This window comes from Theobroma umbraticum, unplaced genomic scaffold, assembly GCF_002168275.2.
Source record: "Theobroma umbraticum cultivar Fairchild unplaced genomic scaffold, ASM216827v3 scaffold_51.0, whole genome shotgun sequence".
Lineage (NCBI taxonomy): Eukaryota > Viridiplantae > Streptophyta > Magnoliopsida > Malvales > Malvaceae > Theobroma > Theobroma umbraticum.
In genome coordinates this window covers 5,287,668-5,355,050 of record NW_018397260.1, presented here as the reverse complement: position 1 = coordinate 5,355,050, position 67,383 = coordinate 5,287,668, and the positions used below count along the sequence as shown (strand labels likewise).

The 67,383-nt window shown below is 33.8% G+C and overlaps 9 protein-coding genes and 1 pseudogene across 12 annotated transcripts in view; 4 read left to right on the top strand and 6 right to left on the bottom strand.

Moving 5' to 3' along the window:
- GRF11 (general regulatory factor 11) overlaps window positions 1–2,341 on the top strand; it is a 2,697-nt gene extending 356 nt beyond the window's left edge. The window contains exons 2-7 of the mRNA XM_021429563.2: window positions 622–928; window positions 1,005–1,092; window positions 1,184–1,293; window positions 1,553–1,701; window positions 1,919–1,953; window positions 2,093–2,341. Coding sequence (XP_021285238.1) covers window positions 622–928; window positions 1,005–1,092; window positions 1,184–1,293; window positions 1,553–1,701; window positions 1,919–1,953; window positions 2,093–2,098 — 695 coding nt within the window. The 3' untranslated portion in view covers window positions 2,099–2,341. The remainder of the gene's footprint in view (window positions 1–621; window positions 929–1,004; window positions 1,093–1,183; window positions 1,294–1,552; window positions 1,702–1,918; window positions 1,954–2,092) is intronic.
- A 711-nt stretch (window positions 2,342–3,052) lies between these two features.
- On the bottom strand, window positions 3,053–5,063 carry LOC110417293 (alpha/beta-Hydrolases superfamily protein). Its single transcript, XM_021429560.1, has 4 exons — window positions 4,047–5,063; window positions 3,810–3,902; window positions 3,652–3,719; window positions 3,053–3,563 (listed from the first exon to the last, which is right to left on the bottom strand). Exons 1-4 carry the CDS (start codon window positions 4,674–4,676, stop codon window positions 3,374–3,376), a joined length of 981 nt encoding a protein of 326 aa, XP_021285235.1. The 5' UTR covers window positions 4,677–5,063; the 3' UTR covers window positions 3,053–3,373.
- Window positions 5,064–10,797: 5,734 nt separating this feature from the next.
- LOC110416704 (putative protein phosphatase 2C 10) lies at window positions 10,798–15,428 on the bottom strand. Of its 2 annotated transcripts, none has more exons than XM_021428756.2 (6): window positions 14,857–15,428; window positions 14,563–14,686; window positions 13,474–13,713; window positions 13,115–13,391; window positions 11,839–11,993; window positions 10,798–11,657 (listed from the first exon to the last, which is right to left on the bottom strand). In XM_021428756.2, exons 2-6 carry the CDS (start codon window positions 14,593–14,595, stop codon window positions 11,616–11,618), a joined length of 747 nt encoding a protein of 248 aa, XP_021284431.1. In that variant the 5' UTR covers window positions 14,596–14,686; window positions 14,857–15,428; the 3' UTR covers window positions 10,798–11,615. The 2 variants fall into 2 exon arrangements, with proteins under 2 accessions (XP_021284431.1, XP_021284429.1); XM_021428754.2 differs by having other exon boundaries at window positions 10,798–11,695; window positions 14,857–15,416.
- A 6,564-nt stretch (window positions 15,429–21,992) lies between these two features.
- LOC110416464 (nodulin-26-like) lies at window positions 21,993–23,929 on the top strand (annotated as a pseudogene). Its single transcript, XR_016351214.1, has 5 exons — window positions 21,993–22,219; window positions 22,321–22,539; window positions 22,645–22,858; window positions 23,265–23,319; window positions 23,447–23,929. The product of XR_016351214.1 is annotated as a nodulin-26-like (transcript).
- A 130-nt stretch (window positions 23,930–24,059) lies between these two features.
- Window positions 24,060–28,804, bottom strand: CRY1 (cryptochrome 1). 2 transcript variants are annotated; one of them, XM_021428460.2, is made up of 5 exons: window positions 28,090–28,803; window positions 27,154–27,372; window positions 26,166–26,872; window positions 24,745–25,550; window positions 24,060–24,415 (listed from the first exon to the last, which is right to left on the bottom strand). In XM_021428460.2, exons 1-5 carry the CDS (start codon window positions 28,400–28,402, stop codon window positions 24,412–24,414), a joined length of 2,049 nt encoding a protein of 682 aa, XP_021284135.1. In that variant the 5' UTR covers window positions 28,403–28,803; the 3' UTR covers window positions 24,060–24,411. The 2 variants fall into 2 exon arrangements, with proteins under 2 accessions (XP_021284135.1, XP_021284136.1); XM_021428461.2 differs by lacking the exon at window positions 24,060–24,415 and having other exon boundaries at window positions 24,741–25,550; window positions 28,090–28,804.
- A 10,701-nt stretch (window positions 28,805–39,505) lies between these two features.
- On the bottom strand, window positions 39,506–41,000 carry MYB93 (myb domain protein 93). Its single transcript, XM_021428984.1, has 3 exons — window positions 40,825–41,000; window positions 40,584–40,713; window positions 39,506–40,454 (listed from the first exon to the last, which is right to left on the bottom strand). The coding sequence occupies exons 1-3, from the start codon at window positions 40,955–40,957 to the stop codon at window positions 39,707–39,709; spliced, it is 1,011 nt and encodes a 336-aa protein (XP_021284659.1). The 5' UTR covers window positions 40,958–41,000; the 3' UTR covers window positions 39,506–39,706.
- Window positions 41,001–47,655: 6,655 nt separating this feature from the next.
- Window positions 47,656–49,564, top strand: LOC110417020 (peptidase). Its single transcript, XM_021429181.2, has 2 exons — window positions 47,656–48,144; window positions 49,108–49,564. The coding sequence occupies exons 1-2, from the start codon at window positions 47,897–47,899 to the stop codon at window positions 49,193–49,195; spliced, it is 336 nt and encodes a 111-aa protein (XP_021284856.1). The 5' UTR covers window positions 47,656–47,896; the 3' UTR covers window positions 49,196–49,564.
- A 2,294-nt stretch (window positions 49,565–51,858) lies between these two features.
- LOC110417040 (multifunctional methyltransferase subunit TRM112 homolog A-like) lies at window positions 51,859–52,608 on the top strand. Its single transcript, XM_021429220.1, has one exon. It carries the CDS (start codon window positions 51,925–51,927, stop codon window positions 52,297–52,299), a length of 375 nt encoding a protein of 124 aa, XP_021284895.1. The 5' UTR covers window positions 51,859–51,924; the 3' UTR covers window positions 52,300–52,608.
- A 311-nt stretch (window positions 52,609–52,919) lies between these two features.
- On the bottom strand, window positions 52,920–59,662 carry LOC110417289 (uncharacterized). Its single transcript, XM_021429550.2, has 8 exons — window positions 59,217–59,662; window positions 59,004–59,144; window positions 58,684–58,911; window positions 57,706–57,913; window positions 56,487–56,623; window positions 55,105–55,185; window positions 53,634–53,700; window positions 52,920–53,543 (listed from the first exon to the last, which is right to left on the bottom strand). Exons 1-8 carry the CDS (start codon window positions 59,534–59,536, stop codon window positions 53,244–53,246), a joined length of 1,482 nt encoding a protein of 493 aa, XP_021285225.1. The 5' UTR covers window positions 59,537–59,662; the 3' UTR covers window positions 52,920–53,243.
- A 2,248-nt stretch (window positions 59,663–61,910) lies between these two features.
- LOC110416680 (putative mitochondrial adenine nucleotide transporter BTL3) lies at window positions 61,911–65,288 on the bottom strand. The gene is made up of 4 exons (XM_021428722.1): window positions 64,617–65,288; window positions 64,204–64,507; window positions 62,750–63,217; window positions 61,911–62,211 (listed from the first exon to the last, which is right to left on the bottom strand). The coding sequence occupies exons 1-4, from the start codon at window positions 65,036–65,038 to the stop codon at window positions 62,143–62,145; spliced, it is 1,263 nt and encodes a 420-aa protein (XP_021284397.1). The 5' UTR covers window positions 65,039–65,288; the 3' UTR covers window positions 61,911–62,142.
- Between the last annotated feature and the right edge of the window lie 2,095 nt (window positions 65,289–67,383).

Here is a 67,383-nt window from a genome sequence, read left to right as displayed (position 1 = left end):
TATCTGATTTATATGATAGTTTTATTTTTTATTTTTTTTTTGTGATGTCTCTTTTTTCTTTTTGTCCTTTATTTTGGCCTTTTTGCTTGTTTTTTCAGCTTCATGATCTGTAGGGTAGATGATAGCTGAGGCTTTAGTACTGATTTGATAATATTATACTGGAAATATGTAATGAAGTTGAGAGTAAAAGTAAAGCAGTTCATTTCTCTTTAGTTAAATTTTCTTTTTATTTGTAGCAGATGGATAGTAAAGAAGACGAGATTCGCTTATCTAGGCGCAAAGAAGTGCGATTTTAATGTAGTATTTTTGACTAATCGGTTTAGGAACAGATGCTTCATTTTACTTTCATGTGAAATGGTTATGTTTGAAATGTGTTACCTTTTAAGTAATTGCTCGTTCTCGATCAAATATGATATTGTTTCTTACTCTATTTGGTTTTACCTTTTAACAACTTTTGAAGAAACGGAATGCAAATAGAAAAACTATATAAAAGTGATAACATAGGGTAGCATCTGTTTAATCGTAGTCATGAGCATCCATGAGACTCATCACTCATCTGCTAGTTTGTTGGAATTTTTACCTCGTTTGAAAGCTGTTTTGTTGTGAAAAATTTTGTTCCAGAAATGGTCGAGGCCATGAAGAGGGTTGCAATGTTGGATGTTGAACTGACTGTGGAGGAGAGGAATCTGGTATCTGTGGGATATAAGAATGTGATTGGAGCAAGAAGGGCATCATGGCGGATACTGTCTTCAATTGAACAGAAGGAGGAGGCCAAGGGTAATGAGCAAAATGTGAAGAGGATAAAAGAGTACAGGCAGAGGGTTGAAGATGAGCTTTCAAAGATCTGCAATGATATACTATCTGTTATTGATAAGCACCTCATCCCATCTTCCTCAACTGGGGAATCAACAGTTTTTTACTATAAGATGTGAGGATTATCTTACTTGCCTGTATGTTTTTAGGCAGTGGGTGTATGCCCTTATTTGTTGCCTTCTCTTTAACAGGAAAGGAGATTATTTTCGTTATTTGGCAGAATTTAAAGCAACTGATGATCGTAAAGATGCCGCTGATCAGTCACTTAAGGCTTATGAGGTGTGTGAAATTTCCCACTTTTCATGTTCTTCTCCTATGTTGATTTGATATCATGAAGTTGGAGGACTGTTTATCTTTATTTACATTGTAGGCTGCCACCTCCACTGCAACCACAGATTTACCTCCAACTCACCCTATTAGACTGGGCCTGGCTTTGAACTTCTCTGTTTTCTACTATGAGATATTAAATTCTCCTGAGAGGTTAGATTGCATCTCTCTCTCTTGATCTCTCCCATTCACACCACACACACACACATGTAATCCAGTGTGAAAATTTTCTTTTCATTAGGGAGAAAGATGGCAATGCTAATAGTTTCTTTCACTTAGTGCGAATTTCATAATAGTTTCCTCAGTATGCATTGTTCTTATCTTAAAAATCATAGATAAAGCACGGAGCTATTAATACAAGTTCCACTTTGGCGGCTAGCTTCTGTCTGATATGATGCAATATTCTGAGCAGGGCATGTCACCTGGCTAAACAAGCATTTGATGAGGCTATTGCAGAACTTGATAGCCTTAATGAAGAATCTTACAAGGATAGCACCCTTATTATGCAGCTTCTCAGGGATAATCTCACCTTATGGACCTCAGATCTGCCAGAGGAAGGAGGTAAATGTCTGTGTGTGTCTGGTTAACAAGTGAATATATGTATGTGCATATCTGGCTTTTTATGGTTTGCTTATTTTCTGTCTGGACTTTCATATGTATATGGTTAGTCTCAAGAAGCATAATTTCCTCCTGCGAATCACTTTCTGGTTTTAACAAGTTCTGTAGTCAACTGCAACTAATAACGTCCTTTTTGCAAATTTGTTGTTTGATATTCCAGGTGACCAAACCAAAGGAGATGAACCTCAGGCAGAGGTAAGAAAATGTTCATTTTGAGTAGTTTTTAGTTGGATTGATCATCTGGTGACTTTTATCTTATTATCGTTGTCACTCTTTCTTTTGCTTTCAACAAACAAACCTTTTTTTTTTCAATGTTGTTCCCTTATCTTTGCAGAGCTAATTGGATGGAAGAGTATTCTTTTAAGACTGGGCTTGTCGAGGTAGAAAGGGCTTGCTGCTAGAGTGACCTGCTTTCAACTCATAATAGTAGTACAAGGATTCGTGACCTATGGCTTGTATCAATTTGTTGGTCAGATGTTTTCCAGACTGTTGCTCTGTTCTCTTCTGTTTAAACATAATTGAATCTGTTACTTTGTAGTCTTATGACCTCTATTTTCTAATGTGTTTCTATTTTTTTGCTTAACTAGCTTCTTTTTCAGTCTGTTGCTACCTGATGTGTGATTAACTTTAGACTTTGCTCATTTTGCTCGTTCTTCATTTTATGATCACACTTGTGCTTTCCAGCCTTATCTTGGTTTAATGTTTATCCATAGCGTAAAGGTTCAATTTGATATTCATTTTTGAGAAATTTCAAACGAGAGGATAGATATTTGTGGAGCAACTGGGTTGAATTCGAACTGGAACCTTTTGGAAATTTTATGTCATGGGTCAGTGTTCAATTCCAGACATCCATTTGGGCAAATGACGCATTGGCTTTGTTTCCTTGTTTTCGAAAGCAGTTATCTGATAAATCAACCATCCTCTGTTAGCTATTGGCCATGATGATGTTTGCACGTATATACTCGCCGGTCCTACTGGCTAAAAGGGTTCTTTGGGATATCTACTCTACCTTTTATAATGGAACCTAATTATGAATTGGAAAATGCCTTCTAATATATATTTTTAGCATCATCGTTGCCCCCCCAAGAAAGGATTTAAATGTAAAAAGGAAAAAGAGCAAGCTTTATGGGTTGAACCTAAATTATTTACCTAAAACTCTCATCTCGTAAACAACATAATGCTTGGTAGTCTAGTTCTTGGGCAGTTCTGATTTTTGGCTGGATTTGATCTAAAGACATGGAATTCTATGGGCATTAACCTGTTTGTGAATGGTGACAGAATAATAGCACATGGGGAAAAATAATGACTGAAATTCATTTATTAGGGAGGGTGAACACACATGTATGTGAAACTACCTATGAGGCTTTAGCAAAGGGGGAAAACAAACTTGCAAGAATTTGTACCTTGGATTCCCCTAATAAATACTCAAAAAAGAAAACACTAAAAAAAGCACCTGATGCTCTTAAGGAAATGGCAGTATCGAACAACGACTCTCCTTTGTAATAGCTTAATAGGTTTTCTGTTTTTCTGATCAAAATGAGATGTTCACTTCTTTTTCCCGATGAAGGTAAAGATGGTAAGAAATTACATACAACTTAGCTGTTGCACTTCACTTTCAAGGCTGTAACTCTGCTGCATTGCAAGATAACTTACGGTTTTCAATCTTGGGAGGAGGGCTCGCTGGAGGAGGCCGCAAATCGACAAGAAAAGATTTCAAATGCTTAAAACACTCCTTGGGCTTCTCTATGTTGAAGGCGTGTCCCGCGTCCTTGATAACAACCAGGTGAGCATTGTCCCCCAGATGCCTACGTTTGAAAAATTTAAACCATTTTCGAATCAGAAGAAAGGCAGAAGCAGAAATTAATTTGATGCCATAGCATTTAAGATACAAACCTTTTTAACCTGTGACCCAATTCCAATGGGAATATTTGATCATATTCTCCCCACAAAATCAACATGGGCTGGATGGTAGAAGCAACTTTGTTTAGAAAGTAGAAAATGGTTGATGAAAATTTGGGCTTAAAAAGCAAAGAACTGTTTAAGAGACTAACCTGAGTGATCTTGGGAATGTTCGAAATCTTTCGATCATTGGGTATAGCTCGGATCAGCTCCTTCTTCTCTTCTGTAAACTCTGTACACATCACCTGCCCGTATGCCCAAACATTAAAAGGAAAAGCTTCCACAAATTAAACAAATAAAAAAAGGGCTGACATGTTGAGACCCAATTGGCAGTAGCAAGATCAGAAAATTGTGCTTGTTCTAGAGACCTAAATTTTTGGTTCACTTACGCCAATGAAATCGGCGAGCAGACAAGAAGGTAGCAAACTCAAAGGAGGCGGCTGGAACAGAGAAAACCCCATGAGTTCCCTAAGCTTCTCAGGTGTCTGCGGTACTAAAATCCTGGCAGCTTCTTCCAACTCGGATACCCTGAAAACCCCTTCCTTTAAATCTTTCTCTTCCATGCAAACCCCAGCGCAGCATATCACCACTCTTTCAACAGCCTCACTAAACTGTGCTGCTAAACTGTACCCAACAAACCCACCATAACTCAGGCCTACCAGGCTGAGTTTCCTCACCGAGTTTCTCTCCATAACTCGCATCACGCACTGAGCCTGGAACGACTCGGAGCGTTCAGGCCGAGTCGTGTAGGACTCTCCAAAGAAGAGAAGGTCAGGTATGAAGATATTGAAGTAAGGGATCATCTGGCGTAGGATGTCACCCCATTGCCACATTGCGTTGGCACCGAGTCCATGGATAAGGAGGAGGTTAGGTTTGGAGTCTTTGCGGATCTTGGGGACCCAGCAGTGCATGATGGTGCCATCTTGGAGGTCTGCAATAGCGGATCGAAGCCCTGATTTTTTGAAGGATAATTTGTAGCACCAGTTTTTGGCTTCGGTTAAACTGAAGCACCTCGTCATTTTTTTCTCAGAAACTGTAGAATCATAGACCAGAAACTGTGTAAGGGAGTGAAATCATTGCTTAGTGAGTTTAACGCGATGAATTTTTGTTTATTTTATGAGTGAGAGGGATATATATTTGACAAATAAAATATTTGTGGGGAGGCTACAGAAGAGTTAACTTGGATCCTGGTCTCCTCTGAGACAAAGACATGTAATTTGACCATCCAAGAAGGATGGAAGTCATGTTTTTTTGGTTTTGGTTTTATTTCTGGCCATTAACTGCTAGCGCTATAGAGTTAAAAGAGTAGAAATAGAGAGAGAAGCAGAGAGAGAAGGATGGTAGGAATAGGATAGCGTAAGGCATATGGATCACATGTTTGATTAGAAAGAAGGATTTTGGTTTCCAAAGAAAGAAATGGTTGTCTAGACCATTTGGGTCACCGGGTTGTAAATCGTTTAACACTTGGACACTTATGACTTGTTTTTGTTTAACTTCATCTAATTTGTTTTTGTATTCCTAATACTTAACAGGGTAAGTTTGTTTTCTTTTTATTTGGGATTTGGAGTGGACCAAATAAAAAGATGTAGATACGTAAGTCGTTGAACTGCTTGTGTTTGTTTTTCTAGACAAGTCCCACTCCCACCCTCCAGGCTCCAGGCAGGAGGCTTCTACATTAAGCTAAAAAAGATTCGGGAAGTGGGACTCTTCACGTGGGTTGCCTCCACTTAGGATTCGTTTGGTATAGGTATACTGTAATGTAATGTAAAGTACATTATCTGTAATATGACTTATTAAATTATATTGCAGTATTTATTTTGTAACAGATCAATAAAATTGCAATGCAATCACATTATAGTCAATGGATGTAATGTGATTACAGTCCAAAACCAATGCAATCACATTACATTGCACTCTGCAATGTTCTTAAAGACAATTTTACCCTTCAATTTTATTACCTTATTAAAAATATTTTATAATATTATAATTAAATAAAAATATTAAAATAAAAATATATAATATAAAAATTAAAATAAAATAAATATAAAAAATTAACATTTAATAATATAGGTAAAACAAATTAAAATAAATATATAATATAAAAATTATATTAAGAAATAAAAATAAAATATATAAAATATAATAATAAATAAAAATAAAATATATATATTAAAAATATATTTAAAATATAATATTATATAAAAATTAATAATATAAATATAAAGATATTAAAAAAATAAAATATAAAATATTATAATAATAAATAAAATAAAATATATGACATTGAAAATATATTTAAGAAATGATATTATATAAAAATAATAATAAAAAAATAAATATATTAAAAATAAAATATATAAAATTATAATAATAAATAAAAATAAAATATATGATATTAAAAATATATTTAAAATATGATATTATATAAAAATTAATAATATAAATATAAATATATTAAAAATAAAATATAAAATATTATAATAATAAATAAAAATAAAATATATGACATTAAAAATATATTTAAAAAATGATATTATATAAAAATTAATAATATAAATAAAATATAAAATATTATAAAATAAATAAAAATAAAATATATGATATTAAAAATATATTTAAGAAATGATATTATATAAAAATTAATAATAAAAAATATAAATATATTAAACTTATATTTTAATAATTAGGGATAATTTTAACAATTAACATTACATTCTCACTAAAGTATTTGTAAACCAAACACTGCAATGTTATCTTCTCTGCATTTTAATTATTATTTTGCTTACATACCAAACACTGTAATGTTATTTTCCCTGTAATCACATTGCTTGCAATCACATTACTTACAATCATATTTACTTGTAATCACATTACATTGTAATGTATCAAACGTCACCTTAATTTCACCACGAGCTGGGTAATGCAATCAGGGAACTCTCATTCGTTTCCGCAGCCTCGTTAAGCGACTCTTTTAACCGACGTTTTAGCTACTATCTTCACTTCAAAACTTGCAGATGTTAACACGACTTTGTAGCAGACATTTATGAGCAATGCGTAAAGGTTAAAACCCCCTTGAGTTGTCAGGATTGTTTACAGAAGGAACGAGACGCCATCACATGATAGCTTAATACTAGCAATATATAACACCCAATCCCATGCTTAGCGTGGACAATGTGACCTCATTTGTTCATTAAAAACTACTTTTTGTATAGCAATGTTTATCTCCCAGCTTTATATGTTTAATTTGCTCTTTCTTTTTGGGTCTAATCAATTCATCATATCAATTATTGCACCTTATCTCTATATTATAATTCAGTGTGGGGCTTAGCTCCTTTTCCTCATCAGAATTACGTGTTATTTTCTTCTTTGTTTTACTGTTTTGCATTTTGAGTAGAATTTTAATAGTTGTAGAGAAATCAAATCCAGAGATCTGTTTTGGCTCTAGTTATTGTTTGACGCCAAAGGCTGATGTTGTAGGTTTATAACAAAGACCGTGCAGGTGAAAACAGACAAGAAAGTCTTTGCAGGTTAACAGCAGCAGCAACAATAACAACAATGGTTGTGCTTTACATCTAATAAATGAAATTAAAAGTGTTGCAAACCCCTCCACCGGACCGAGGTGGCTGAGACTTGAGCCCACACTTTGAAGGCTGCAAGTTTTTATGCTCCGTATATTGCCATTTACCATTTTTGGCTTTTAGCTGGACGCCATGATGTCATTGCCAATTTGCCATAATTTATTCCCTTCTCCTTTGAAATTTCCCCCTTAAAGCTCAGAAGGGGCGGTACTTGATTGCGAGGTTGGGAATGCAAATTGTTTTGAGAAAAAGATAAAATGGGCTAAGTAAAGTCTGTAAATTATTGAAGTTTAATTCTTCAAATCGAGTCCGCAAAATGTCCATTGCAACCTCTAGCCATGGCCAGAATATATGATATAATGTTAGATCACCATGACGGTTGAAACAGAGAAACTATAGATTTTGAGAAGTGGAGTCGTCGTCGTGAATCATAAGATCACGTATCCGACACTGATTGAATCACCGGAATAAACCCAAGTAATATTACAACGAATCAGACATAGCAAGACCGGCAATGAATGGATTTGATTCTGACCTTTGTGGTAGGTTAACAAACGTGGGATGTATCTGTTTCATAGAACCAAAGAAGTCCACAGGAGTTTCACATATGTTTTGGTTATTAACCTAAACCTGAGTTGCCTTTGTAGCGTTGAAATAATAAGGAATAATTTCTTGCGTTCTTAAGTTTTCTTTTCTAAGGCAATGGATATCGGATAGTGAGCATTTTCCCATTCCTTGATTTGCCATCATGGCTGTTCGGCTCGCAACCATCAACACAAAAGCCCAAGTTGGGTAGATACTCATTAGTGCTGAACGGCTGGGAACCATCTCAAGCCCAAGCCAATCGAATCTCTTTCACCAACATGAATTTCCTATTCCAAGTGTCTATAGCTAATAGTTTCCACTTCTGCATTACCAAGTGGAGTGGTGGTTTCTTGCATTACTCCATTATCAACCATGTTTTAGCTTTTAATCGAAGTTTATATCCAAAATCCAAACCACAACCCATCAAGTTATCGATTAACAGAACATGAAAATCCACCAATTTGGGGAATTGAGAACCTTAAACCACTCCGTCGGATGGTGATAGGAACCTAAGTTTGGTTAATTTAATCACAGAAAATATCATAGAGAAAAGAATTGGTCTGGTACGGCATTAACCAAGAAAAGAAGAAAAAGATGTACCAAAGAAAAGGGAGCCAGAGAAGCAAATGAAAATGCAACTAATCCGAAACCCCCAAGGCTCTTTGGATGGGAATTAGTTTATGCCTCCAGAACAAAGCCGTCAAGAAATCGATCCTTAGATCTCAAATCCTTGCAGCCGAAAGGTGAGGCAATTTCCAAATCCAAACCCAATATTTCATTACTGATCATTTACACACCAAATCAACTTACTGTTGCTAAAACACAAAACTACATTCAAAAAACTTAAAACGCCCAGAAATGAGAAAAGAAGACACTGAACAAGGAAGAAAGGATAGTACTGGTAAACCCCAAAGGCGATGAGACGTATTTATAGCGAACCTTGAGAACTAAACCCTAATGGGTGGATTAGTGATTACCCTGTCCGCAGCTGAGGATGATTCAGATCATTCAGGGGCCTAAATCAGCCCATTCCTTTCGGCCTGTTGCTTCTCCACTTTTCCATTGTTACCATGAACCTCTCCATTAAGACCCATTAAAGGCCATGGACTTATAGTAGCATCATAGAGTAGTAATATCTTTCACTTTCCTAAATTGTGTCCCGATTTTGAAAGTATATCTATTATCTATTATATTATATATATATATATAAGTAGGATAATTGATTAGGTCAATATCTGTTATTTTTAATTAAATTAATTTTTTTTATTTATGTCAATAAAAATATTTAAAAATAATAATTTTTAATTTTTAATATATATATATATATAAGTAAGATAATTAATTGGGTCAATTGATTAATATCTGTTATTTCATCAAAAATATTTGAAAATAATAATTTTTAACTTTTAATGGTTAGTGGATAAATTTATTTAATATTTATCACTTGTAATTTAATATTATTTTTATCTATATCTTCTTATTATATATGAATATGAATTCATAATATTTAAACATCTCTTTTATACATAAATATTTAAATTTTAATAAATATTCATCTAATTTATTAAATAAAATAAAAAAATCAAAAGGTCTATTTATTTCTCAATATACATAACACACAATCATTATTGAATAAACAAATCAACATAATTTAATAACCTTTAATCATTTATTTTATATATAAAAGGCAGATACTCCTAAAAATTAGTTACTATTTTATATTAATAAGATCCTTACATCATACTATTGCTCTATATTCTACAACTGTTTATCTTAATTTGTCAATAGTATAAGTTATATGCTCTCTCATTTTTTAATATTTTATTATATATATAACAATTTTTTGTAAGATTATTGCCTTTGGATAAGTACTGTTTTATAACTATATATGTAGGTATAGGTTTTTGATAATAGAAACCAAAGCAAATAACTACCTTTAATTAATATCCATTTATCTTTTCCTCTGCCATCAAGAACCATACATTTATGTAGTTCTATAATACAGTATAGCATAACAACAAAAACATAAAAACAAATGAAAACAAATGTATATGGTAAAAGGAAAAGCAAATTGTTACCATAGTTAGATATATCTTACAGTTGTGTAATAGTTTATATTCTCTTAACATTTAACTAAGTATAAGTCCTGCATCTAAAAGGTTAATATACATCATCTAACAGATATAGAAACCTTTAAATCATAAAACAATATACTTTTAATGAAAAAAAAAACTAATAAGATTATTATTCTCTTTGATTAAGTACTATTTTAAAATCATGTATTCATAAATAAGTTTTAGTTATTGAAACCAAAGCAAATAATTATTTTCAATTAATGTCTGTTTATCTTTTCCTCTATTAGTAAAAACCATACATTCATGCAATTGAGTAATACGATTTTTCTTGCAAACTCTTTTAAAAGTACCAAATTGAAATTCAGTTCAACATAATCTATATTTCATATGATTTTTTTCATAATATAGCTACGAGCACTATACCAATTTGATTAATAGGAGCAATTATTATACTTACAATTTTTAATTTGATTTCTCCACTATCTCAATGAATTTAATGATTATACTATTATAAGTCAATTAAAAACAATTAATAATGGTGTTGAACTTTTACAATTAAATTTGACACGCAACCTTGCTGTTAATAAGCTAACATGTCAACTTATACTTCTTTTTATCATATGGTACACATTAATACAAAAAAAAAAAAAACTAAAGTTTGTTTTTTTAGAATTTTAAAAAATATTAATTACTTTATATATTTTTAAATTAATTTCACGTAATCAAAAAATGAATCCAAAATATCTGGTCATCCAAGTTAGAAAGTAAAATCTAAATATCTTTATTAATTATCCTTAAATCAACTTTTAATAAAATCATTAAAATAAAAGTAAATAAAGTAAAACTACCGAATTAAGATAATAAAATGACCAAATTCGAACTTCAAACACTTCCATACGATATTGTAAGCAAATTTGAACCAACTTTTACCATCATGTACGTGGATAGCTAAACGAAAACACAGAGTTCAAACTAGAACTAAGTTAATTGACCAATAAATAAATGTAGTTATAACTTAAATTACTTTGTACCTAACTATAAACATCTTTGTCCACAAGAGTTGTCCACTTGGTTAATTCTTACGGGTAATTAGAGTCAATGAGTTCAATAATGAAACTTCAAGATGTGGCTAAGGTTAGAATGTAAGCAACCTCAACTTGAGCAGAAAAAAGGGAACTTGTGTTCTGGTTTACTACGAAGCAAACCTGATCAAGCGCCCCAAGAAGAAGACTTCTTTCAACTCTCCGACGGCCAGCTTCAAATAAAAAATAAAAAGCCAGAAAGGAGGATATATAAGGCCTTCATGGTAACTATATTCAACCACACCATGAAAATTCCTCCAGTGACAATCAAGCCAACTTCATCTACACGCCAGACGTGAGTGAGACATTTTCATGCCATAACAATATACATTGAATTCCTAATCACCTTCATAAAGAAATCAAACAACATCAAACATCAGAACCTAACTGATAAAACGAATATACATGGGGTGAATCCGGCATAAATTGCAAACCTCTACTTCTGCAGAACTTCAAGAATTACCCAAACCAGGTATATATTTTCATGGTGGTCTAATCCACAAAGTGGCATCCTGTGTAAATAAACTCTTATTTCAGGTATATATTGCACCAGAAGAGCAATATGATTTAAAAAGTTCTATCCCCTAAATCTAACGACGATGCACGATATGTCATCTTTACTGTCTCTTTTTACTGCTTCAGCAGTTAGTTGCTTTGCTGCCTTCTGTGGGTCTTTGAACCTTCTTGCAATATCAACAGCCTCTTGATTAGTCATCACCTGGATTAAGCATATGCAAAAGGAAAAATAACTCCTACAGAACTATTTCCAGCTCATGCATTGCTGAGACAATTCTTTACATATGCACAAAGTGGTTAATAAGGATCAGCGATAAGAAGAGACATCAAACAAAAATGATTTACCTTCCAAAGACCATCACTTGCAAGGACTAAAATATCCATACTATTATCTACGTTGGTGTCTTGAATGTCTGGATCTGATCGGAGATGTGATTTAAGGCTCTTGTCTCCAAAAGCACGTGAAACTGCCAGTTGTCCATTGACTCTGGGAACATCTCCTGATAGCATGCAAAAACAGCAAATTTAACAATCTAACAAACATCTGATGACCTCAAGCATTTTTTTCTCACTTAACAACAAGAAGTCCAAGCAAACAAACTTTATGCATGAAATGATATCAGGTATTATTGCTCATTAGGCTGCTAAATTGTCAATTGGTCAGTCATGCATTCTAATCAATGTCTCTCATCATGTTAGCAAATTAGAAATGACGATTTCTGGATCCCCAATTCAGGGTCATATTTCACACAAGGAAAACGACGTATTTTAGAGCAACAGCTGACAATAGTGGAAACTTCTATAGTTAGGATTAGCTGAACCAATGTTTTCTGAGCCTTGTTATCTTTCATGCATGCAAACAACTTTTTCATGCTCATTTTTTGTTTGTCATTAAACGAAAAACTAGAATTCAATCAACAATGCATTTTCCAAATATCAGATTCTGCTCTAAATTCTTTTTTGTAAGGTGCAATCTGAGATTAAAGAAACTACTGAAGTAAATGATATTCCCAGAGAATTTTTCTTCATAACAAGGAAGTTCTGCTCTCTAGTGCTATATTATCCCAGGAATCTACGAAATAGTCATGTAAGTAATTTCCTTTACACTCAAATCACATACTGAATTGACACTTCATATATAGCCTATGGAAAATACCATATCCTAGGTTAAGATTCTACTGAAAATGAAAAAGTGGAAATATGCCACCAACAAACGGTATTATTCTGCCTGTTAGAAAACAGCATGACTAAGGACAGAGGAGACTGCATTGACTTAATCTTATCTTCTCTGCTCCACAGTAATTTTACAACTCAATTATCTTGTTATTACACAACTATACCTATGGATGGAAACTACATGGACATTTATTTGCTTATTAGGAACTGCTCAGAACTGGAAATGAGTATGTAGTAAAGCTGGAATAAGTTATATTAGATAACTAGTTCCTTTAGTAACTTCCTGCACAAAAGTTATAAGGATTAGAAGATGCAAAACTGCTTATAGATAATTAGCAGATTTGACCAGCCAACTGTGTAACCAAAATATTAGTTATGACCATATTCAACTAGATGTGCACAAGCTCAAAGAATGAACTTCTAAAATTTTACTACAGTAAAAGACCTGGCATATTTGAGACAAATCCGCCTTTGTTCTCAATGCTGCCTCGTTCTGTGTTGGGTTCATGATCTGTAGTCATCTGTATTGCCAGATCCCCTCTTGAAAGAACTGCTCGTGAATCTCCAACATTTGCCACCCATAGCCTTATTCCATTTATCAATATTGCAGTTACAGCAGTGGATCCACCACGACCCAAGTCCGAGCTATGTGAAAGAATTGCCTGGTCTGTTTTCTCATAAGCTTTCAAGATGGCTCTGAAGGGGTCAACCCAAAACTCTTCCTAGAATGAGAAAGTGAGAAAATGTGAGCACATGCTAATTCAAAATCAATAAACCAAAACATATAATTATGGTACATCCCACCTCCTTTAGGATATTGGCAAACAAATGCTTCTGTAGGTAGGCAGGTACGCTATCTCCCAGATGACCATCGTAGATAGCAAAAAGCCCTAACTCGTGTCCCTGAATCTGCATGAACTTAGCGACATGATAATCCTCCATAGGATGATTAGCTTTCCCTTTTACTAGGCTGAAACCAAACCTCATCATACCCTCATGGTTTTTCCCTTTACCAGAACTAGATGATGAACGTGCTCCTCCAAGCTAAACAGATAAAGTAGGAATAATAAATTTCATGTAAACCTTACGTAGCCACATTGTTTAACGGCAAACAAAAGACAATAAGAAACAAAAGCAAGCTTAAAGCAATCCAGTTATCAAACCCGTCAAACATGTGGCATCAGCAGAACGTTAGGACAAATATGACCCAACAAAAAGGAAAGGAAAACCATATAGTACAACTTCTCCTTCCAAGCAGTTCTAGCATGGAAAATTAATTCAAATTTCTGTTCTAAACAAGCTGTGTAATGACAGTTCATAATTAACTGAAATAAAGAAACATGTGATGAATTTCTCATAACGGGCAGTTGAGCAAAGAGGTAAAACAAAAACATCTTGATTACATAAACGGCTGCATATATGAATTACCATTTAAACTGCACCAGGAAATTATATAAAATAGCAACTCTAAAATGGTTTGCAAAGTTAGAAATCTACTTTTTTCACTCCACACCACCACTCCTAGAAAAGGGTTAAGGCGGTCAGCAATTTAATCTTACGGTGGTCAGAACAATTCAATGACTTGATGCCATGGAGCTAATTATCAGGAAGTACTTACGAAAAATCCTAATATACATCTAACATGAATGATCAAATCCTCTCAATAGCCAGAAGAGTTATTCAATTTTATCTCACTAGAACCCTTCCTGCAACCCAAACTCATAACTCCTAATAGCTCATATAGAAATCCTACAGAAACCAAGCAACATAACTTCAAAATTAACACAAATCAATACCAAGCTTCATTAAACTACCAATTAATCGAGTGTTGTTTCCCCAACTAATATGGGACCATTAAGAGAAGCCTAAAAGAGTATTAGAAATTTGGTTTACCTGAGATGAACTAAAGCAGCACAACCAATCCATAGTAAATAAAATTTCTGCAAAACCTCTAATTTGCCTGCCTAATTTCTCTTCAGCATCAAGCTCTTGATCACGTTTTCTCCAAATTCAAAGTCTGCAGCATCAGAAACCCCCAAAAAATTATCATTAAAAAAAACCCTTTAAACCACAACCCTAGAAGCTAAAACCCCCCAAAACCACAAAAAGAGCAGAAAAAGAAGCAAAAACAAGAACTGGGTGTTGAAGAAAAACCAGGAAAAAGATAATTCAAGGTAAAAATATGACCTTGCTTTTGCTGCTGCTGCTTGGTGAAGCTGGCGCCTGATAAAACAGCTCTTTTTTATTCTTCTTCTGTGTTTTCCTTCTTCTTGCAGTTGGGGCTCTTATTCCCCTTGTTGTTAAAGGGGGCTTTAATTAATTTGCACAAGCAATTGAATAAAAAAATGAAGGTAAAGAAAAGGAAGAAAGAGGAAGAGGGTGAAGACTCAAGAGGAGAACATTTGAAAGCTTTTTCTAAAGGGTTAAAAAGTATTACTACTTGAGAAAACAAATATTGGAGAGCATGAATCGACCTTTTGCCTCTATGATGATTTGCAACCGTTTTTAGGAACAGTCTCCTTCCTCTGTGATAGGAAATATTGTAAAGAAAGGAGTTGCAGCACTAAAAAGAAAACAAAAAAGAAAAGGCTGCCACAAAGCAGACTTCTGCCCTGTTGACTTTGCTGTTTCAGTCTGTTTTCATTGTTTGGCACTTTCTTTGTCTCTGCCCAAAGTTTTCTTCTTTTCCTTTTCCTCCCTCATCTTCTTTTTACCTGTGGCAAACAGGGGACATACCTCTTTGACTGATTATTGGATTGTACAGTGTAAAATTTTTTCTGACATAGATTTTTCATACTTGTTTGGTTAATCTACTAATATCTTAAGACATTTGCTTATTGATTTTAAATATTTAAATCAGGAACAAGCAAGGCTTCCTTGGAGATCTGTTTGGATACAGGGATAACAAGTTTTGCTCTTATTTATCATGGGACCCAAACCTTAACCAGTTAGCTTGCTTAATACTTACCAAAACCGTATATCTGCTTACCAACCCCCCCGACTAGCGACAGTTGACGTAATGAAAGTGTTAACCAATGTCCAAACGCAAATTAAACGCGTATTTTCCATTGTTTTTTATGTAAATATTTTTTTTAATTCTTTTATTCTAGGTTCAATTTAATAATTAATTATTGATGTAACATTTTTTTAATATTAAAAAAATTTGGAAGAAAGTCAAAATGTAGAACTACGTTGAAACTATTATTCAATTTCATAATCTTAAAGAGGAACTAGCCCTTTCCTTCTCAAACACCCTCCTCCGTCCCTAAAGAAGGTGACCCAAATTCTTAATACAAAATGTTGAGGGTGGATCGGTGTTTCGTGATTATGAGACATTTAATCTGACATTATTAGCTAAACAATGCTAGAGATTAGTTCATCAACAAGATACCTTGTGTTTCCAAGTTTTAAAAGCAAAATATTTTTTATATGCGGAAGTGATTACAGGCTCCATGAGCTCTCATTTTATGCAGAATGTGTTGATATGGCATGAAGCTAGAGATATAAGATTTACGCTAGAATTAGCCTATCATGTGCCAAGATGGTGGCTTAAAGGTGAGGGAGTTGTGGTGAATGATGTTAAGGCATGGCGGTTAAGGTAACTATTTGGAAAGCAAAAGTGATCATAAAGGTGAAGATTACAAGGTATGGTGGTTTCTTGCAAGGTGGACACTCGGTGTTGTATCTGTTTCTACGAGGAGGAAAACTGCTGCATGTCTCCTTTGAATGCCCTTGAAGTCGAAGCTTATTGGGAGTTCATATATTCCAGTATAAATGTGTCGCCATTTGCATCTTTCTCTCTATTGGAGTGTTTCGCTACAATTCTTAATGTGGTACAGGGTGGAGATTTAAAGGCTGGTATGGCCACATTTTGGTTTATTTGGCACAACCACAATAAATGCTTACATGATGACACGTACCCGCCTTCTTCCATCTCATGCTAAAAGTTCTAGTAATTAGGAGTTTGGATGAATATAGGTCTGTCATGGGTGAGTTTGCTTGTCCATCAAATGATGAGGTTGGAGCTAATATCTGGTTTGTCCCTCGTGTGGATGCTGTCAATAAGAACAATGTTGATGCTGCCATTTTCGCCGAGGACAAGATGACAGGGCTGAGAGCGGTGATTAGGGACCATAGAGGTCAGCTTCTGGTAACTGCCGCCACTTGCATGATGAGGTAAGAGCTATTCTTTTGGGTTTTGTGAGTTGCATGATGCGTTAGTTTGGGAAGACTCCTTTCCTTTTGAATGAAAGAAGTTTTTTATTATTAAAAAAGATTTCACAATCAAACTAACACCTTACAAAATTTTTCATTTTTTGATTACAGTTACCATAAAATAAAAAATTACAATCTTCGTTGTTACTAGTAGTAATAATGAAAGGGAATCATTTCTGGGATTTTGATATGCCCAAGAAAGAAGTCATGTTTTACCAATGTTGGTGGGTGTGTTGACCATGGTCCAGCAAACTCGGTTTGACATAAATTACATTACGCAGTAGTACGACGCTGAGAAACTCAATTGCCTTTACAAAGCGTGACAGATATACTAATATTCATTTTCTTGGATGATCGATGGGCTGACAAGTTGCCCTGTATCCTCTGCCCTTTAATCCCACCAACCATCTAGTTTTCACATCCTGTAGGCTCTTCCTTCGCCACCCCCATGCCCCGTGTCCACACGGCCAATGTAGACTCTTCTTCCTCCTTTTAATAACACCTAAACTAATTTGGGCTTGGTCATGTGATAAAGGTGAGGAAAGGTTTAGTTTCAAATTTTTAATTTGATTTAACCATTTTACTTTTTTTTTTTGAAGTAGTCAACAATTCTATTCAATTCTGAAAATTTCATCCTCACCACATTTAGTTTTATTGGGAAAATATGCCCTTTTTTAAGGAATAGTTGACTACAAAAAATTCATATTTCCATACTACTAATAAGTAATAGCCGATACTGCGATACATCTATTATCACTGTCTATCTTATAGAATCCACAAATAATAAGTTGTTTGGACATATAACGAGAGAGCTGTTTTTATTTTTATTTTTTTGACCATGAAGAGATTTAATGAACAAATTTTATTGTTATCCCCAAGAGGGCAAGCTATGTACTTTCTGTTTGTACCCAGCCAGCAAATACAAAATTTTTCCCCTGCAAACTCCGGCGAAAGCATCCTTAATCCTGGGCACAAAAGATATTGTTAGTTTTCTGGGGAAAGAATTGATTCCCAGGCATCATAAAGGTGTTCCAATTTGTTCTTGTTATTGGGTTGGTGCTTTATCCCCTAAATTGACCAAATGTTCATCACCTATTAATAGGCTCTTCAGCCTTTTTGAAAGAGAGACTTCCATTGGCGACTAAACAACAATATTAAGCCAGAACAATTTCAGCAATAGGAATATAGGTTGAAAAAGAAAAATTCTTTGTTGAGATGGGTAGCAGCAGAATACAAACTTAGCAGCCTAACATTGACAAAATGGTTTCCTTTGTTGCAGCAATCAAATAATATTCAAAGGGTTTCTTTTATTTGGTTAATAAAATTTCAGAAACAGATAAGTTGCTCTAACCTTCAAATTAAGACCACGTTTTTTTTTTGAAAGATGAATTTATTAACCTCATCAGCAGGTAAATGGCATTACTAATCCAAGACTGCAACTACCAAATACTCCTTATAGCATGTCAAAAAAGGGCTCCGGGAAGGAAATTTGTACAATTGGCAAGAGATCAGTTGCTCAAAAAGTCTTTGGCAGCTTCACAAGAGACCAACAACTAATAAAAAACAGAGAAAAGTTCAAACAAAAATTTGTGGTTTTAGGATATAAACATTTGTTTTTCACTCGGCTGAGATTTTATATTTTGAATAATATCCATAAAAGTTATAGTCGTTCAAATTCTTTTTATTTCGAAATGAATAAATTAACAGATTGAACCAACTTTATTGACATATTTTAATATTTTCCTGATATTGTTATTTACCCAATCAAACTGGTGATTTTGAACTGAACAAAAGAAGTAAGGGAAGGAAAAAGGAAGAGAAATTGATCATTGCTATCTTGAGCGGTCTCGTAGAATATCAACCAAAAAGGAGGGGAATTGGTCCAAAATCATGACTGTACAGCTACTGGCCAATGGTTCTGATTGTTTACATTCAAGGAACCAGCACACGTGACATGACCAGACAGTCCAGTCAGAAGAAACGCATCGGAGGAAGCTCTTTGATGTAAATGGGCAAGAAAATCTTGCCGAACAGAAATCACTTTTTGCGCTCCGAATTGTCAACGTATATATGTCTACTGCTTTTGCTTGTGTATTTGTTTGACAATGTGGCGATTTTACGTTTAAACCAACATTAATCCAAAGAAAAGTACACCAATTAATCCAGAAACACAGATGGTTTACGGCCTGTTTTAATCTCAATGTGGTTCTTGTCTGACAGCTTTTTGAATCACCGTAAGGTAATAATTGATCTCGTAGAGAATGATGTGTTTTGCAGGACGAATGTGATAAAGCAACATCGATCAATAATACTCCACATGAATTGGTACGTCCTGCATGGAAAAAATGGCATTGGCAGGTTTCGTGCTTTTTCTATCCTTTGTGTTTTTTTGAAGTGAAAAAAGGAACAAAATGGGCTCCCCTCACATGGGATATATCATGAAAATTTGCTCCTTTGAGGTGCCGATTCAAGTCTGCAAACCTTGTCTAGGAAGGCTCATGCCCTCTGTTCACCTTAATGTCCCAATAAAATAAGGTGTCATAAAAGGAGAATTGGGGAAAAGAAAGCAGAAAAGGATTTTCAACTTAATCTTTCTCCATAGATTTCCTTTCGGAAAGGAAGGAAAGGGACAGAGAAAGAAGATGGGGGGCAAGGGGGGAATAATAAAACAGGGTTTAGGAAGAATTTGTGAGAATCGATACACGTGTCAAACGTTTATTAGTTTATACTGTCAAAATAATGTAATTCTCAACTTGAGAGAATGAATTACTTAGTGGAACACATCATCTTGTTCATTTATTAGATTATCCCAAATTATGATTCTCTTTTAAATAACTACAATAATGGGATTATTCCTGAGTCCTTCACACCTCTTTTTCCCTTTGAAAATGATGACAGCTTCTATACCCACCACCAGGGCTTCCTGTTTCAGTGGCGCGCAGCTGCTTCATCCCCATAATAACATAGGGCGTATTCATTAGAGCTTTAATTATCAAAATTATTTGAATCTTTTAGCTGATCCTTATCTCTCTCTGCTATAAAAAGGCCGTTGACTTACACTGCGGCTCCGTGGCTCCCAATCGAATCCGATGCTTTGATCTGTCAAAATGTTTGCAGTACCTTTGATGCTTCTATGTATAAGGAAACCATACATATGCTTAATGGCTGATGAATTATGAACCCTAGCTAGCTAGGCTTTATGGATTATGCCCTACAAGACAGGTGCGATTTCTAGTCCTAGCATTCCATGATTCTTGTGATATTGCTTCTTAGTATTATGGCACCCAAAGAACCGCTTTTAGTATAGTTTATCAGATCACCCAGCACATAAAACATTTTACATTCAAGTGAAAAGGTTCATTCTTAATCTTCATCTATGGTCATAACTTCGCTTAAGTATATGTATATTTATATAAATAATTTTTGAAATGTAATGATGATATTTTATAAAAATTAAAATTTTATGTTTATCATGATTTTTTTAATATAAAATTAGTTTTGCATGAAATTAAAGCATATGTTTTGGAAAAAGAAGATGAATAGAATTAAACAGTTTAACTGCATATAATATAAATAGCCTTCACATCCAAGATTCATACTTGTGTATAAGGGGAAGATATGTAGCAACTTTGGACCAGCTGGTTTTTCCATTTCTTTTGTCCTAGCTTTGGCTATCATTATTAGATGAATCTCTTGTGAGATATCTTTGCATCCCATAATCTTGGCAAGGGAGATGGACTTAGTATTGGGAAACAGGTCACAAGGTCACCGGCCCCTCTTCCTGCTCTCTTCTGTACAATTTGTCTAATGCAAGATCCTTCAGTAAGAAGTTGGGGGTTCATTCATGCATCCCATTAAATCTCTATCAAATCTTTATCAGAATAAGGAAAATAAGTAGCAAAGTTGCAAATCTTGACAAAATGGTGCCGAGAGGAATCTTGTAATTTCCAGCGCTAAAGAGATATCATTTTTAATTACACTAGAAGAGAAGCCTCAAAAGCATTTTCAACAAAGTGAAGAACATCTTTTACTCAAAAAAAAAAAATAATAATAATAAAGAACGTGTTGAGCAATTGACTGCTATGGAATCCTGATTCGCCGAAAGTGTTCGGAGAGTGAGTGACATTTCCCCCCCGCGGGCCGCCCGGCTGAAAGTTATTTTTTCCTAAGGAAACAAAGGCCTTGCTCTAAATTTTTGTACGAAATTGGCTGGCTAACCATGTGGAGCAACTGTCTTTTGGACCCCTACGAGTTTCTACAACTTCTTAGCGACATATAACTGTAACCTTTTTGCTAGATAGGGTATAAAATAAAACATATACCATTGAGAGAACTCGTTACAGGCCAAGCCCCTCCTACACAATTAACCAGATGGACAAAGATAGCAATTAACGGAGTTCTTGATGCACTCAACGAAGTCAGCTAATCAAAACTTGGGCACATAAAATTCACCAAAACACCCTACAGAATATGCTACTATCAAATCTTAAAGACTAGCCAGCCAGGTCGGCCTAAGATTTCTACAATTACAATGAAGATATCGAGCCGCATACTAAAAGCCACAAATTAAGGCGTTGAATCCTGATTATAGACCTACAAGTCTTTTTCCTTATTTTCTCTGTCTGGAATGTACTTATTCCATTTTCTGAATTTACAAGCTATACTGACAGGGACAAGTCACTGGTTTTTAGTTCTTAAAACCACGATTTGCCGACTGACACTGTGGTTATAGTGTAGCCAGTGAACAGTCTGAATTAGCAGGAATTGTCTAGCTATCTTTGTCTGTCAAGAAAAACCATTTCAAAGAAACAAAAGGAAATGCCCTTAGTTGAAAAGTTCTGGTACAAGTCTTTGATACCATCAAATGATTCCAAATACTTGCGGATATGACTTCCAAATGGTTGTTCTTAACGTTGAATCGGTCTGGTTTTTAATAAAATAATAAACAACAGATTGATTACTGTGCAATGAAGCCCAAATGTTGAGTCCAGAGCAATTTAACAAAGAATCCCTCTAAGACAATGCCCTTTAGTTAATTTTTCTCGGTCTTCCTTTTTTTTTTTTGTGCCTGCCAAGCCAGAAATAATATAAAGCTACTTACAAACAAGTTCTCAACCCCAATTTGGTCTAGCTTCTAAGAGCTACAATGGCCAACACGCCTTCAATTACTGAAGAGTTTTCCCCTAAACTTTCACCTACAAAACACACTATTATGGAAGTGGTCTCCCCTAAACTTCCACTTCCTACAAAATACTCTATTATGGAAGAGGCAAAAGCTAATCGTTCACAAGAATTTTCCATTAACCATGACATCCCTCCATCAAACTTACAAAAGGTAAAAATTATATTTGCTTTTTATTTGTCACGCACTTCATCCTGATTACATGACAAATATTGGTCTCTTGTGATAAGTACTATTCATTTTTCTGTGAACAGACTGTTGCAGAGCTTGTAGGCACATACTTCCTTATCTTTGCAGGTTGCGCGGCAGCTCTTGTAAACAAAGTTCAAACACTAACCATCGTGGGAATAGCAATAGTATGGGGCCTAGTTCTGATGGCAGCAATATACGCACTTGGGCATATCTCTGGTGCTCATTTCAATCCTGCAGTCACTCTAGCCTTGGCTGCTGCCCGCAAATTTTCATGGAAACTTGTAAGGAATTATTAGAAACAATTTTACCTTTTACTGCAACATATATGTTCGCTTCTCTTTAGTATCAACTTCATGTATTAAAACCTGGCTTGCTTCTCCGTCAAGGTACCTATGTATCTGTTGGCTCAATTGCTGGGAGCAACCCTCGCTAGCCTGACCCTCAGGGTATTGTTTGATGACCAAGGTGGCATCCAAGTAACAATGACCCAATACAAAAATTCAACTAGTGATCTTGAAGCCATCACATGGGAATTCATAATCACTTTCATATTGATGTTCAACATATGTGCTGTCGCTACTGATCAGTGATCACAGAGCGGTATATTGATTAAGTTTGTAGTAGTTGCTTTTGTTTTACCTGCAAATATTTGGCGTACCTTAGAAGTTCTGCTTTCAATAACTTCTCTGGAAAGACGTAAGATAGAACAAGAGTTGTTGAACTTTGCTTTATGTTCTTTTCAATTCCTCAGGAATCAACTTGAGGGATAGGTTTTGGCTTCATGCATTGACCACAATTCCCATTATTCTTATTTTCGTCTCTCCTTTTCATTTTGGTCTGTTTGAAAACAGTTGAGTCCAAAAAATAAAAATGAACAGCTGGAGAGACCAATAGAGTTTAATCAATCTTTTGTTTCTCGCGAGATTATTGCACGGGCTGACATTTTATACGTACAAATATTAATCATGATAATTCTGAATCTTTGATTGACTAAAACAGAGCAGAGATATCGGTGGAGTTGCGATGGGTGCTACACTGCTGTTTAATGTAATTATAGCAGGGTAAATGAACTTTCCAGTACCATCTCAATCATTTTTGTACTTCATTATTGCTCTAACCATTCTTCATGCACAATAATTTTGATCATACCATACGTCATAAAATTTTTGAACTCCTTGTATCTGGCAGGCCAATCACAGGAGCTTCAATGAACCCTGCTAGAAGTTTAGGCCCTGCTGTCGTCTCTGGTGTTTACAAAAACCTATGGGTCTTTATTGTAGCTCCTATTCTTGGCGCGATGGCTGCAACTTTGGTGTACAGTATACTTCGAGTGCCTTAACCAGAAAAACCTGACGAGAGCACCAATAGCATGTATAATGAACTTTATATTCACCCTGAAGTCTAATCCATAGCTATCCTACTCTCATAGATGGAGAGGTCATCAATGCATTATTTTGATCTATGCCTGACGGCAATGTTACAATAGTCTTTACAAAGGGAGCCCACTCAATTTTGCCTGCTGATCAATGCGTTTTTTAACTAAGAACTTCCAAAACCAAATGGAACAAATACGAATCAAAGAATTGGACGAATATAAGGTTACAGCATTTTGGAAAGAAGCATTCTGCTGTCATTTTTCCAACCTATAGCCGTGATGTGGTAGCATGGGATCGCTGAACCTTTCTGGTTTCAGTGACCATGCGTTGTACCGGTCCTTTGTGACCGGTTTATAAATAAAATTGCTGATTGAGCCCAAAAAAAAAAAATAGCTGTGATGTGGTCAAAGCTGGAAAAACAAATAGATAGCACAACTATGAATTACGATAAATAACTTCCTAATCAGTTAAAAGTAAATACACAAACCTGGTTTTATTAGACGACTACACATTTCTACCATGACTCTTTTCCCTTTCTTAAGACAAATTACTATACAGCAGAACTATGCATATGATACAATAGGGGGAAAAAGATGGCCAATCAGCTGCTGTATCAATTTTAAGTTTCATACACATAGCAGGTCAACTGCTGATCAAGTTAGATTGGTGACTCACAGATGGGGGTAGATAAAGAGGCATGCTATCATCGCATTAGCCCACAAGGGCATTTTGGCATTCTCCAACTGCAAGATTCCAGTCTTTTGGGGTGTATCTGTTTCACCTGTGGTAGACAAGACAAAGATTAGGACTTGAGATTAAAACGAGTCATATCATGGAAGTCGATGCGGTAACACTTCAATAATGCTTACATTCAATTATTGATGAATTTGATACATCTCAAGTATTTTAGAACTCCTATAGAGCCAATATGTTTAATTTGCTAGCACCTGTGCTAGTCCTTACTAGTAAGATGCAATTTCAAGCAAGCATCTTCAGCCAGGAAGGCGCTTGCATCCAAATTTCATTGTGACACCAATCAGAGAGTAAAATTTTAAACTGCAAACAGAAAAATATGGACAATCCCTGGAAAAATGATTCAAATTCTCTTACCCAGTTTGAGATAATCGCCTCCAGTTTACTATTTGGTGGGACTGTGGATGCCTCTGCAAATAAGTTGAGCTCGCACCAATACTGTTTTCATCACCTATGAACTGCTCTGAATAACTAGAAGATGGAGGAGACCAAACTGGAACAACTCCTCCATCCCTCTCTCTCCTACCACTACTACTAGAAGATTCTGCTGTGGAATCCTCAGCATTTCCCACCACCATTGGGATATTAAATTGCAGAAAAGTGTTATTGTTACGAACTGTTTGTGGAATTCCTTGGTTTAATATGTCTCTTTGTGGTTCTTGATCTATACTTACATTTCTTGGAACTTCTGCTCTGCTCTCTTCTGCTGAAGTTCTAAGATCCAAAGAAGGTTCTTCCTCTTCTCCTCTCACCAAAGAAGAAGTCATGCTAGGCACCATCTGATCCTCATAACGCCGAGTTGTAGCTGGAGCATTGTTCCTTGCTGGTTCAAGGTTTTCCTCCATTTGTATGTCTTGAGGAAAGGCATATGGCGCTGATTCAGAAGAGTCTCCAAGGCCTTCCTCAGTTCCATTTTCAATTGCAGCCCTTGAAGCTGCTTCTTGCTGCCACATCTCTGAAAGTGCGTCTTGCAACCTGGCTTTTGCAGCATCTATTCCTACAATAGGCAGAGGGTAATTTGACCCAAGCTCAATTCCAGCAGCTTGAAGAACAGATTCAGGAGCATTCCATGGATGATGTATCCAATCAGTTGGCAGTCTTGCAAGTTCAGGAAGCCACCGTCGGACATATTCTCCATGTGGGTCAAACTTGTAACCCTCAAACTGTAGAAAACTTTAATTCAATGACAAAGCTGGCGCCATATATCATTCAAGATAATTTTGAATAAATGTAAATCCATATAGTATATTTTAAGTACATTCGGCTCTAAAGGATTTCTTATGCTTTTGATAAACAAATGTCACTTGAAAAATGGCTAGGTAGGACTAGGGAGGATAGAGTAAAATTTTTGCAATACAAGCTTCAGTTTCCTTCTGCAACATTTTCATATTTATGCATGCAAGCATACTTGAGATTAGGAAACAGTTATAGTCACGTAGAGCTTCAATTGCTAGAGACAGTGAAGTTCAGACAGAGGTATCAAATACCCAAATGATTCAGATCTCAAACAGATTTTTTTCAACAAAATAAGAGGACTAGTAACATGAACTTTCATAAACTTACTGCTAACACTACTTTTTTGAGGAACAGAATCCTTAATCAAGTTAACATGTCAACTGAAAGTGCCACAAAAGACAGCTTAGGATATAGAATGAGTTTAAAACTGGTAACATAATTATATCATTATAATTAGTGGAAATATGAATTTTTTTCAGGGTGCATCAGAAACCAAGTAACAAAACAAACTGCAAGACCACTAACTAAAATTTCAGCCAAACCTGTGGATTATCTATGCGGTCCAACTCGCGACCATCTGGGAGAGTACCAGATATATACTGCCAACCAAGAGCATCGCTTTCTAAGTCTGCATCCAAGAGGGTATCCCAAAAATACTTCATACCCCATCTCCAGGGAAGCAGCAGAACCTTTACAAAGAAACTAGAAACTACAACTCTTATCCGGTCATGTAGCCAGCCAGTGGCCCACAACTCTCTCATGCCAGCATCCACCAGTGGATAACCAGTTCTACCTTGTCTCCATGCCTTAAAATAGCCCTCATCCACTACCCAAGGGAAAAACTTAAGATGCCCAAGAAGAGGCCTTTCATGACTGTAAGGATGGTTAAAGCTCAAGTATCTTGAATATTCCCTCAGTCCAATTGACTTGAGAAACAAGTTCACACTCTCTTCTCCAGCCTTGTTCCCTTCATTGGCCCATAGAACCTGCTTGATGCGGACAAGATGAAAGACTTTTCTCACACTCACTTCCCCAAAATGCAAGTGGGGGGAGAGAAATGAGGTTGTAGCACTATCAGCCTTTCTTCTATTCTTAGAGTACTCAATTAGAGGTCCATTAATGAATGTGGTCAATGCCTTATCAGCATTGCTCCACCCAGGTGACCATGCTCGAGCTAGAAGTGCATTGCTTCCCTTCTCTGATTCATCCTCAAACACCAACGGATCCGAAGGGCAGTTTGACACATCACCTATATCAGAGAGACAATAAACATGTACCATGTAAAAGAAGGATATAAAGATAGATAATATAAATTTTAACTTCAAGGAACCGAAATCACAGAGCTAGAAGGTTTCAAGCTAAGCCTGACTTTCCAACTCTTACGTCGTTAAAGTTCACTACTATTGTAAGCCAAATATGTTAGATCGCCATTATCTATCAAAATCAAACGCATTCACAATAGGGAAAAAGAAGGAAACTGATTGATAATGGTGATTAATAAGTCAATAACAGAATTCAAAGGAGATCAACCTGAGATTATTCTCTTAGGTGGAAGAAGTGGAGCCTCAGGGTCATAGGGCATGCTAAGGTATTTTTCCCAAAAAGCAGCAAAAGTAGTGAAAGGGCGGCCCTGAGCATCATTTACATCCCAGGGTTCATAAAGTAAATCTGCATTGAAAGATCGCACTGCTACACCATGGGCCGTTAATACCTCCTTTGCACGATGATCCCTAACCAGTGATATAGGATCTGAAAAGCAGCAAATTTTCTCTAAATGTTAAACATAGAGCCTTTTTCTTTTGCTTCCCTAAACCACATCATGGGAAAAATAAAGAACCTGACAAGCTCGTTGAAGGAAATTTCAGATTTACTCAAAATTTGTTTAGCCAATTAAAGATGCTAATACTTAAACACTAGCATAAAGGAAAATGTGATCATTTCGACGGGAACTGGCCAATCTTAATAGTGTCAACAAAGGGACGATTCATAGGCAACCTCCAAGGAAAGAAAAAAAAAAATGCATACTGGGAAACCCAAAATTGCGTAAGGCCTATTTATGAACAAACATAAGCAACAGAGAAGAATCAATCAACCAATCAGAAAAAAAAAAAAAATTAGCCAAGTTTGAAAGCAGCTTGACTAGTGAATGACAAGAATCTAACTCAATTGGTGCAAGGCTCGTAAGACTCGATTATTATATTAGAAACAGATTAAAATAGGCAAAACCCAAAAGAAGGTGAAAGAGAAAAGCATAAAAGGAAATAAAATAATAGCCTCAAAATGGTCAATCGACATGATCCATGTAAGACCCATGCAAACCAGCGTAAAAAATAAATACTTTTTTGTCATTAATACACAGCAAGCAGTAACACAACAACAAATTAAGACAAAAAATAAACAATATTCTTTTAGTTATCCAACAAAAAGGGGGGAAAGGGAATGAAATGAAAAGAAAAGAAAACTAACCATACAAGTGATTGAAGAAAAGCTGAGTAGCACCAGTAGATTTAACAACCCCAAGAAGAGAAGAAACACTATCAGTAGATCTCTTTGTGATGAGACAAGAACCGAGACTCCTCAAAGAAGAATCAAGATGAGCCAAACTCTGATTAAGCCACCACCTTGACACCCTCCCGGGGTAATAATGGCCTTCTTCTTCAGGTGCCCATATAAAAACTGCAACAACAGCACCTGCTCTAACACCAGCTGCAAGTGCCGGATTATCTTCAACTCTGAGATCCCTCCTGAACCAAACTATGCTACAAGCACCACCTGACATATCTCCCAAAGCTCATCAAACTAAAACTGGCAAAACTAAACCTACCTTTTATCTTTTTCTTAACTATATACCATGGCCAGGAAATTCTTGTTGTCTAATTAAAAATCTTATCTTTTTTGCTTTTGCCAACAGGAGTAGCTTGTTAGTATTATTCTTAATGGGAGGAAAAACTGCATGTGATTATAAGTGGGAGAGAGAGGTGTGGTACTTATCTTTTACCTCTTGTTGCTTATTTATTATGTATTTATGTTTTTCTCTCCTTAGTTTTTTGGTTAAATTTCTACAAATGAATCCTGGTTGTAGTCTTTGAGGACCAGGTGCAACCAAAAAGCACTTGGCTTGCCCCTTGGACACAGAGAGAGATAGAGAGAGAGATGTGTTCGGCGAGTGAGTGAAGAGGATTGGCTAATGGAGTGGGGATACAACAAATTGATAGGCAATTTGTAGCCACAACTTTTATTTTCTAGATTTTTAATTTCCTCTTATCCTTTGCAAGAAAACAAAAATCCACCCACCCCTCCAGTTGCTTCTCTAATCCTCTCTCTTTGACAGGGTGGAAAAACAGTGAAATGAAATATTGCTCTATTTTCTATGTAATTTCAAGATATTCAAAGTCATTTTTGTAGATTTCCAACAACAATAATTCTGTCCATGTCTTTGGGAGTCCCCCACTCCCTCTCCCCCTCTCATGCTAAAATGACATGCAATGTATCATTTGTCAATGTGTTCTATTGTTTTTTGTTTACGCGGAGAAGGGGCCTGTGTTTTGTGGTTTTGATGAGTTTGTACATGACTTTGCTTGCATCTGATTCTCTTTACCTTGTTTTTGTACATAGCGATTATATACATGATATTATTATCTCAACTTGAGACTGCATTGGAAGCTTGGGCATTGGAAGGGGACAGCCAGCATGGGGAAGATAGGTATGCAGACTACTTGGATTTGGCATTCCCTCCACAGGTGGGCCTACCCTTTTCTTTTTTTGGAGGTCTTCATAAAGTTCAGATTCCATATGTGTCACTGTTAAAAGTGATTTATGATGGTGTCCCTCTCTTCTCTCTCTCTCTCTCTTCCCACTAAGTATTCTCATTAAATTTGATTATTATTGTTAATAGTAGTATAATGCCTAGATGAATATCATTACATCAAAATGATCTCTTTTCTCCTGTAAAGATAAAGGAAAGAAAGAAGAAAGAGTTTTTACATGTGCTACTAAAAGATTAGACGTCTCAGTCATCTACTAAGGTGTTCTTTTTTTTGTCTAATATTTTTATTTATTCATCACATAAATCTTGAAGAATTGTTAAAAGGGTTTTAGTATCATACTAGTACGAGCATGGACTAATGAGCATGCGATTTTACCAAAAGAAACGAAGAAGGAACTGCTCAAGCTCAAACTGAAAACACCATGTGGAATAGAAACTGCTGCCTGTAACATAATTAATAAAGACTGGGCCAATACTAGCAGTAGGTCAGGTCCTAATCAAATCCAAATGTACACAAGATGAAACATAAATAATTAAAAGCAGAATCTTCTTTTTCCTTGCATTTCTCACTCAAACAATATGAAACTTTTTCAAGCTAATTAATTTCCGTTCCTAATTAATTAGTCATAATAAATTAAAATGATATTTAGTATTTTATAATTCAATGTGATTATAAAAAAATAATATTATAGTGTTTAGTATATAAACAAAGTAACAATTAAAACACAACTAAAATAATATTGTAACGTTTGGTTTACAAGTAATTTATATATAATGTCAATTTTTAAAATTATTTTTATTTATTAAAATATAAGTTTAATATATTTTTATTTATTATTATTAATTTTTATATGATATCATCTCTAAAATATAATTTTAAGATCATATTTTTTTATTTTTTATTATAATCTTATATATTTTATATTTTTTAAAAAATACTATAAATTTATTGATAGTCACCATCACTACTAAGAATAGTTAAAAAAATCTCTCGAAATGTATATTAAAAAAATAAATTATAACATTGTCAAATATTTTTAATAAAATAATAAAATTAAAAAATAAAAATATTTTTAAAAATATTACAAAGTAAAATGTAATATGATTATTTTGATTTTGAAGTGCAATTAAGTTCCAGTTACATTAATTTATTATAACAAAATATTATAATATAATTTAATTAAATACATTATAAGAAATATGCTTACACTTTGCTTACACTTTCTCTCAAACTAATTGTTACTTAAACTTCGACACCTTGAATAAAAGAAAATAAAAATAAAAAGTCATTTTAGGTCACTCTCCAAGCAGTTGGAAGTTCAAAGTTTGTACAATTCGAAGTGTACCATGTCCATCTGTCAGCTCACATCTAGCACCAATTCTCAAAGCATATCATCCTCATCATTAATCATATTTATGACAAAAAAAACTCTTTACATCATTAATCATCCTCACAATATCTTTAGGCTGCTCTTTACCTGAGATTTTTTTTGGTAGTAATTTCTGTTCTTATAGATTATTTGGTCCTTGGGATTCTATCTTTCTTTTTTTTTATGCCATTTTGGCTTAAATGTTTCTTTCTTTTCTATTTCTACTCACAACAGCTTTATAAAATGTGGTCCGACATGGGAGAGCAACCTATAATTGAAAGTTAGATGTCCAGCATGCCTGAAATAACATGATCCACAGGTAACGTAGATCTTATGTTTGCAGCTAATTTGTACTACTATATTATTGGCAAAATATTTCTTTCCTATCTTAATTTAAAGAAGAATGGTTCAATATCCTCGTTAAAGTGTCTAAATATTTAAATGATTTTTTTATTGAAATTAAGAAAAAAACTTTATCATTAATTGAAAATCATTAAATACATATTACTAATAATTGATTAAAAAAATAAAAAATAATTAACAATTAATAACATTGTGAGAATTAAAAAATGACAAAAATAGAAATTTATTAAACATGTAATTAAAAAAGTGAAAATATATATTATTTTCTTAATTATTTTTAATTCTTAAATATTTTTAATAAAAATAAAATAAATATTTGTTGAACACTTAATTTAAAAAATATTTATTAATTATTTTAATTTTTATATATTTTAATATAATGAATTATACTATTATAAAATTTATGAAAAATTTAGGCCTAAAACAAAACTTTATGATAATGCCGGTTCTAAATTTAAACTCGAGAAATGAGGTACATGCACAAATTATAATGGTTTAATTGGAAGTTATTTCCACTATTCTTGGATAAATAACAGGCCCATCCAGCTTTATATTGTTTTCCAGCATGATAATCATTTATAGAGTTACCGAATGTCTTTTGTACGATTGTGTTCAGGACTTGGTGCCTATTATGACCCCAGCCTTGACTTGTTCTTTTCTTTTATGTTTTTTTGCCCATTAATAAATTCCATGTTTTCTCTCCATCACCCATTTTCTGCAGGTAATCAATCACTTTCCACATCTCTTCTTATGCTTAATTTAACTTCCTGTTAAGGCATTTCAAGTTTTCAACGTGGAAAGAGGAGCTGGAGTTGTAATCAATCAATTGCAAATTTTCAATCGGAATCAGGGTGTCAAAATTATCTGACCAGAACCAAGTCAATGTATAGGTACAATTATCGTGGCGTCGTGTCAATGAATAACAAAATGCCTTTCAATATTCATTTAAATTGGTAGTCCAATAATTTGAACCGTAGACCCTAGTTAATTATTAGTCTGGACTCATGAAAAAAAGTAATGAAAGGTATATTTATTTACAATATTTCTTAGAATCTATAAAAAAATATTTGTGATATATTTTTATAGAATTTCACGTATTTACTAAAAAAAGAATCAGGTGGTAAATTGTTTATTTAATCAGGATTATACTCATTAGAATCTTTAGATATTTACTTAAATTTAAGGTCAATTAAGTGGTATTTTAAAATTAAATAAGCTTAATTTATTTTATGTTTATTTTAAATAAATATAAAAAAGTAGTACTCTTAAAGCCTATTTAGCTTAATTTTTTTCTAACTTAAAAGTTATTATAGTTCTTATGAAAAATAATAACATTTAGAATTAAACTGAAATTATTTAGTAATTTTTTTTATAAGTTACAATTCTAGTTAAAATTATCATAAAAGATTTTTTTTAAAAAAATAATATTATAATTATCTTTAACAATGAAAATATCTTTGAAACAAAAATAAAAATTTTCTTATATTTTTTAAAAAATAGAATAAAAAGCTTTCCTGAAGTTCTTTTTTTTAATTTTTTTTAAAATTTATGTTTGGTCTGATTTTTACTTTTAATAGATAAATAAGTTGAAAAAAAATTAAGTCAGATAAACACTTATCTTATTTTTATTATTATTTTTTTAATTTTAATTTTTTTAAAAAATAATTTTATCTTTACTTTAAGAATTTATGCACATAACGTAAAACCTTCTTTAAGCCTTTATTTAATTTTAATTTGTGCTCATGTAAAATTGAAGGTAAAGTACTGTTTTATATATTTTACTAATAAAATTTAAATAAAGTAATTGAGCTCTGTGAGAATTTTCAATTAAAAAAAATAGTAATGGAAGGGGGAGAGATAGAAGAAAATGTACTATTTTAATTTGTTATACATAATTCATGAAAGAGGCCAGAAACTTATAAAATATCATTATTCGAATTGAAATAGTCACAATTATTATTCTTTTTACTTTACTCTTTCCTCCTTTTTCCATTTCTCTCTCCTCCTTTAGACATGGTGAACTTTCCAGGTGAGATGTCCACCCACGCATCACAGACCGGGCCGCATTTGCAACCCCGGCCGCCCAGGGTCACCTAATCGAAGAAAATGTCCAGCAACACCAAGTACAGAATTTTAACATATTACAATGTATTCTGGATCACTGTTAAACACTCAAACATAAAAACCGGTCTCACAATAGCTTGTCCTAAGTCAGGTTTCTTCTCATCTACTTCGAGTCTGTCGAACTGTACATGCGAAGGGTGAAGCCACTGCTCCAATAAAATTGGGCTCTACCCAAGTGATTCCATTCCGTCCCCATCAACGACAAATGAAGCTAGTACCAAAGCCAATACCCCATCACTTTTGTTTAGATCAACAAGGAAGGATGGGAACTACAAATGGAAGTGGTGAATGAAGAGAAAGAATCGGTGGCAGTGAGGAGAAAAAGCAAGAGAGAATCTGTGAAGAGAAAGGAATAAAGGATAATTGAAGATATTAAATTCTTTTTGATGTTTTTTGACTAACGGCATCGGATAGAGATCTGTCAGGAGCGCTTATGTACTTCTGCCCCAGGGTTGACGGCGCGCCCGGGTTGAAGAATGCTAAGCATGCAGTTATCACTAATAAATTCTTTGGGCAGGCGTATTGTGAACTAAATTGATGTGCAGGTGTGAATGTATTCATCAAAATTAAAGAGAATTACACTTTTTGCACAATATTTATTGATGATGAAGTCTGACTTAACTCCAAAGCAACAATATTTCCGTACATAATATACTCAGATAACATACACCTAGATAATGATAGATAATAAATGTAGCCAAACTTTTGTAAATTAATACACTTAGAAATAATGAAAGTTTATTAATTAATCAAGATATTTATTTAATCGATAAATTATTAAATTATTAATTTATACATCAATTAAATTTTTTAATACTTAATTTAGGTATAAATTAATTGTTTGGTATCACCTTACTAGAGCCTATCTCGCTTAAAGATAAAATTAAATAACAATCACATTGCACAATTTTCTTTTATAATAAAATAAGATTATACTATAGTTTTTTAATGTACTAAAAAAAGTTAGAGAAACATAATTTTAAGAGAAAACAATTAATATTGGAGTCATATTTTATAGAAACCTCTTAATTGAGTCATGTGTATATATATAATTTTAATGTATAAGGAGATTGTTAATTTATATATGAAGTGAAACTCATGTGTTTTTTATATGTGTTATTTTAAAAGTTTAATAAATTATTAATTTATCATATTTATCTCAAGTAAGGATCGATCAAAAATATTATTTAATAAAAATTATTAATTTATCACATATTACTTTATAAAAACTATATTTTATAAGGATTAGTTCGATTTTGATGAATTGTGCGAATAGCTCCTCAACTTTTTAAATATAAATATTAAAATAACTTATTAAAAAATTATACTTGATAAGTTATTTATGTGACTGAGTTATTAAAAAGAATAAATTTATTATTTAATTAATAAATTTAACTCATGTAAGGATCAAAATTTCTTTTATTCAGCAATTTCACATCAATGCCAACAAAGTGTTTATTTATATTATTCCGCTAATGTTTTTTTAATTTTCTATATATAATTTCGGGTGCATGAAGCTTGTTCCGTCTAAAGAGTGGTAAAATGTAAAACCGATGAAAAGAAGGGTTTCCAGAGGCTATCGTACGATAACGAGTGCAATGGGAGGTCCAACTCCGACGCATCGAAGAATCTCGGAATCGTCTACCGCTGCCTTCGAGCACGTGCGATTGTACGTCTTTCCTTTGGTGGGGTGGGTTGAAGAAATCTTTTTTAAGTGATTTTGTGAACTAAACTTGGTACAGTGTGGGCAACATGCATTAATTTCTTGGAGAGAAGTCGATTTGTCAAAAACAATGTATTGGAAGAGAGTGAGAGATGAGAGGAATGAAGCAACCACCAAACTGGTTGGGCCTTTCACTGCCAAACTTGTTCGGTGGAGTTATAGTTTCAATTCTTCCAACAACCGCTGTTGGTTATTGTTTTGTGAATTGTCAGCGAGTTTCACTCAGTGACAATTCTCTTTTGTTTTCGACTGCATTCGGATGCAGTTATCTCCGTACGGGAGAATTGGAGACGAGTCAAATGCTCTATCCTAATATTTCCTCCTTGATTTAGGAGCAGGGGCCGAATGCTAAATCAGAAATTGTACTGCTACTGATAAATAATCTCATTGATCTCTCCTTCTAAGTCACAAATCACAAGTCGGTCACTCCACTATTTTAACCATAAGAATGACGGCTTAACCCTCTTTTTGCATGGTAACGTAATTTAACAATGATTGAACAATCCCAACCGAAAAGACACAACTACATCAGAAAAGATAAGAAGTTCTGCTGAATTTCCTTTTTCTAGGCCTGCCCAGTAGTGATGTTGGGCTACTTGGTTATTTTGGTGGGTAACAGCAGCAACTAGCAGCTAGTAGCAGTATAAGATCACAATATAATTAATACAAAGAAAGGGAAGGACAAGAGCAGGGTGTACGGGTTCAATTTCTACAACAGTCAGGTTTAGCAGCAGACTGCAAGTGCCATGTGAGTGTGGTCCGCTCATCTGTTGGTGTCTTAACTGCCATTGCCATTTGGCCATGAATATGCTCAAATGGTCCCCTCCTAGTCCTACCCCTCTTCTCAACCACCTTCGAGCACAAGCTCCTTTCTCGGTATTTTGAAATATCCACTATCAGATGATGATCCAAATAAAAATAAAAATAAAAGTTGGTATCAGTTTCTCTCCCTCACCCCCTCCCTTTATTCAGGGTTCCAGGACGATGATACAATACAGCAGTCGTACTGTTATAGTACTATTGGTTTTTTTTCTTTTTTTTTTTTAATTTAATATTTGGAAACAGATGGTTCGAACTTATTTCATGTATCATCAAGGGTTGTAAACCTGGTCAGCTACCAAATGCTTGGACGCTTAGTTCAGTTTTTTCTCCTTGTATCAATATACGCTATTCATGGCCGCAGAATTAGACTTTTGTGCTGAAAAATCCCATCAGTACTGTCAATGTTTCTCTTAATAGGATATTTCGTTCACAGATGGAAACACATGTATCATAATTTCAAGAGTGACGGGCCACCAGCCTCCAAGATACCTATACGAAACCAACCAAAACTCGTTTGTTTTGTTCAATCATGTTCCTGTTGCTTGCTACAGCTCTTGACCTTAATGAATTTAATTCATATACGTTATATATATCTGATATAAATAGTTCGAAATAGAATTGGTGCATGTTGTTTGGTCAAGTAATTGCCACCAAAATGATGCACACCATAAATCTTGATTATTCATGAAATGAATTTGAAATCTTGATCTATAATGCATGATTAACCTTTTTTTTCTATTAATCTGTTGTAAACTTATGCAAGAAGTTCATACATAAATTACAGAATTTTGCATATGTTACTTGAATATAAGCATGAATATTATTTTTATAGATGATTAAGATCTCTAACCGTAAGAACTTGAATCCAACCCCAAAGATATATCAGGCTTTATGTTTAAACAGCTTAACATATTTTGGGCCTACCTGGGAGTGAAGAGAGTGGGCCTACATATGGGTTGGGCAATCGAATTTGTTTTGGGCTTAATCTGGAGACTACTGTATTAATTGGCCTATCCATGGTAGATATTTATTTGGGCCATACCTGATTTTGAGAGAAAAGACTGTATGGCCCGGTGACCATTCTTACCCAATAAGGGAAATTCACTTTTTTTCACCAAAATATAAAAAGGAAATGTATGAAACTAAATGACTAAAAATTAAAAGAAAAAAAACTCTCCTCTCAAAGAAGAACATGTAGATTGATTATGCCTTTTTTTCTTCTTCTTTTGGTGTTGTACAGTAATTTCCTTTGATCTGTCTTTTTTTTCCTCAGCTTGTTAAAATGGTGGTTGAGATATATGAATCGTTTGTTTGTGTGATTTACAATTAATTAGGTGGACATAATTGTGTGTCTGAATTCCTATTGCGTGCGGAAAGGGAAAAATGGAACATCATCACAGAGAGTAATAACTATTCATTTATGATAAAAATGGAAAGTCCTTGGAGATGTTAGTCTAAAGGTTTCTTGCTTTCCATTTTTTGTACTTTAATGACTAAAATAGATGACATATCATTCAAATAAATGGAGTTAAATTTCAGTACTACTAATATAAAACATGGGGTTTGCATGATACACATAAAAAGAAAAAAAAAACAGAAAAGAAAGCTAGCCAAAACCAAAATTAAACAAAATGCATCTATACCTTTTACTGGCCTGGACTGTAATTGAAGAAATAATCAATCAAAAACAGGCAGGACAATATCTTCTTTGTAATCATCTTTGTGTTTGTTACTATGTAATGTATGATTATTGTATTGTCTTTGTTTAAACTATTGGTTTTAACGAAGATAGTACTTTTCCTTTTTAATGAAAATATATATATATATGTATGTATGTATGTATGTATATAAAAATAAATGAAGAAGAGTCACACAGAAGAAAGTGTGGACTCCATCGATCCAGGAAGTCTCAGTACAGAAAAAACAGCAGAAAATCAAGCTGCCCAGAAACAGAAAGAGGCAGCAAGCAAAAATCAGCACAAAACAGCTAATCAACACAAAATAAACAAGGAGAAGATGGCTTTCTTTATTATGTGAATCTCATATAATATAGTCTTTATTAATATATCATTATTTAGTAAGTGATAAGTAAAAAAGAGAAACCTAAATAATCCAATTTGAAATACACTTTTCATCATGGAGAAGTGGGTGTTTTCACAGAATTTATAATGGTGGCGAACTGGTATAAGCAGAAGTCTAGCATCTGTGTAGTTGTAAGGGAGGATCCACACTGCTCAGGTTTAAGGAAAAGGGAAGTTTTACATGCAGGAGGTTGGGGTAAAGTTTTTCATTTAAGAGTTGTTACGAACATGATTTCTTTTCTGTCAAGGGATTGACTGTCACACCTTCAAATTAACCAATCCAATATATTTACAAAGTCTTCAGAATTAAAAGCTAATATATCACACATGTCAACCACTTAATGGAGTGCTGGTCGAGTTCAATCTTTTCTGCGAGAGTTGCCTCAAGGTTCATTATATATATATATAGTTAATGCTAGCTCTTGATTGAAGTCGAGTTGGTCATGCTTGTCAAAGCAACATAGAAAAACAGGATCCGGTTAGGTTTCTTCTCCTCCCATATCATCCTATTTAAAAGAGAAAGGAAAATTTTCACCACCTAATCCTACCCCATATATTGGATGCTACTCAAAGTTTCTTATGTCACTGCAAGAATTATATATAGTAAGTATGTTCATGAAATCTTCGGCAATGATTTATTTATTCTGGTTTAGACCTTGTAATTAACTACGGAGCAAGCCGGGATTCGATCAGACGAGCATACAGGTGGTGGTCATGCATAACAATTCAGTGATGGCTACGAGTGGCAACATCAAGAAAGGGATGTTTTGTTTTATGGGCAAATATTGCAATCATATGGAGTTTGTGATTGGTATATGAAAGTGGCAGGTGTGGAGTACTGAAGCTGAAAAATATTATATGCTATAAAATTTGTTCTTAATTAATTATAATTAAAATGTTTGATTCATACCAAAATAAAGATTGTAAATCTTTGTCCTTGTGTGCTGTGTAGCTATATATTGTAGATACCGTCTTTTAAATATATAAATATATATATATATACATGAATAATTTAATTAAAAAATCTCTAAATTTTAACTCTTTTTTAAAAGATAGTAAAATTTAATTCTTATAAGTTTTAAAAGTAATTTATATACTTGCCAATTAGGGAAAAAATGCAAAACGGATATTTAATTTGGAACAGAAAAAAGTATTGTGGATATATCACATGAGTCAAATCTTGTATATGCCTAATCAATTGTCTATATTTATTTTACTGCTAAGATCTTGTATACTGATCATTAAGTATCTGATCACAGGTGAGCTTTCAGAGCCTTCACCGGAATAAATACATAGAACTGGAATTTTGAGTTACTTACCATTATAATAGAAAAAAACCGATAATGAAACAAAAGAAATACTTACAAGCACTACTGCATACGACTAAATAAAGCCCTGATCATTTTTTTTTTATTTTCTCCGCTCATTTCAGTATTTCATCAATCTGATAGATCACTCTTCTTTTACTTGCATTTCTTGAGGATGTGAATGCATGGAAAATCCCTACATCTATACGTTATGAACTGATTGTATGGGGTTCATTGACCTCAATCACAATTCACAACACATGAAATTGATTACAAAAAAAAAAAATTCTATATAATTACCAGATGAAAAAGTTTCAAGGAAAACCGTGGTTTGATCATATGATTATTATCCCAAAAGTATGTACACAAAAACATGTGTATACATATAGGCTGTATAAGTGCATAAATGTTGGGGAACGAGAGGGTATACAGGAGAACTAATTAAACATGAGATGCAATCAGTATTTACAGCAACAGCAAACACTGGGAAATGCAAACTCCAAGACTATCAAACTTTTAGATACCATCTAAGAAATCTCATGCATGATTGAGTCCTCGAAATAGAGTTCATGCCAGTATGGAGAAGCTGCTCCATTGTAGCTAGAAGTACTGCTTACATCTCCTGGATTGCTGATTGATGTCTCAGTTACTGTGGGAGGAAGGGTAGGGGATGGAAGAAGCCATGATGAATTATCGGTTTGGTTATCTCCTTGGCTGACGATTGTAAAGCTAGAACAGTGGCCCATCTCACTGTTCAATGCTGTTTTCTCACAGTTCAACGATGTTTGGAAACTGAAAGGGACTTGTGGGTCTGGCAAGTGAGATAATAGAGCGGGATGGTGGAGTGGTTGAGAGGTAGTATTTCCAAGTGAAATTGGGGCTGGATTTAGAACCTGGTTTTCTTTAATATCTGGAACTGATGAATTTAATAAGTTGAAAGCTTCCATGTCTGCAATGCCGTTCTGGGAATATGAGTTATTGGTCATTGAAGCTGCCGATTGTACAAGAAATTGCAGGTATTGAAGCCTAGCCAACTGAACAGCTTCTGCCTGCAATCTTACAGTGTGGTCATCTAATGGATTTGTGCTCTCCACGAGGTCTCTAAGGTTGGCCAGGGCTATGAGTTGAGGCAAGCTAGCAAAGATGTCAGTTCTTGGTTGATGGGTCATTGGATCAATTCCCATCTGAATCAGCTTTTTCTTTAGATGGGTATTCCAGAAGTTCTTGATTTCATTATCTGTGCGGCCTGGTAGATGTGTTGCAATGGCCGACCACCTTTTACCCAAAAAAAGAAAAAAGATATGACTAAGAAAGTCTGTATAATGACAAGAAATTTAATTAAAACACAGAAAAGAGAAGTGACTTTCACTAGTATTATATGAAATCAAATTTGGATGCATTTACTTGTTCCCGAGGATGGAATGCAAATGCAGAATTGTTTGCTCTTCATCTTGAGAAAATTTCCCCCTCTTGATATCAGGCCTTAAATAATTTGTCCACCTTAGCCTACAGCTCTTGCCACATCTGTTGAGACCTGAAACGGCAACCATTTGTTTTAGTCATAAAAATGAAGATGAAGAGGCATCCTCCTCAAGGAAAGGAAAGGAGAGAAAGAGATTAGTTAATTAGGTTTTAAAATTTGAACCTGCAAGCTTAGGCAAGGCTCTCCAACTGCCATGGCCGTGCTGCTTTATGTACTGAACCAGCTTTTGGTCTTCTTCAGGAGTCCAAGGTCCTTTCTTGAGGCCATTCTCATCACAACAAGGAGATCTTCCCATGTCGTTTCTATCCTCTCTTCTATATTTGCTTTCGCTTTGCTTGCTTTCCTGTGTCACCGCCAAAACTCATCAGGCATGCTATTTATAAACAGTCTTTAGTGGTAATACTTCCTGTGTTTGATCGCTAATTATTAAAAAGAAAAAAATTTCTATGACTTTTGTTTGGCCATTAAGATTGGGACACTTCTTCCTCTCAAGCTTATTTCACTATTAGACTAGAGACATGCCAGTCGCCTTCTTTAAAAGACCAATATATCCTTCAGCTTTTATATCTAGGCAATAAAAACATATATACTTTGTGAGAAAAAATGTCGGATACATCGGGAAATGTGAAAATAAAGGGCAGACTGTAATGTCTTTTTCAAGGGCTCCCAGGGAACTCGCGAATCGGGTTTCGTAAAGCTTGGCGACGCGAAATTGGTCAAAGGGAACCCATTTTCAACCCACTTCATGCACGCAAAGGGGAGCAGAATATCTTTCGTCATATACTGCCTGCATGGCTTCAAAATTTCTAACGTCGTACTAATTATTTTGGATTTCTTGATGAGACTTGTAAATTTTGGGAATCTACGTGCCAAATTACTCAATCATTATAAATTGAGCAATATTAATTATTTACTATATTTTCTTTCTGTAATACGACACATGTAGTGACAAGTATAAGACAATGGAAGTGCAACAGGGTCGATTGATGAATGTCGTACCATGAATAAAGCATAAAAGGAGTCTTGATAAATACTTTTATTTGACTATGAAATTCTTAGGCTAGTTTTAGAAGGGAAGTAGGAAAGGATTTGGTCTTTAAAAATTAATTAAGATACTAAAATGTCTAGCCTAAGTATTCCAGTATATATTAATATACTTTAATTTAATTGTTGTATATATATATATATCATTATCAAGAAAAAAATGGGAATATTTGAGAATTAAGAAAGGAGGACTTGGTTTTCCCCGTTAAGCATGCACCTAAATGTTTGTACATCATCAAGGCAAAGATGCATGCTTGAACCCAACTTCTGGCTCTTAAATACATCAAAAACTTTTAGTACGTCTTCATGATTATTTCAACATAAGATAACTGACAGGGAAAAATCTAGGGAAATCATCATCGATTAAATTTAATAACATGGGTGAAAATTATATTGCAACCAACAAGGTAGCTAGCTGTTTTGTTAGGAAAAGACAAACTAGGATATTTTGACTTAGGGTTTGTGCATGGTTGGAATAGAAGTTGGTGCAGCAAACACCCCCAAATCAACACCAGTTTTTTTTTTTTTTTTTTTTTCTGTAAATAAGTCATAAAACATTCTTCACACGATAATTTGTTCAATTGCATTTGTTGCTGGCTTTGTCTTCATCTTTGTGTTTTGTTGCAGAATTTTCCTTTCTTTGATATCCTTTTGGTTTTTTTTTTTAAAAAAAAAACTAAAAAAGCAGAAGGTTATCCTGTGGCACAAGCCAGTGCTTTCTTTTTTGAAAAAAAATGTTTTGTTGAGGAAATAAAAGCTACCAACCCAAACCAGTTTATAGGTTCGTCAAATTTTGAGAAAACCAAATTTAGACAGCACGAGAATCATTCAGCAGAAATTGTATCTTTGCATTTGTAATCATTCAACAAAAGGCAGATAGTATATGATCATGGCAAAAGTCCAGCAATAACCTGAAAAAGTGACTCTCATATGTGAAATGAACCTTCCTACTATTCAATTATCTAGTTTCACATAATTGCATTTTCTTTTCAGTTGGTTACAATTGGGTATGTAAACAAAGAACATATCCTGTAAAGATTTCCATTTTTTGGGGGGAAAAACAATGACCACTGAGCTAATTATATCCACAGAAATTTAGACTTGCAATGTCTATTGGTTATTCCTGGGGTATTTTGGAGATTGCATTAATTTCTGGGCTCTTACTTGTGCAAGATTGGGAACTTACCTTATTTCATAAGCTAAGCTCTTTCAAACCTAAACTCTTCTTTTATTCGTCAATGCAGTTAGTGTCAATGTCAATTGCCAACAGCTACAAGAGTGATAGAGACCATTTGTGGCTATATAAATTTTCCTTTCTACACAAAACCTTACACTGCAAAAGAGGAACTGCACCATTTGCTCGTCTCTCCTTCAAATTAGTTAGTAAAACATTCAGACTTTTTCATACACAGAGAATAGTAATAGAGAATTTGGTCCTTCAACCAAGGTTCCTTGTCGGGTGGACCAGAGTGTGATTTGAATAAACAAAGCTGTGATGTCATATAAAATCAAAGCTTTTAAAATTTTCAGCTTTTTATTTGTATGATCTACGACGTTTTCAAGTGTCAGCTAAACAAACTGATTTGCTTGCTTCAGCAGGTTTCCAACCAATGCATCTAAAACCTGACGTCGTGTCCATCAACATGTTTGGCCTTAATAGCCACGTTCATGATCTCAATATCTGAATGCCGACACATCAGGCTAAAGATCTGCTCCTTTTTATTTGTAAGTAAAAGTTTTCCTCATTATAGTTGAATTCAGTCCCTGAATATATATACAGTTGACAGTTTCTGTTTTCTCTTCCTCTCTCTCTGTAATTTCTTCCAAATTCTTAAAGCCACATTACCCTCCCTGTAATCCACATTAAAATGCTTATAAGGATGGCTTATCGATTAAGCTTGTCTCTAGGAATTGAGAAAGTATATAGGAACAGTTGGAAACCCATTTCAGAAAACTTGTCCTTAAGTCCCTAATGGATAACCTAATCATGACCATGGAATAGATAGAAGAAATAGCAAGAAATCTAGTTGACTTTAAGTTAGCCTGTGGGATCAGCCCTGTTCTCCAGGGTCTCTGTATCCATTTATAATTTAATCATAAACCTAATGACTTTGGTTCTTCCAGAAGCTAACCTAATTCATTGTGTATATGCACAATATAATGTTACTTCTTCTCTGTAAAAGAAAAATGAAAATTAATTTTTAGTATACATTTATGAGGGGTTAGTTAGACTCTGCTCCTACGCCTGAAAATTATAATACTATCAAGTTGTCAGTATTTCCAAGTGATATTTACATACTAAAATATAACTTAGCTAACTTTGAATTTCCTTGCAGCTAAACAAGGGAGAAATCAACTCCGAACGTCTGGTAAGACTTGGAATAAACAACATTAAAACAGGTAACTAAATTGGAGCCCGCAGAATACAATAAAACAATTTATTACACACCTGACCCACGTGAATGTTACTCAACAAGAATACTTCTGACCAGACAGGTGCCACCTCCACCATTGTATACAATCCAAAATCCTAACAACATTCTAGGAAGAAGTTTGAGGAGAAGTATACAGATTTCAGTATATCCTAATTTTTGCATTGTGATCAATTATGAAGCGATGATCAGTGCTTTGTCACCACAGTAAGTATTATAGAACATAATAACATTCTGGCTCATATATTTAGTTCTTGTTCTCCATAGAATGAGGGCAAAACGAATTTGGTAATCAAGATTTCTAAGATTTTCACTGGAGATGTATATAATAAGTTGCAGTCTCCTTCATTCATATGAGACAAGCCGATACTGTCAACTTTTGCCCAACTAGTGCAAACCAAACTATAAGGAATTTTAAATATGTTATGAAAATGTCATGGAAATTGTATATCATGTGAAGCCAGTTGGTTTATTTTATGCTTAACTATAATTAAAAACGTTCTAAGTAGTTGATGCTAGTAGCTTGGAGCTTCAGCCATGCGCTTTCTGTCTCTTACATCTTGACTCCTGCTGGTATTGACTTCAGAAACAGAGCTCAGGCTAGGAAGGGAGAGTGAAAGAGATTTATTTATTTATTTTTTGTGATGGAAGAGTGAAATAGATAGTTAATAGAACCAATTAATATCGAACAATTCACTCAACATCACTCATTTATGGAACAATCTGACTGGTTACCAGTCCAATCTGAAGTTCAACAAATTTGAAGTTAAACTGATTGTGGGATGTATGTTGCAGTGTTTATAGTACAAGTGATTCATAGTGAAGTATAATAGTATTCTAATGCTAATCCTTGGTCGAATTCATCCTTCATCGTTTTGTGAAGAAGCCGGCTGCAATCGCCTTACAAGATCCTCAATGATCTAACCTAAGAGTGATGTTCCGGCTCTTTGAGTCATGGAATGATTGAACAAATTAACATGTCTGCTTTTTCTATCACCAGCTCCAAAAGTGAATTCACCTAAGAGGTGTAGTAGTATAAAGTGGATAAACATAGTGGAGTCCCCTCAACATGACCACATGATGATGCAGTAATATTTTTGTTAAACATGCATATCTACATATTCCTATTAAATTTGTGGCACAAGAAAAAATAGTGCATATATACATGATTCAATATTCCTATAAAAATAGAACACTTTAATGAAATTTCTTCATGATTCAATAATCAATTGAACAATAAGACATGAAATCCATTGAAAAATTGCTTCTCAAAGTCAACTGGGTAAAGGCGAAAAAAAGTCAACTTTCTAGCTCAAGTTGAAGTCAATAACTAGCTAGAACGGGTTGTAATTTACTTGGATGATGAGATTAAATTATTTTACATTACCAAACACTTGAAAATAGAAATATATATATATTCCAAAGTATCTCAGTGAATATTTTCTTCTGCAGTGGTTAACCTAATCTTCATTTATCATATAAGCAACTAAGCAATAGCATGTTTATATTGGCTTAATCATGATAATTTTTCAAGGGCAACAATGTATCGATTTCGATGTACCATTTGTAATCAATAGTCATGAACCTGAGTGTTTCTTTCCAAAATCCAAGTTCCTCTCAATTAAATCTGCAACATCAAGCAACAAAGAAAAGAAACTGCAGAGAACAAACAAAATTGCCTGGTCATCTCTTCCCACTTAGGTATTTTATTGAGGCATCTAACAAAATAGCCACCACATGTCAGCTCGTATATGTCAATTTTCTATCAATTTTGAAGGATTAAACTAAATCATAGCATACTTAGCAATAAAAGATGTGGCGAAGTATCAAAATTTATTTTCCTTTTTTTTTTTTTGGTTTTTGGTTATTGAAACTAATGATTCAACCTTGGAAGAGATCACTTGCATAATCTTAATAAAAAGAAATGGCATTAGATATAATCCTGGAGAATCTATGAACCAAATCTTCCCTTCTTTATAAAATCAATGCCCCAAGTCCCATTCTGATAAATTATCAACTAGTTTCTCGGAAACGTGCTGCAAATATTTCAATTTTGATAATCCCATTTTATTTCTTAAGGAGTATTAACAAGCTCCTCTCACCTATGTTTTTCTTTATCTATTTATATATTCTTTTTTCTTTCGTGTTGATTAGGCTGAAACAGAGGTAACGGGTGATTCTTGCAGGTTGGCCAGGTTTCAGTAAGTGGGCTAAAGCCCAACTTCTCCGTCTGCAAAAAATCCTAGTGGACATAGTGAGGCCTGTGATCCGCCTCAATGACACTTTGGATTTGCCATCTTATTTCTTTCTTTTCATAAATTCTCTTTTGAAGGGAGCCTAGTCCAGTCCAGCTCAGCCTTTTTTTGAACAGCGTCAATCCAGAACCCAAATGGCTAGCCGGGTTGAACCATTGACCCGTAGGAGGGTCTGGGTGGAACGACAACATTTATATGTTGCAGCCAGTGTCTTACAAGAAGCCGGCATTTTGGGTTTTGACAATGGAAAACATGGGTCAGAAGTCGGTTCTTTTAATATTAAGTTTGATTCACGAAATAGATAAAAATAAAATATAATAATTATTATATAATTTAATATGATAACTAAAATAAGGTAAGAATAATTATTATAATTTATTACAGTATTTAATTGATAATAATAATTTTAAAATAAAAAATAAAAAGATAAAAATATTTTTTATTATATATATGATTATTTATTTTATTTTTAAAAATATTCATATTTCATTTATAATTTAATCATTAACATTATAAAATATTAATATTTTATTTATAATTTAAATGTTATTATAATTATTTATTTAAAATATTAAAAATTGATCATTTAAATATTAATATTTTATTTATAATTTAATCATTAATATTAAAAATAATAATATTTAATTTATAATTTAAATGTTATTATGAGTATTTATCTTTTATTTTTATTTTTTAAATATTAATAATTTATATTTTATTTATAATATTAATCACTTATCTTTTAAATATTAATAGTTGATTATTTAGGTATTAATATTTTATTTATAATTTAATCATTAATATTATAAAATACTATTGTTTTATTTAAAATTTAAATGTTATTATGATTATTTTTTATTGTATTTTTTAAATATTAATAATTTTTTAATGCAAAATATTTTATAATATATAATTAATAACGTAACCTTTTTATTATAATAAGATTTATTTTTTCTCTATTTGTATTTTTTATTTTTTAATTTAAATTTCACTTAATATTTTAAAATATTAATATTTTATTTATAATTTAAATGAATTATAATTAAAATATGAGAATATTAAAAATATTTTAATTTTAAATTAAAAATATTAATTTTATAAGTTTAAATTTGTAAGTTTTGAAAATAAATAAGGATATTTTAGTTCAAAATGTTTGTATTTTATTTTTATGGGTATGATCTTTCTCGCCAACACACGTGCCACGTTAGAGTTGGAGAAATTTTCAGAAACACTCCATCAAAAGAGCCAAATTAAATGATCAACAAACATTTAAAGAAGCAAAGGAACCGTTGAGACGATAGGGCATTAAAAGCAGTTTAGTTTCCTGGCGACTGGACATTAATTTCCGTAAAACACCCAAATAGAACTCTTTCTTCCTCATTTTTAATTCAGTGCCGCCCATTCACATCTCCATACTCTTTCTGCTTCCTCCTCTTCAGCATCTTTAGGCTTTAAGCTGTAAGGTACAGGTAGCTGTCATCTGTTGTTTTCTTCCGATTTAAAATGGCGAACGATGTGGCTTTAAGGTCAGCGATAGTGTGGCTGGCGGTGATCATAGTCTTAGTTGGGGTACGCACGTTGTCTTTGAAGAAAATGATGATAACTTATGCGTTTGGGATGGTTGGGATTGCTGGGATACTTTTGCCTGACTGGGATTTCTTCGATCGTGATTTTTCTCGGTGGTGTTATCCGATTACTGCTGAAGAAAGAGCTGCTCTTCATGCTCGAAGAAGATCTGGGTTAATAAAAAGGTCAATAATCAATATCTCGTTTCTTTTCTTCTTGTTATTCCCTCATAGATACGAGTTTAGTGTTTTCAATTTTCTTCTTCCTCCCCTGTTTTGCATATATAGGCTATAAGATGTTTTACTTTTCCTAACGAAAGCACCGCTCTGGTTTCGGAAAGAATAGAAAAACCAGGTGGATGATGAAACGTTGTTGTACTGTAGGTTCTGTTTAGGTTTAGTTTCACATGGCAATTGAGTTAATAAAGCGGTAGTTTAATTAGGGTACTATTATTAGCACTTAAAATCACTATGATGAATTTCTTTTTTCTTCCTATGATCATTAATTTACCATGACACCCCAAATCAGAAGCCGAGGGAGGGGGTTAGTAGGGGCTCCCACCCCCAAAGTTTCAGGAATATATAATTCCCTTTGTTTTGTTTCAAAATTTTATAATTTTACCCCTATGTTTTAAAACAAATTTAGAATTTTACCATCAAAATATTAAACTTCTTATTTTTGCCTTTTCAAACATGAAATCCTGATTTCCCAAATAAACCCTTATTCCATTTCCATTTAGCTCAAGTACTGTTAATTGGGGTTGGTTGGAGGATTATAAACTCCTTAATCGAATCGGTTGGCGTAAGGTTGTAATCACTTCAAGGCTGGGCGGTAGACTGACCTAATTTTTGCTGGTGTTTGACTGGATTTCATGTATTAATCATCAATCCTACAGTGTGTACTGTACTGGTTTCATAAATGTATGATCTATATTCAAAGCACGTCTCAGGCTTGTTCATGGGGTTTTGGCATATTGTGCAAAGCTGAACTGGTTTCGTTCAGTACCCTCACCTGTCTCTGGAGTCTGGACCTCCCAAATAACGACATCTTGGTCCGACTTTGGAGCAAATAATGGAGTTGGAATTTACCATTTATCAGTGCTTTAGGAGAGGGTAGGTTTTTCATAAAGTTGGTTTTCTGTGCTGCAGGTGTAGGATCTACCCCATGAGAGTGATCATTTACACCACAATTTACAGCTTTGGTCTGTACAAGTGGTGGACTTTCATATCAAGTTAATTATCAAGGAACTCTGCCAGATGACCCTATTTTTCCAACTGAGTTTTGGGGTGATCAGTGTTTGATCAAAATTCTTTTGGATTGTTGAATCTGCGCCTTTAGGAGTTGTTTCTAGGGGTTCATAATATATGTACAATTTGCGATAATATATGTACAATTTGCGACTGCTGAAGATATATATGGCTCAATTATTCTCGCCATCATAGAAACTATTTTTCCATTTTTTGGTGAAGGAAATGTGCCATTCATGTAGTGACCAAGTATTTTTCGATTCTTTATAGTCATTTGGGATTTCTTTTATTGAAAGCAATTTTTGTAAAGCTACTAGAAACAAATATGATCTCATCGTATTAAATATAAATGTCTGAACGATAATTATAAGTAGTAATTGTTTGGACGGGCAGGATGTCAATGTCAACGGTAGAATTGTCAATATGGGCTGGTTCGGTCCAGCCTGGCCCCAACCCTTGTGGATTGAAAAAATATAAGTTAGGTCTTGTCAGTTCATTTTTTATATAGATCATCAAAATCTCAATTCAGTTCACCCCTTGTTAGTCTATGGGTTGAGTTGACTCAGTTTATTTTTATTTTTTAAAAAAAAATTAATTTTTATAATTCTACCTGATAAATTTTTTATTACTAAAATTATTCTATGATTTAATTCATAAATTAAATAATAAAACATGTTACAAATAAACAAATTATACCAAATATAAATAAATAAATAAATTACATAATAAAGTTTAAATCTTTAACACAAACTACTATCTCATAAACATAAGTATATAACCAAATAATAAAAATTTCAAAGGCTCATTTATATCCTCTTCAATCTTCATTCTCAAGTAAAATATTTAAATCTTATTTAGACAGCAATGATGTCTCAAGGTTTGAATTATTATCAATTTATCATCTAATATTCATTACCATAAAAGAAAAAGAGATAATAAGTTTTAATCTAAATTAAAATTTTTAATTTGACAAGTGAAGATTAAAGACATTGAAATATATAAAATAAATAATATTATTAATAAAAAATATTATTAGTAACTAAATTACTAATTTTACATAATTAAATATATAAAATTATTAAATTAATTAAAATTATTTTTTTCTGACCCATAGGGCTGACCCTGCCCCAACCCACATCAGCCCACTGATATGGTGGGCTGGCCCATTTAGGCCCGGTTCAAATATGGGTCAAAATTTTTCAATCCAACACATCCCATATTTAATAGAAAATGAACCAATCCAATGAGTTAGGCCCATTTTGACAGGTTAGTCAACGGCAGAAACTAGTTAGACTTGTATGCAACACAACCTTATATTTAAAATATTATCAATAATTATATGATCATCACACTACTTTCACTATTCACAATTATATCTTTTTTTAAAGCGTGCTTGTTTGGGAAATGGCACAACCATTCCCTTAATTTTTAAAATCTTTTTAACCAATTGTTTGCTTCATGAGAATTGTGATTTATCGGAATAATTATTCTTAAAGAAATTTGAATAATTATTTAAAAAAATTTGATAACAATTATTTCAAAAATAGAGAATAAATAAAAATTTTGTTAGATAAAATTACCTTTAAATAAATTTAAAAATTACATCATAATATAAATTTTCTTCAATTTTCATATTTTCTCTCTTTATCCATCTTCTAACTCTTTTCTTCTCTCTAAAGAGGGTGACAGTGGCACCATGCCGATTACGAGAAACATTGATTGGTGTTCTCTCACCATATTCGACTCTAGAAAGTGTTAATCTAGTGCTCCCTAATTAGATTCAATCGAGAAAAGCATCAATTTGGTGTTTTAGCTGTTAGATCCAGCCACAGGGAGTGTTAGATCGATGCTCCATTATACCAGCCAAATCTTTGGTTGCAAGAAAAAAAAATGAAAATACTATTATGAAAAAAAAAGCTAAAAATTAATACTTTATTTTATAAAATTAAATTAAAATTTTAATTATAAAAAATTAAATTTTTTATAATAAAGTATTAATATTTTAAAATTAAAAATAAAAATTTTAAAATAAAATAATTAAATATAATAAGAATATGATTTTTTTTGTCATTTATCACTTATTACTTGATTATTCCTAAAACCATTCTTATCAATTAAATATTAAAATAAGTTATTATAACAACTTATATCCTATTTCATTTTTATAAATCATAAATTAAATTACATAATAATTATTTTTTTTATTACGTTCTTGCGAAATGGTTATTCCTTTCTCTTTATATAATTCTACGAAAGTTGAGTTGGTATTGACTATAACATCACCTTCGACTTAGGCCGAGCTTATTCTCAAAGAATAGTTATTTCATTCTTACTCTATTTTATTTTGAGAATCAAACATATTTTTAATATTTTTATATTTTTATTAATATTAAAAAATTAGTCAACAAAAAAAAATTGGTGTACTATGGGCTAGGCTTAGTTTCTAAAGTTGGGCTGGTATTGACTATAAGACCACCTTCGACCTAGGCCGGATTTAAGATCTAGGGCTTGTGTTAACAGCACCGAACGTCTTAAACTACCATATTGAACCCAAAATTTTAACAGTTAGACGAGGACATATTCGTCCTTCCACGAAACCCCTACAAACAAGCCAAGCATCAACCAGCCTGCTACTCTATTTAACACAGAAGCCACTCTATTGGGCACAGAAGCCGAAAGACAGAAGCGAAAGAGAAAGACAGAAAATAAAGGAACGAGATGAGGTTGCTAACTCACAACATGTTGTCGTCAAACATCAAGGGGGTAACTAACGGCTTCCCTCTTAGGATCGAAGTGGAGAAAGTGGTGGAGAAGCAAGTCGAGATCAACCACGATTTCCTCATGAACATATTTCCGAAGATCGATTGGAAAGCGTTTTTCGACGCTTCGAGAGTCATGGGCTACGTCGAGCTTCCCGAGGAGGCACCTGAGCCGTCGGTGTTAGAATCGGACCTGGAGTTCTTGAGAAAGTTCCATCATGCACTCTTGGAGCTTCATCTTGAGGAAGGTGCCCTTGTTTGCCCCGAGACGGGCAGAAAGTTTCCGGTTAACAAGGGAATTCCTAACATGCTTCTACATGAGGATGAGGTTTGAGAAATGGTTCCCGATACGGCTGCCTACTGCCCATGTGGGGGTTTTCCTTAGGGTTTTTATTTTTCTTTTCTTTTCTTTGTTTCTCTGTTTAGTCTTTCTTTGGGGATAATGTGTTGTTTGTTTAACTATAGGATTGAAGATTGATTCGAAAAAATGAGCGTTCTATCCATGATTGATGACTACTAGCAATGAGGTTAGAAGCTGTTAAAAAAATTTGTTATCGCTCCCATGTCTTTTTCAGATGAATTTGTAGAGGTTGGAAATTGTTGGAAAATGAAAATTGAACGCCAGACAGAAATTATTTACTAAGTTTATTCTAAACTTTAAAGCATAACTTCTGCCTTTTGAGAGTAATATTAATTACTTTGATCTCACATTTTTACGTTTATTATCCTATCTTTTCCAAGGAGAAGCAAACATTTTATTTATCCTTTCCTAAATGCAGAAGTAATAGGCAAAGCAGGAAATTAAATAGAAAATTCCACTTCCTAATGACATTAGAATGACGGGCGCTGGCTGGAAAGAAGCTTGTGAAGAACTAGTATCGGGAATCATTAATGATAGATGTACGCCCGTTGTTTTGGACGTAAGCATGTAAACTTCAGAACCTGAGCCTTCGATGAAATTGAAATTAAATAGCGATTACCTTGACATCTCAAACTTGAAACCCATGAAAGCTTTCGCTGATAAACGAATCATGAATATGACGGAACCTACTCAGATAAAATCTTGTTTTCACCTTTTTTACTGTCAAAAATTACTCAACAGGGTATCAACACTAGAATAGATAACTCAGCAGGATATAATTTACTACCTGCGTTGCTATTTGCTACAAGCACCTCGGTGCTCCCAGCCCTGTTGGTGCAAACAAATACAATTCATCATTCATGAGAAGAGGATGCTCAGCTCTAAAGTCGTCTCAACCCCAAATCGCTGCAATCTGCTCAACTGTTTTTGCAGCGAGGGGTTTCACACGGGGGAGGAGGCACACCAAAGACCCAATCAAGCACATTTAGGTACTTTGAGCGGAACACGTCCCTCTCCTGTGCATAACAATGCATTATGATAGCGGTTGACAAGCTAAAAATGACCACATCAGCTCTCTTCAGATTCTTTGACCGTGGCAAATACCCAACATCAGCCATGCATGTAAAGAAACTCTCTATGGCTCGTGCAAGGCAGTAGAGTGATATCTCAATCCGCCTACTTTTCTTCTCAATAGCCAAGGCCAGACCCGTTGGAAACTGTCCAATAACACATCCTACATTAGAAAGAAAAATGAAAAAAAAACCTTGGCCTACAACTCACATGATAAATTGGTAAGAGTCCTTTACCGTTCCCATTGCTACCATTGGTATGGTACATTTTCTGAAAATCCTAAACAGCATGCAAGTCCACATCCTGTTGAAAAATTAGTGGTGGTTAGCTCAATGACAAAGGTCAATATTAGCAATATGTACAAGTTGGATTTGTGATTAACTTTATGCAAAGTGGAAAGCATCATAAGAAAAAAAAGAAAAGCAAATTATGCAATAACTCATCTTACCCCTTATGAAGAACCCCATACAGTTATTTAATGTGTATACATATGTTGACTCTCCTGCTTGATATAGCTCATGGTTTGGTAAAATACAGTATGGGAGAGATAAATAAAGCATCTCACTATATGCATATACACATCTTACCATTCTTGTTTTGTTTAATGACATTGTAACCTTTCTCAGCTAGGTGTCTCATCCAATATATATCAGTCCCTCATTTTCTATTGAACTATAAAACATCTTCCTAAACCAATAACCATGCCAATTTAGTTTCACATTAAATATATTAGGCAAACCTATTATCCTATTCAAAGCCTACTTTAGCACATAAAGTCAGTAATTCTTAATGCCTTTCAACCATGTTCATGGCACCACAAACTTTCACAACTTGACATTTGACATCACCAGATACTGCACGCAAGTGGCAAAGCCAGTACAAATTTTCATAGTTATGCTTATTTCCTTCCAACTACCAAAATTAGCTTATAGAAGAACATTCCTCAATGTTTTGAATTTTGAGAACCACATTTTAATTATATTAGGAATTGATGTTCATAAAACTATACCAAATTGCTAAAATTATGACCACACACAGTGATGCAGAAGTTGCAATTTGGAGTATCCCCAGATTCCAAAGTTAGTTCAATATCGTCATAAACTGACAATTTCATGAAGATTTTGACCCTCTGTTTTTCTTATAAGTCTTTCACAGGAAATCATGATACACTTTGACTATCCTGGTCACAACCAACAATTCTCATGTCCTGACAATCAAAGTAGGCTTTGGAACAAAAAGAAAAAGGCATTCAAAGTGGACTGCCACAATAGAAGCATAGAACCACTAATGAAGCTACGAACTCTTTACAAGCATAGAACCAACAATTCTCATGGCATGTGAATATATGAAAATATGATTGCTCATCAAATAAAAGATTGTTGACCAGTATGAGATATTGATCTTCTTAAGTATAACAAAAGTAACAAAAAAGGGAAAAAGAAGGAAAGGTCGGATGAAATGACATATCACACCCTTAAGCATAGACTATAGGATATAGATCCTCTGCAATTTTGACCAACAATAACTAATGTTTTAATTACTTTAACCACAACAGCAAATCTCAATGACAATTACTTATCAAGAAAGGAAAACTGAAAAAGGGGGAGCTATAAATTAAAGTTGAAATGCATTAGGAATTACTAATCTTGGAGAACAAACAGACAATGTTATGAATACAATGAAACAGTAGAATAATAGAACACTAACCAAGCAGATGTGCAATAGACAGATAAAAATAAGCTTGATCTGGCAGTACCAACAAGACCCTTCCCTAATATTGTGTAAGGCCTGCATTAAGGTCAAAAAGAACTATGTCAGACAATAATGATTACAGGGAGCATCTGGCAAGTGAAGAGAACCAACACTGATCTCAATTATTGCTGGAAAAGAGAGGAGGAAAGGGGGGGATGGTGGGGCGCACAGAAATAAACCAAAAGACTAACACATGTTGAGTTGTACTAGAGAAAGAAATGGAACAAGTAACTGGAAGGTGTTCTCTGATGCTCAAATATTATGAGGTACTCAAAGCCAAAGTGGGCGTATAATTCTTTGTTCACCTAAAAATATATGAAGCAAACATTTGGCAAGCATGCCAAAAACCTATAGCATCCATGTACAGCAACAAGCTCAATCACTCATCAACTTGTATAGGGGCATTTACCTACTCTAGTAACCATAAAGGGCCCGAAGTAGGAAAAATAATCTAAAAATCTAGAACATATTAAGTAAACAATTTCTTTTTTAAAATAATAATAACAATAAGTAGCCAAACTCTAAGGTGGCGTTTGATACTTTATAATGCAATGTGATTATTAGTAATGTGATTGCAAATAATGTGATTGCAAGTAATGTGATTGCAGAGAAAATAACATTACAGTGTTTGGTATACAAGCAAAATAATTATTAAAATACAAGGAAGATAACATTGCAATGTTTGATTTATAAGTACTTTGCTAGAAATGTAATGTTAAATTTCAAAATTACCCTTATTTATCAAAAAGCATATTTAACATACTTATATTTTTTATTGTTAATTTTTATATAATATTATCTCTTAAATATATTTTTAATGTCATATATTTTATTTTATTTCTTATTATAATCTTATATATTGTATTTTTATTTTTTTAATATAATTTTTTAAATTATATGTTTTATTTTAATTTCTTTTCCTTATATTATATAAATTTTAATTTCTTATATTTTATTTTATTTTAATTTCTGATTCGTATATTTTATATTTTATTTTAATATTTTTTATTTTAATCATAACGTTACAAAATGTTTTTAACAAGGTAATAAAGTTGAAGGGTAAAAATATCTTTAAGAATATTGCAAAGTGCAATGTAATGTGATTGCATTGATTTTGGACTACAATCACATTACATCCCTTGGCTATAATATGATTGCATTGTAATCCTACGTTGCAGTGGTTTGTTGTAAAACAAACACTGCAATGTAATTTAATTGAGCACATTGCAAGGAATGTGCTCCCACTTCCCTCATACCAAACGCTACTTAGGTGAAAAAATTCACTAAATTTCAATTAACCAGTCTTCAAAAAAGAGAAAATAGTCTAATTGCATTACCTTTTTAAGAGGCCTTGACGATGAACTATCAATGCAGGAATCAAATAAACCGGAAGATATACAGGTAATGCCCTTTTATATGCTTCAATAAGAAAGGAAACAACATGTTCGCCACATGATTTATTCCCATGTATCATCTGCAAATAGCTTGAGGATTTAAGAACAATTCTCAAAAGTAACAATATACTTTTGTCAGTAAACTTTAAGCAATAGTGGCTTGAGTGCTTGAATCAAAGTCTATGCTGAATTTTCTATAAACATCTGAGTACTTTAAACCGATAAAAAATAAATGATTCATGCAAGAGAATCTATTGTATTTCAGAAATCATGCATGTTGCTAAATGTTAGCACTCTAAGTTCTTATTGCAAAGGAGAACAATAAAACCTAACACAGTAGTTAAACTACTGCAATTTCAACTATTTACAACCAAATAACTAATATTGTTGGAAGAAAATGTTGAATTGTGGATTGCAAATGAGATCTTATCGCAAGGCTTACAGAGACTGCAAAGAATGACCAAGTGCATTCAAAGTTTTGGGTAATGAAATGCTTCAGAGGTTAAGTAGATGGTTTTTAAGCTGTCAAAAACACCTTCACTATGCACTTTCATGTATGAATCAGCACATAATTCCAAAATGATGAAGAAAAGCACTAAATTAGTTCTAAAATTCTGACAGTTGGAATGCAGTATCAGGCTGATAACCAGAGCAACTGAAATGAACTTCACACTCTCTCCTACTCTTTTCAGATTTTCTTTTTGTAATTTCTCATAAAGCAGCATGACAGAGAGTTTTTAGCCCATAAGAATGAGCTTTATGAGTTTTGAAAAGAATGAGAAAAATGAAAAGCTCAATGTCACTTCAGATTAATTTTCCTAACCAAGCCCTTCTTACTGAGCTTTCTCAAATTCTTGCAAACAATTCTATTCAACAAGCATCTAAGTTTATCTTCAAGATGACATTCATTGCCATAAAAATGCTACCCTGTATGAAAAGAAGCGCCCATCTTAATGATCTTACTCAAGAGATAATCCTAAATAAAGCACAATGTTGAAGTCTCATATACTGGACACCGAGTAGGGGGAAAATGCCATGCTGGTAGTTCTTTGTTCCAAAGGAAGAAAGAAAGACAAGTATAGAAGGACTGCATACTATGAATAAGGTATATAGATTAATACTACCCGGTAAAATAACACTAAGGGGGTAACAAGGATCATACCGAACAGGGGATTTTCATGTTTGGATCTAATTTTACATCTACTCCTGTTGCCTTGTAAAGTTTCTCTATTGCTTCCAAATCAGTGAATGGAAGGCCACTTGCAATCTCTTTTACACCTTGTAGGATGACAATATCCTTTCCGCCATGTTTATTGAGAAAGGACCTATATGATGGGGGCAAGCTATCTTGCTTCAATATGTATGAAGACCTGAAATAAAAATGTTTCCACTTAAAAGTTAGGTCCAAAAAAATAAATAAAAGTGCATTAATCGACTCCTTAGAAAAAAATTAGTGAAATGTTCCCCAGGCTGTGTTTTTGGATGCCATTATGTGTAAAATTTGTAAAGCTACACAATGTCGTCCAGCCCTTCTCAAATATTGCCCTAAACTGTATAATGACCACTTACTTCTAGTTCAAGCAAATATTTTCCTAACTTTCTTTTCACATATGATATGACGTAGTTAGGCTTTGACCACTAGTTAGATTTAAGAATCAAAGATCCTGCTATCAAGCCTAAGATTTAATAAACTTTTAAGTATACAGATGAGCAGGCAGCAGCCAAACATTTGAATTTTGATTGCCAGCTTTAACAGGTTGAATTATAGTTAAAAAAGAAAAAAAAAAAAAAAAGGAAAAGAACAATAGAGTCCCTTGATATGCTGATTAGACTTTCACTCATTTCATATATAGCCTGATATATTTCAAAATGCATCCAAAATGTTATCGTATCACACTTTTTTTTTCTTAAATCTTCCTGAAGGGAAATTGTTCGAGATTGATAACTTAACTTGATAGACTGGGCCCTTAATCGAGAAGGCTCAGTCACCTAGTCTAGGTGGTAACTTCCAAAAAAGTTACATGCTTCAAGTGCAACTGAAAATTACCATAATTCAATGAGAACCATTGCACTAAAACTTAACAGTATAAAACAACAAAACGAATCCAATAACCAAGAGAATTTAAAAGAAGAAACATACAAGATTTGCGAAGACGAGAGACACATAAGGAAAATGTCACCATGCTTCCAAGTGAGAGGTTTACAAAGCTTCCCAAACCGTTTACTCTTTATCCCACAGCGTGATGCCAATACAGCAGCTCTCATGAGTATGTATATGGCCAAACTCGTATGCTGCGTGTTAGGCCCGGTAAGAAGCATGGAAGGCCCTGCAACCAGTCCGGCTACTAATGCCCTCCATTTCGCAGTCCTGATTCAACAATTTAACACTCCATAAAAACATAAGTTCATTAAAACTTCCATTTCAACTAAAGATTTGAAAATTAGGATTAAGAGCATTGCCTGTTATGTCCTCCAAGAGCACCAATAATCTCATCTACTGAAACAAATGTACCAGCGAAAGTTCCAAGAAAAAGACCGTATCTAAGTGTCTCCTTAATCGCCATAGAAATTGCTTCCTTGTCAGTAAACGCCTCAGCTTTCCTAAATCAAGAAATTATTAATTTATTATTCTCACAGCAAATTATAAAAAAAAAAAATCAAATTTTAGTATACCTTGATTTTTTGCGCCGCAGGCGAGCAAGAATCGAGAAAAGTGCTAAGCCACCTTTAATGCCCGCTCCAATTGAGAAGCCTTTAGCTGAAGCGACAACAATTCTCCGTAACTTCTCCGAGTCCGTTAACAGTATCGAATCGAAACCAAGCGTAGAGGAAGAACATAACGAAGGTTTGGATCTAGCGCAATGCGTGCAAGTCTCGTCGTGAGATCTGGGGATACAATAATCCTCGGGGCCATAGTGCAAACCACCATTTTCGCCGGAGACACAGGAGCATCTGCAACCACCGTTGATGGCTCCGTCTCCGGACGGCGACATGGTGGTGAACTAGGGTTTTTGCGGCGCGGAGATCACTAAGTTTTTCTGAAGAAGAATCAGGAGGTGATTGATTGATTGATTTAGGAGCCGGTGTTGTTGGTGGGAAATTAGGAAACGAATTTTCAAAGTGAGACGGAATTTAACTTTCCTGCTTTTTGCGTTTATCAAAGTACCCTCGATTGACCGACACGTGTCTGATATAAGTTTTGGCGGTTTGGCTCCATGCTTTGAAGTCCAAAACCTTTAATTGTCAAAAATGGCCGAATTGATTATAGCAAATTCTTTAATGAACACGGTAGGTTAGTTCATCCTTTTTTGAGTTTTAAGTATTAGAATTTTATATCTTATTTGATTAGAATTTTAGTTTATGTACAACATTAAGTAATTGTATAGCTTTAAACTTATTATTTCATATAGAGTCCTAATTATATTTTATTTTATACTTTTATATTATAAAAGTATATCTTTAGGCTTTAGAATTACAAATAGTACTTTGAGAGCTTTAGAGATGTAACACTTTGTAACTCTGTCTTTTGCTTTAGGTGGAGGTAGAGTGGTTTGGGTGAGTGTTATTGAGAGGTTATCGAGAAAGAGTGTGCAAGGAATCTTGAGTTGGTTTGAGAAGTCATAGAGGTCAATTTATTGTATTTTAATTTTTTAATAATATAAGAATAGTTTCACTCCGTGGACGTAGGTAATAGGCCGAACCATGTAAATTCTTATATTTTTCTATTTACTTGATTTTTTTAGATTTTATTTTTATTGTTTCTTGGGCAATTTCCACAACACCTTTCGCCCTTCGCCCTTCTCCGTTGACAGAATGCTTTTGCTAACTTATGACACGTCGTTCCTCACAACATTATTGGTTAGGGGCACTTTCTTTGTTTGGTATTTCGTCTGGGGCATTTTGTATCTGGAAGAGTATAATCACCTAAGGCTAAACGTTGCCTGTTATGTTATGCTCTTTTTGCGCTTTGACTGTGAATTTCGAAGGAATGTCAATATTTGAGAACCTTTCATTTTGTACTTTAGGATAGAAAGTTACCAAAAAGGGTAAAAACATTTTTTTTAAAAAAATGGAGCTTTAATTGTTACCATTTCAATATTCGGTGATCTTGATATTGAATGTAATGAAAGGGGAACGGCTAGATGATCACGTGTTCAACTTGCGATTGGCAGACAGAGCGAGCCATGTTCTAACTTAATTTCAAAGCAACTTGCTCGTGGTCCATCAAGGCTCTGAATTCTGCTGTAAGCTAACACTGAGAGTAACAAGAAAATTGAATGCAACGCCCATTATTCAAGCTTATCTCATAGCTGCTAAGCTTCCTGAAATCTCCTAGCTGGAAACGAAGCTTCTTGATAATGAATATGTTGAGAGATCTCAAACATGCAGGATTCAAGTTTCATGATGAGATTTGTCAAAAATTGCTGTAATACTGGTAAATAATTCGTTTCAATGCAATCTGCTAGTTAATTTCCTATGAACCCTCCAGCTAATGGAATTCAGATTTTCAGATATTTGGCACTGAAAAGTCCACTGGCGTTAAGAGTGAATTACCACAAGAGGGGGTAAAGAATAAAGTCAAGTGAATCTAATGAAACCATTCACAAACACTATCTTAACGTCCATATTCATCTTACCGCTGAGCTCCGCTGTTCACATACACAACTCCAGTCCAAAAACTAACTGGGGTATGTTTTATGAGCATTGCTGTTCGGCTTTTTTAAGGGATAAGGCCACGCACACTGGTCACCACATGTGATTAGCATTCTTTGGACAAAGATGGATGGGAAAATCATATAAAATATAAAATTGGGAACCTAGGGCTGTTTTATGAACAAATATAAGTCTTCTTCAAAATCCCAAACGTATATTTTGCATTGACTGATAACTGATTGTGCCAAAATACATGCAAAACCAAAGCATTTGGGTATACCTGCTAATTCCATAGGCAGAAGCAAAATTTTGTACAAAGATGGGGAGTGCCAAAATAGGCTACTTTCACTACTTTTACAGTTTCTTTTTCCCATTTTTAAAGTAGAGAAGGTTATTTGGATTTAAAACAAGCACATTTCACTACTTTCACCATCAGCCATCTTTCAGACTTTCAGCCCAAAAATGATGACGCATATTTAGAATCCTTCTTATCAAATGTTTCAAATCATTTCAAAGCATGTGTGTCATTCGAAAATGACATCATCAAAAGCTGTTATTATACTATACATCCACCCCAGGACCCTAGCAAATACTTCAATGCATCACCAAGGGCCTGATCTCAAGCATGTGCTAGCAAACATGATAGAATTGAAAATGAAAACCACTACATTATATCAGTAATAAAATCAAGCTCCTAAACAACGAAGGTCAAAATTCAGGCAGCAATTCAATGGTGGATCTATTATCAAGAAAAGAAGTTAAGATGTCAATAAAATTTCCAGTTCTTTCTTTTCAGGTACAAAATATGTGGAGAACATTGATGGTAACTGTTAAGTTTAAATGATTAATGACTAAATCTTCCTCTGAATCTCTGTGCTGTGCTCATCTTATAGTCACTGTACAACATCCTACCAGTTCTTTTCCTGAGAGTATCCATTGTCCCTCTTCAATTCACTTTGAGAACAATCTTCATAAACTCGTACACGAAATAACTTATTGCAGCAGAAGGAAGGACCTGAAGATGAAAAATATCATATTTAAAGGGGGAATTTTAAAAAAGAAAAAGAAGGCAAGATTACACAATTTCCTTTGAAAATCAAATACATTTTGGGATTATATTACTAAGCAGAATATGATTCCAGAAGAACACTTCAAATTTGTGTCATGAGGAACTCAACCTAGTAAAAATGTCATATTTGATAGCAAGCTCAATAAAAAGACCATGATCAATCCCAAAAGATGATATCAAACATGATATTGCACAGTGGTGAAAAGCATATGAGCCACAAAAAGTGGAGGCAAAACAAGTAAGATATCCCATTTAAACACTTAGCTAATCAATGTTAGAAACTATATATATAATGTGGAAAATAATCAAGATGATATCCTCTAACTTCAGGACAGAACAGAAAGAAAATTGTGAGATGAACTCTCATGTTCTGCTGTCATCTTGATTGTTTAACCCCATGTCTGCATTTGTGAAGAGCGTATAATTAACATAAGTTTTTGCAAAACAATTCCTGGGGATTTTATTAAACGCTTGATCCACTTACTTGTAGCAAGCTCGGAATTAGCCCTGCATAGAGTGCTGGAACTCCTCCTTGCTCAATAATCCTCACACCAGTTGCCAATGCATCCATTCTGCTTGCCTGGACTTGTAATTGCAACTGTCTTCTCACAACTTCAAACGGGTAAGTAGCAACTTCAGCGCAAGCACCAGCAATAGCCCCGTATAGTAAGGTCCTGACTGGTCCCAACTCTAACTGATCCAAAGCATTCAGTTCCTGCCCCAGCTGACTCATGTTCTGAATTCTTTTCCTACCTTCTGGTGAATGCAGATAAGCTGATTTCAACATATCATACACACCATAGAACACTGCAGCTGAAGGTGCCATGCTTACAATAGAGGGCACTAGACCTTTGTAGAGAGAAAAGAATCCTTCAGTTTGGATCATGTGGCGAAAAGCACCAATAACACCACCCAAGGCTTCTCCACCTGGTGCCACTATCTTGGTTCGGATCTGTACAAGACAACAATAAGCAAGTAGTCAATAACTATCCTCATAGAAGAAGAAGGGGGAAAGAAGAATTAATCAATAACTGGTGTGCACCTACTGATATCATGAACGCACTGAAAACACTTGTAAGTTGCACATTAAGTGCTCTTTAATAAATCTACAAAGTTCAGAACAGAATAAAACATAGCAGAAAAAAAATTGCTTTAAGAGTTGATGATTATTGGGACAGAAACAAAAATGCAATTATTCATAGTTGTAAAAAGCAGGTCTTCTCAAAATGTAGCAAATCGTAAATGAGCCTAGCATTTGACAAAAGCATTTACAGATGAAAGGTCGAAACAACAACCCTCAGTAGAGGAGCTTATCATATTTCATTTTACTTCGGATATCATACATTTTAAATATCCCTTTGAGCCATTAAACCCTCAAGCTAGAATCACACCACCTTATTTTATAAAAATCTCAAAAAAAAAAAAAATTTTGATTCCATGTGGCATCATCATAATTTATAATACTAGACTCCCTGAAACCACTATCCTTCACCTTGATTGGTCAAAAGATATTACATTGGATGTCTCAAAATATGCATATTTAGTCATGCTAGTCGTGACATTGCAGTGACAATAAAGGGGAATCCTCTACAAAGCATTTTGCATTAAATAGATACTACTTGGTAAGAGCAGAAAAGCACTAAATACTGGTAAACAAGATTATCACCATGTTTGGTCCACAACCATACTTATAATAAGAGACCAGATGCTAACCTTAATTTACAACATGTAATTGGTTCCTCATAACTTTGACAAACCTTTAATAACACATAGTATTAACAATTAACCATAAGCTAGTTATGATGGTTGCCCCAAAATGTACAATACAGCAGTGCATATACTTAGCATGCCTCCAAGAGTGATGCCCAAATGCAGGCTCAAATTAAAGATAGAATAATGAAAACAGGAAGGAAACTTCATGTTGCAAATTCCACATACAGTGTCAAGCGGTAAGCAGAGTACGGTAGCAGTCATGCCAGCTGCAGCACCAGCAACAAACCTCTCAGAATTTGTGGTTTCCTCATTTCCAGACAATCTAAGCAATTGCTTCCTATAGGTATCGTAAGCACAAAAATTCACAGCTTTAAATGGAGCCGTGCGAAGAATGTTAATTAAGTTCCCTTTCCAAAATCCAAGTAATCCTTGCGTCACAGCAATCTTCTTAACAAGTTCAAATATTTTCCTCTGTTCACCACGAACTATATATTCCAGCTTCAATCTCTCTAGCGGAGCAACAAATGTTCTATATCATTTTAAAACAATAATTAGAGTGAAAACAAAATAATGGATAGGTCTCTAGCCAAATAGGAAAGGCACGTTCCTAAATTACAGTGAAAATTAATTACTGATACCTGGAAACCATGGCTGCGATAGCTCCAGCCCACAAATGCTTGGTAGTGTTGACAGCCCCACGTCGCGTTACCCTAACTTTCTGTTTAACTACCGCTACTTCCCCATTGCTCTTCTTTTGTACTCCGTTCTGTAACAGAAACTCCTTGGTTTCTGAAACAAGCCCATCGTTACTCAGGCTAACGGATAAAAAAAACAAATCCTTAACCGTAACGGCTTCCCGCTTTTGCCTCCGCGCAAAAGAAACCGTTCTTTTGGAACCGGAGGGATCTTTAAAAGGGGAAATGAAGTCAAGGAAGCCAGAGGGAACGCTGGGCTCGATGAATAAACCGCCAGGGACAAGAAAATTTGAATTAGAGGGAAATGGAAGGAGAGGTTGTTGGTCCGGGAGGGAGTTTCTGAAGTGGATATGGAATTTGGGCATTGTTAAAGAAGTGGTGGAAATGGCAGAGCCTGGTGTTAGGGGGGGAATTTCACAATTTCAGGGCAGGAAGACGAGAAGGGTCAATCGAATAGGTAGAGGTGAGGGGTATGAAGGAAATGGTGGCGGGTTCGGCCGGGGCTTTGCTTCCATCGCCGAACCAGCTACGATCCAAGTTCTGCCCCTTGAGTCTTGAGTGAGTCACTCGGGTCGGTTTTGTTCCTATGATCTGTTTTTTGTTATTTTATTTTCCTTTTTGGTTTTCTCTATTCTTGTTATTTTAATTTTTCCATTTTATATGGTAACTAATGGATAAAGGAACTCTATAATTAATTAGACAGCATTTTATTTTATTCAACTAAATTTAGAGAACATTTTATTTTATTCTTTTTAGTTCAGATCGAATGCAACTATCATTTTTAACTAAATTCCTTTTAGAGAGCATCTTATCTTTTTTAAGTTCAGATCCAGTATAATTATGCAAGTAAAAACAAATTTCATTGAATAATAAAATTAGCACGCCTTGCAAAAAATTCATGTCAATTCAATGATCTAAGAATTAAAATAAATTTGATAAAAAAAGCTGACAAGTGATTTTTAGAAACAAAAGAAAACAAACAAAATTACGGCCAAAAATGTGATATCATATGCAATTGTACTCACTAAACCCTCAATCCAATTGATAAAAATATCTTTAATAATATTACCTAATGTAATGTGTCATGACCCAAGAGTTTAAACTAATTCATACAGACCAGATCAATTAGTCCAACAGTTAACAACCCTAGCAAAACAGACAGTTCAAGGAGATCTAGCAACCTAACAAGCAGCCCCCAAGTAAATGAGGCAGTTTAGATAAGCTAAACAACAAGCCTAGTAATATAATTTGATTTGAATTTTGTGATTTATTAGATTAGTCTGAAATTTAGATTTAATTTTAATTATTATCTCTTCAAATTAAATATTTTATCTTATCTCTATTTTGTAAGTTTATCTTATCTAATAAAGAGAGCCATCAGCCTATAAACACAAAGATTTTTTTTATTATGATTATTTAAAGTTTTATTTTTAAAATTTAAAATCATACGAGATTGGTTTAAATTTTGATATGTGACACAATATAATTTGATTATTTTAATTTTTTAATGTAATAATATTACACTCATTAATTATAATGTGATTATATTACAATCTGACATTACATTTAATTAATTACATTAATTATAAAAAATATACTTTCACTAACCTCATACCAAAAGTTACTAAAATCTCCTTAGGGTATTGCATCACGTTTATTGGGAGCATATGATTCAAGACTTGATGGAAATTAATATTGGCTTAAATGGTAAAAAATGTATAAAATTATGATATTTTTCAATTAAATCTTTTATATTTGGTTATATTTAAATGAGTTTTTAATTTTTATTCGTATTTAAATAAATTTTTAATTTTAATACAAAATTAATAATTAATTTTAATATGAATTAATATTTTTTATTCATGTGATTATATTACAGTTGCCTAATATTTTCTCTTTCTTTCTTTTATAACTACTCAAACTACTTTGTTCTAAGAAGATTAGATAAACTTTTGCAATATCTTCTTTATCTTTCTCTCTCTAATCTCACCTTCTCGGATCTATTCAAAATTCAGTTGCTATCATTGCTTGTCATTTGCGTCATCTGTCTTTGTCTTTGACCAAATCAAAAAAAAAAAAGTTAAAATATCTCTAATTTTTTAAATTTAAATCAAAATTATATAAAAATTTATTAATTTAAAATAAAGTATCTATTTTAAAAATTAATGTTAAATATAAAATATCTAAAATATTATTTCTTTTTTTATCTAAATATAAAATACCTAAAATACTTTATTTTTTTTCTATTGTCTTTTTTTTTTCTCTCAGCTGGCTAACCACTTATCTCACTCTTGGAGATGCTTATTGGAGAGCTGTTTTTGTTTAATTAATAAAAAATTAATAAAATTATATATTAATAATTTTTAAAATTAATAAAATGTAAAATTATTTTTATAATATTATTATGTCATTCAACTGATAGAAACATTAACGAGTGACTAGCGATTGAACCTATATGTGTAACAAATTTTTTTTTAAATAAAATATCTATTTTTAAAATTAATAGATTTATGTATAATTTTAATCAAAATTTAAAAAATAAATATATTTTATCCCAAAAAAAATCTTATTTTTTTGATTTTTTACACCTCCTTCTACCTCCTGATTGGTTTAGTTTGCTTAAAAATCTTTTTTTTTCTTTTTTTCCGTAAAAAACAATACCTACATCTAATAGTCGAAGGGATTTTTTTGTTGCAAATCCTTTCCACTC

Excerpts from the sequence above, each read along its gene's own strand:
- LOC110417020 (XM_021429181.2), top strand. The coding sequence starts at position 47,897 with ATGGCGAACGATGTGGCTTTAAGGTCAGCGATAGTGTGGCTGGCGGTG. Across the intron at positions 48,145-49,107 it reads AGATCTGGGTTAATAAAAAG|GTGTAGGATCTACCCCATGA; the intron begins GTCAATAATCAA and ends TCTGTGCTGCAG.
- MYB93 (XM_021428984.1), bottom strand. The coding sequence starts at position 40,957 with ATGGGAAGATCTCCTTGTTGTGATGAGAATGGCCTCAAGAAAGGACCT. Across the intron at positions 40,714-40,824 it reads AGCCTTGCCTAAGCTTGCAG|GTCTCAACAGATGTGGCAAG; the intron begins GTTCAAATTTTA and ends TTGCCGTTTCAG. Across the intron at positions 40,455-40,583 it reads CATTCCATCCTCGGGAACAA|GTGGTCGGCCATTGCAACAC; the intron begins GTAAATGCATCC and ends TTTGGGTAAAAG.
- LOC110416680 (XM_021428722.1), bottom strand. The coding sequence starts at position 65,038 with ATGCCCAAATTCCATATCCACTTCAGAAACTCCCTCCCGGACCAACAA. Across the intron at positions 64,508-64,616 it reads ATCGCAGCCATGGTTTCCAG|AACATTTGTTGCTCCGCTAG; the intron begins GTATCAGTAATT and ends AAAATGATATAG. Across the intron at positions 63,218-64,203 it reads TCTGCTTACCGCTTGACACT|ATCCGAACCAAGATAGTGGC; the intron begins GTATGTGGAATT and ends TGTCTTGTACAG.
- LOC110417293 (XM_021429560.1), bottom strand. The coding sequence starts at position 4,676 with ATGACGAGGTGCTTCAGTTTAACCGAAGCCAAAAACTGGTGCTACAAA. Across the intron at positions 3,903-4,046 it reads TGCTCGCCGATTTCATTGGC|GTGATGTGTACAGAGTTTAC; the intron begins GTAAGTGAACCA and ends GCATACGGGCAG. Across the intron at positions 3,720-3,809 it reads ACATTCCCAAGATCACTCAG|CCCATGTTGATTTTGTGGGG; the intron begins GTTAGTCTCTTA and ends TCTACCATCCAG.
- LOC110416704 (XM_021428754.2), bottom strand. The coding sequence starts at position 14,595 with ATGGATTGGTTGTGCTGCTTTAGTTCATCTCAG. Across the intron at positions 11,994-13,114 it reads ATTTGTCTCAAATATGCCAG|GAGATGTTCCCAGAGTCAAT; the intron begins GTCTTTTACTGT and ends GCATGCTATCAG. Across the intron at positions 11,696-11,838 it reads CAAGTGATGGTCTTTGGAAG|GTGATGACTAATCAAGAGGC; the intron begins GTAAATCATTTT and ends TGCTTAATCCAG.
- CRY1 (XM_021428461.2), bottom strand. The coding sequence starts at position 28,402 with ATGTCAGGTGGTGCTTGTAGCATAGTTTGGTTCAGGAGGGATCTCAGA. Across the intron at positions 27,373-28,089 it reads TTTCTTCAATCACTTGTATG|ATCCTATATCACTGGTTAGG; the intron begins GTTAGTTTTCTT and ends GCTGCTTTTCAG. Across the intron at positions 25,551-26,165 it reads ACCGCATAGATAATCCACAG|TTTGAGGGTTACAAGTTTGA; the intron begins GTTTGGCTGAAA and ends AGTTTTCTACAG.
- LOC110417040 (XM_021429220.1), top strand. The coding sequence starts at position 51,925 with ATGAGGTTGCTAACTCACAACATGTTGTCGTCAAACATCAAGGGGGTA.
- LOC110417289 (XM_021429550.2), bottom strand. The coding sequence starts at position 59,536 with ATGTCGCCGTCCGGAGACGGAGCCATCAACGGTGGTTGCAGATGCTCC. Across the intron at positions 57,914-58,683 it reads CTCTCGTCTTCGCAAATCTT|GTCTTCATACATATTGAAGC; the intron begins GTATGTTTCTTC and ends TTTTTATTTCAG. Across the intron at positions 55,186-56,486 it reads CGTCAAGGCCTCTTAAAAAG|GCCTTACACAATATTAGGGA; the intron begins GTAATGCAATTA and ends ACCTTAATGCAG.